This window comes from Phaseolus vulgaris, chromosome 11, assembly GCF_000499845.2.
Source record: "Phaseolus vulgaris cultivar G19833 chromosome 11, P. vulgaris v2.0, whole genome shotgun sequence".
In the NCBI taxonomy this organism is placed as follows: domain Eukaryota; kingdom Viridiplantae; phylum Streptophyta; class Magnoliopsida; order Fabales; family Fabaceae; genus Phaseolus; species Phaseolus vulgaris.
Window position 1 is genome coordinate 36,086,571 of NC_023749.2, and position 72,089 is coordinate 36,158,659.

Sequence of the window (72,089 nt, forward strand, 5' to 3'; positions counted from 1 at the left end):
AAAGTTTCACCTTTTATGTTCGGAGCAGTTCAAAGTTCAAAACTTTAATGAGAAACCCCAAGAACAGTGAAAAGCATAAGAAACATAGAACCACGAACATAAATAAAATAGCAGAAAAATGCCCCAAAAATTAGAAGAAATGATAAAAGTCTCATTTTTTGTGTTTCGAGCAGATCAAAGTTCGAAACTTTAAAAAGAAACCCCAAGAACAACGAAAAGCATAAGAAACATAGAATAAAAAATACATCAAAACCCAACAAAAATGAAAAGAAATGATTAGAGAATCACCTGTTCTTCGACCAATGAAAAGAGGAAATGAGATATGAACGGGTCTTTGCACATATATTCTCAAAAACCAATCTTGATAACCATTTCAAAATTAAAAAATCGCGCCAAGTGAAAAATACCTTAAAGAAGAGATTTGTAATGATGGTAAGGCAATAAGCAGAAGGTGTGCCAAATCGGTGAAAGAGAAGGGGAAAGTAGAAGAGAAAAAGCTCAGAGTTTTTGAGAGAATGAAAAAAGTAAGGGTTTAGTATGTGGAGGGAATGAAGAGGGTGAGATACGTGGTGTGCAGAGAGTCTGAGAGAGAGGGAATGCATAGGGTCAGAGTGAAAAAGTGAATATGGGTGGGAGATGTGGTTAATTTTTTATGCGCCACGTGTCGTGCATTTAGAGAGCCACGATGATGTGCTCTGAGAGTGACACGTGGAAACAGTTCCCTTTGTGGTAAAAAAATATTTTTGAATTTTTTTTAAAAAATTTAAGGTTGTGACACGTCTCAAAACATACATGTTTGTGCTCCTTCAATTGTTATATAGATATAGATATATAGATTTTACAAAAATTAAAAGTTAAAAGAAAATTTAGAGACTAGAAAACAAATATGTTTTTTCAAATATATCTAAATTTAATACCAACTCTATGCATCCCTCACTTTTGGGTTAATTAATTTTTTTTAATCTTGACTACTAAAATAAATATGGAAGTGTGAATAAAATATTATAACATAGAGTACAATATCAGACATGTTCTTTAAATGTTTTTTAAATTCAAACATATACACAAAATAAAATTTATATGAGTTGTCACGTTACATTATTTAAAAAATACTTTATAATATAACATTCTTGAATTAAAAAAAATATATGTTTTTTTCAATTGTAAAGTTTATTCAATGACATCTCCCACAAAATAATTCATGATCATCACTAATAATAAAAATAAAGATTAATCTAAAATCAAAACACAATAAACATAAATATCTTTAAATAAAAATATAATAATTTGAGTATAATTTTCAAATTGCATAGTTATTTAATAAAATAATTAATTTCATAAAAATAGGAAACATATATGAAGGGTCGCTGAATTATGTTTTTAAGTTGTTTTGATAAATATCGTCTCAATAAGCCAGCATTGATAGATAGTAGACTTTCTAAGTTAGATGAACTAATAAAGATTTTCACAAATTGGATTTGTAGAACTTCTCCTTCTTTAACTTAGTGCAACAGATATAACATGCAATATACTAAAATAAAAAAAATAAAGGGAAGAAATTGTTTAAGATGTTTTTATATTGGTTCGTCTAATAATGCAAATTACGACAAATTCTCAAACAATTAATTGAGTTCCACTAGCTGACTATCGCTACAAGATACAAGAGTATGCTTTCAGCTCATAGCCAATCCTATCTAACCCGTACGAGTTTTGTTTGATAACAAGTCACTATTGGCTAATACAAATACTTTTTCAAGGGGAGAATCACTCTCTAACCATAAAAATTTGTAACCAAATTTATGTGCTTCTTCTAGAGCAAGAATAACACTCATGAATTCAACATCTAATTCAAACTGGAGACCAAGAAAAACAAAAAAAACCACAAATGAATTCTCCTATACTACCACAAAAGATACATGCACAAGAAGCAAGACTAGGAGAGCCCCATCAATGTTAATATTGATCCAACCAACAAAAGGAAACTTCTAAACAACTTTAAAAGTTTGAAGAGGTTTGCTACTCCGAGTGTTAATCACTTAGAATTTTAACATAGAAAAGTCAAGGATATCATTCTTCATGGATTTAGTAAAAGTTTTATCAGCCAAAGAAATGAGGTCCTTAATAGACTTAATGGCCCAATGAAGATTAATCTTCTGCTTAAATCTAATATTATTTCTCATATGCCAGATCATCCAAATAGATAAAGTAACCGCAATCAAATTCACCAATTTAACCAAAGGACTCCCATCAGATTTGATAAAGATCATTCGTAGAGTGAAAATTAGCATTGGAAAAGATTTATTGAATCTAACCCCAAATATACATAGCAAAGGAACATTCAAAAAACAAATGTTGAATAGATTATTTCTGCTTATCGCATAAAGAGCACATGGAGAAAAGATGAAAACCTTTATTCTGGATGTCTCTGTCAGTAGGTAACCTTACCATGAAATTTTTTCCAAAGAACCTAAGTCTTGGCAGGAAGAATGGAGGAAGACCAAATGAGTTTACCCCAACCACAAGGAGAACCAATGTTTGAAAGAAGTCGTCTAGAAGTGATATATGAAGGACATTAAAGGAGGGGATCCAAGTACTGTCATCCCAAGCTTGCGAGACTTTAGAAACTAGGGATGCTCTAACTTTATACGACATACATGTAATAATAGACAAACTTTTTGAAGAGTACATATCATTCCAAAAGTTGATATCCTTACCCGAGCCAATAGTTCAAGAAATGTGTTTAAGAACCAGGTCATACAAATCTCTTATACCAATCCAAATGGAAGAAGATTTATATCTAAGAAATTTCTGATATTTAGATTTAAGAAATGTAGCTTTAAGCAACAAGGCTTATTGTTGTAAGCAAAGTTCCAATCAATGTTTAAAAGATAAGCATTATTCTCCACTTGAAGATTAAAAACTTTCAAACCACCACTCTCAAGAGAAGAACAAATTTTGTGCCAGCTAAGAGTAGAGATACCTTCCTTCTCAAAGTCACCAATCCATATGAAATTTCAAACCCATTTTTTAACTTGTTTAATTAAAAAGGAGGGTCATTTGTAAACATTGAAGCTATAAGCAAGGAAATCAAAGATAACCATAATCACCACCTGAAATTTGTCCATCATACTAAGAGTCTTACTCATCCAAGAAGCCAATTTTAGCTTAATTTTATCAGCCAATGACTGAAGATATCTCTACCTTTAAGAATGAAAAAAAAAAATAGGCATACCTAAATAGTTAAAAAGGAGAGAACCTTGATTGCAAGCGAGAAAAACTTTAGACTTTCCTATTCAATCTAGTAATGTTATTAGTAGTAAAGAAGAAAGAGAATCTTCTTCACAGACAGTTTCCGTTCACTCTGATGGAATGCCAAATTGCAAAAACAAAATAATAATTTAATTGCAACCACAATTTCTAAATTTACAACACCAAAAATTTGATCATATTAAAATAATAATAAATTTACAATAAGCAAACAAATAATAAAATACAATAATTTTTAATTATAATAAATAATGACTTTTTGCTATTGACAAGATTTTATTTTCTTTATAAAAAGAAATGAGAATTAAACATCTAACATAATTAATTTTTTTAAATCAACATAATTAATTTTATTAATTTAAAATAAATATAATTAATTTATTATAAAAAATAAAAAAAGCAAAAATTTACACATATAATAATAAAATTTACTATATATTTTAAAAATATCATGCCTATAGTAAACTAAATCTACCAAAAAGAATTATAATTTTTAGCAAAAATAATAATAATAATTAAAACTATATAAATAAAATAGTTGAATTATCCACCAAATCAATTTGCCCAAAGAATTTCATTCTAAAACTAAACCATTAACATTTTTTTTTCCTAATATCCATTACTACACTGTTTTTTCTAAAGTCCTCCAATAATATTACTTAAAATATATGCCATACCTAATAAATCAAATCTTAATTCATTCGGCCATATATAGTATTTAGTATATCAAATTCAGAATTTGTTCACTTTATTTAAGGAATTTTTTTACACCATCAAATCAAAATAACCATATGAACAAATTTAAAAATATTATTATTAACTAAATATCAATCTCAGTAACTAAATATTTATAAAAATTGCATTTCTTTTCTTTAATTTATCCAACATCATTATAAATTTATTTTTCTAATGTTTTGAATCATATTTTTCTTAAGATACCACAGAACATCAACCCCAAAATTTCTCTTAGATTAACTAAAATAAGTATTTCGTCATATTTGACATCGATAATTTAATACGGAGTTAACACATGTTATCAAAATACATCTCCTTCCAAAAAAGTAACACTTTTCTTTTGTCTAATTCTAAGTCACATATAACACAATTATGACCAAAATAATAAAAAGAAAAAGTATTCCCTTACATTTCACATCAGTATTAGAACATTCAATGCTGTTAAAATACCTTTCTCCTTCAAAAAAATTGCAAATCTTTTTTTTTTTAAATTCTAACAATAATATAAAACAATTATAATAAAAATAAAATATATATATATATATATATATATATATATATAAAAGAGTTCTTATACCTTTATTTCTAATATATGAATTATAATTTTCTGCAATTTTCTTTTCAATCATCACCTATTTATTTCTATAATTCCTTTAAACTTCTTCTCTCAATTTCTAATTTTTATTTCAAAGAATTCTTATATGCATTGTTATGTTCAACCACATTTTTAACAAGGAAACTGCAATTTTTTATTTTATTATTATTATTTTATTATTATTACTTCTCTTAATTATCAAAATAATATGTATATTTAGAAATTTAACAATAGATTTTATACCATTCCTCCTCCTTTGTCTATACTAGAGCACAATGATGAATCTTAATAAGGGTGAGGCCTCAGTTATTCAATTTGTAGTAAAACAAAAAATGAAAAAAAATTGAAATATGCCTGATTGTCTAGTATTTAGTTATATTTTTTATTATGAAATTTATTACATAAAATACACATTAATAAAATGTAATGGAACTTTCATATTTTTTTAATCTTCTTAAACTTGTTGTATGTTTTTGGAGGTCAACTATATCATGTTTTATATGTGATTTTTTATATTTGCTTAATAAATCTTTGTCTTTTAAAGAAAATTAAGATACTAGTTAATAGAGAATCATTTTGGTTTACTAGGATCTTAAGATTAATTAAAATTTTATATTAATACTCAGGATCATTTAAAGATGTCTTATTAGTTATTGGAGTATGTGATGCAAGTATAGAAAGGAATATAACGAACTTGTTAAAGAAACAATTTTGATTAAAAGAAAGTGTTTTTGCCTTTTGATTTCGTTTCCTTTCAAATTAGTCTCCTAATAATATTTGTTTTTGTAGATTTCTTAGAAGAATAGGTCTTCTATGTCCCCTTTTGCCTTACTTATTGGAACACTAGGACATAACACTAATGACGATTAATTGGCACTAGATAGCTATTTAGTGGCTTAACTATTTATGGAGGGGACAAAAGAAACAATATTTGTTGGTGATGCTTTTATTTGAATGGTTTTTAAATTCATTAACAAAATCGAGTTTTCATCTACACTATAATTAAAACCTTATTTTTTAAAAATGCCATTATTAAAATTTGGTTTTAATATGTAAATTTATTGTCTATCTTTAATGTCAAATCCTACTACCATAAACACAACCACAACAAAGAATTCGAACTTTTTTTGCTAATTTTACGACATCAATGTTTAAAATCTTATTACATTTTAAATATTGAATACATTATCATGCATAAACTTCATTGAGCATCCTAATTATATTAACACCTCTTTTAAATTAAAATATAATAATAAAAAACATGTTACTCAAAATCTAATAAATGATATACTAATAAAATCATAAAATTAAATATGTAATATTATTAAATGTTAAAATAACATATTTTTGTAGTTTAACACCAACAAATACAAGTAAAAATTTAAAATCAACTTAAAGAACATAAAAATATAAAAGACCAATATAAAATATTCATTTAATTGTAATATATAAAAAATAAAACATCATCACTTACTTTAATTGTAGTATTTTCTTTCACTATTTTTAATAAAAGCCATATCTTTTTAATAAATTTTCTTGCCATGTACGATTGATTACTTTCGAGTAGAATAACTAATCACCACATTCAACATTAAAGTTCTCTTTGGTTAGTGCTGAGATTGACTCAAGTTCTAAAAATGTATAAAATATAATAATTAATATAATTGAAAAAATAAAGAAAAAACAAATAAACAATAAAAATTTAAAGTAAAGTATAAAATACTTCCTGAATAAGAATAAAAACACTTATAAATTAAATGTGTGAAACAGACCAAATAATTTTATAAGGAGATTTAGGTTGAGATTATAAATTATTATTATTATACAATTTTTAAATAAAAATTAATATTAAATACTAAAAAAGAATTAATTATTATATTAACTAAATTAAATATTATTTTTAAAATAAAAAATTTATTGATATCTAAATTATTTTTTAATAAATAATTTTTAAAACTACATACAAATTTAGAAATAATTTATTAATAATAAAAATTAATTTTAATATTAATATTTTTTTTAAAGTAGTATATAATTTATTTAATATAATAATATTTTTTAATATTGATTTATTTAATGATTTTTAGGAATGATATAATAATATAAAAAATATATTAAAGTATTTTCTTTCAGGTTCTGTCGGTTTTAAAAAATCGATCAGCAAACCGAACTGAACCAGCTGGTTCTTAGAAACAAAATTCAAAACAATCCAAAAGAATTCATTTTTTTTCATTTACCGGTTATTAAGATCGATTTTGAATTTTTTTTATCGATTCAATTCTGAACATCCCTAAATACTGATATTGGTTATGTGTTGGTTCTTTCATGTCTTTCTATCCCAAAATTATCTTATTATTAAAAAAAATAGTAGAAACACATTTTACACACACTTTTTTTTAAAACACATTCTTATTTAATAAAATTTATTAAAAAAACAGCAAGAAAAATATGAAACACACTTCCTAATTTTTATGTATTTTGTCCTGATCACTTGTAAGAAAATAATGTGTCCAGTAAAATTTTAAAAAAATATATTCTTAAGTTTCCCAAAATTATATCTTTGATTTAGAGTTTAATCTTGATTCAACCATTTAAGGTGTGTGAATTTGAACTAATTGGCTGGAAGCATGAGATGAGATGTATATATCAAAGTAAAAAATTTGCATTGAACACAAATAATAAGAAACGAAAACTTTGCATCACCTTGTTTAAAGGCACGGTTTGGATTAGGGGATTTACTGTTTGTGAGACGGATGTAAGAGTCATCTCCTTGTTTGCATCCAGAAATGAATAAAAGAGGAGGGAAGCAGAAAGAAAGAGATGAATACTTTTGAATATTTTGCATAATTAAAATAAAAAAAACAAGAATGAAAGAAGAGAAAGCTACATAAGCATTCAAAAAATTTACAATTTTACCTTTCATATGTAATAAAAAATAATTTAATTTTATTTGATTTTATTCCATGTAAATTGGAAGTATTCAAAAAAATATTTAATATATTCATAATAATAAAAATATTAAATATATTTTAATAAAAAATACTTATATACCTTAAAATATAAATATATTTATAATAAAAAAATATTAGTATTATAACAAAAGTAATTATCATTTATTTCTTATTTTTTTATACACAAAAATAAATTTGTAATCTTATAATTTACACAATTAAAAATAATTAAAAATATTCTTATAATCATCAAATCACTCACATATTTCAATAAACTTTCTTTACACACTCACCCTAAGATACTCTAATCCAAACATCCTAAACTTTCTTCACAATTTTTTCTTAAATCTATATAATACACCAAATCTATATAATACACCAATATTGCCTTGACACACAAACATGTAACAAATGATAAATGATGAACCTGACACAAGGAATGGTTCCTGTTCACAGCTCTGGCAAACTCTGTTCATCCTGTTCATGCATCATCATCACATTGGCTTGGGAATTTTTTCTGAATAATAAAACAATTCATCCTTTTCCTTAACTCATCAGGGTTTGCACCCACAATTTTGTCCACTGGAGCTCCTCCATTCATCAACAAAAAGGTAGGAATGGCTTTGATTTCCATCTTGGAACCAACTTCCTAGATACAGCCACACAATTCACATAGCAGCACAACACAAAAGTTGGTCAAGACATTATCTTACACTCAACAATTATTGTGCATTACAATTTGTCTCTTCAAACCCTCCAAAAAAATTAATTAAGTAGGATATTATAAGCCACCAATTGATATCATTAGCAAAGTCACACTAAAGATGTTGATGACCAATAATGCCATTATTATAAGCTAAAAGGCATGGAACCTAATTTTAATATATTATGTGTACTGACATAAACACAGCACACATGACCTCAAAGTTGAACAGTCTCATCCACCACAGCTCGTCCACTCATCAAAACAAAGGCTTTGATTTCCAACTTGGAGGCAACTTCTCAGATAAACAAAATGCACTCAACAGTAAACAAAAACTGTTATGAGAACTATGAATACAGATGATAGATACTCAGGAATCCTGCATAGAGTTTGTCCTTTCAAACTATCCACATGTAGGTATAACAAAAGATATAACCTATTATAGGTCACTTTTTTTAAAACATCACCAAAGTCACACTATTCATTGTTACGACCTCACTTATGTTAAGATCACATCACTTTGGTTAATGAAACTTTTTGTCTTTAAAAAACACTTATATGGTTAAAGAAGGAAGTTATATATAAATTATTATTAACCTTAATTGAATATAAACAGCATTCAATTGAACTAACAAGTTTTTTTTTTCTTTTTCTGGAGAATATAGATTAGAAATTTGGCTCTAGTGATTCTCTGCATTAGGAAATAGTTTTTGTGAATAACCCTGTACAATATTCACTATAGACAATAGTTAGCATTGCATGTTCTGCCAATTACAAGAACTGACATGGAAATTGTTGAATTGAAAATCTGGGAGATGTGGTGGCATATGGAGTAAATAGTTTTATATAAACACCAAATCAGGAAGGAAGAGCTTTCCCTCTATAGGTTATACACAAAATTTACCTTGACCTCATCAACATCCACATCAAGAAAGAGAACATTTTGATAGGTGGAAGCCAGTTCTTGAAAGAAAGGATTCATAGCTATAGAGGGTGAGCACCAATAAGCAGAAAAATGAACCATAACCTGCAAAGTAGTTGTAGGAAGCATGAGAGAGCTATGAATAGACCTTTACTACACATCAGAACATTCACCCTTGGTGCTAATTGAAGCAGAGTCCTTAACCAACCAATTGTAGTGATTAGAAATGTAAACAGATTAATAACTATATGAATCTCCAGAAACAAATGAGACTCACAGGGAACCCTTTATTGGTAGCATCAGTGATGTGGTGTTCCCATGATTTTCTTGAGTCAATTTTCACAACCTTAGATATTTTTAGCTGTTTTTGGCCTTTCATTTCCTTCTTCTGCCGCTGCTTCTTCAAAATGTTGATTTATATATATGTAATACTCTGAGAAAATAGCAGCATTGATGTTTCTCTCTCTCTCTCTCTCTCTTGAAGAGTATATTTGTTGAATTTTGATTTATATATAATACAGAATATAACCAATATAACATGATTCACACTTCCACAGATTCTCACATACAAAAGATTAGATTTTAATTAAATTGTTGGAGATAACACCTGAACTAAGTAAGCCACTTTCCCTACATAAATAAAGACAAATTTCATTTTTTCTAATTAGTTTTACAAGATAAGTCAAATTTAAAATCACTTTTTAATATAAAGATATTAATTTTATAGTGATTTTTTTCCTTTCATTCTTTCAAAAATAGCCTTTTGTTTTTACTTGAAAAATCATAAACAGAAACAAAAAATTTAGAGGATAAAAACAATATATATATATATATATTTAGAGTTAATATATATTGTACATACTTAATAATAGAAATGTTTGACCAATAAAATATATTACAAATCGCACTTATGAATTTGAAATAAAAATAACAAATTTAATTGGGTTTGTTTAGTAAATAAAATTTTAAAAAAATGAATTAGTTTCCCATAAAAAATTATAATGAATATATATATATATATATATATATATTTTAAGATTTTTAAAAATATATTTTAATTCCTCTAAATTGAAAATATATATATTCAGGAAAACTTATTGAAACAATTGTTATTCTATTAGATGAATACGCAGCCAAACTTGATGATGTGTGAATGCTACTTTTGACGTGTATGATTTGTTTGTTGGTTTCTTGGTTGCATATTATTTCATGATGATTATCATGAATCAACCTTATCTCTCTAATTGCTCAAACTAATGATTATGGTTAAGCTTATCAGATAATTAAGTATTCTGTTACTTAATTTGCACGTCATAGCACTACCAAAAAATTTTCTTTCATGCAATTACAATTTAAGCATGTTCGAAAAGTTTTTTTTTTCAGAAAGACTCCTTAAAAATATTTAAATAATTTTTTCATAAAGTAAAATTTGTTTTTCATTTCGTGAGAATAGATAAATAAAATTCTTTAACGAGTAACGAATTTATAATCTTCTAACAAAGTGCTGGAATATCTTAATAGATATAATAATTGATCCAATTTATTATAACCACATTTAAGTATCCGTAATTCAATCTTCATATAGTCTATGTCTTTGAAATAACAATTCTTTGGAAATTTCTTTGTATATAGAAAGGAACTTTGTGCTTTGATAGAATATCGTGTGATGAAATTATATCTGATTATCCAACACTCGTCCAAATTTGTCTAAGTCAGAAGCCTTCCAGAGAAACTTGTCCAAGCAAACTCAATGTCGTCTAGGCGAGCCTAATCATGCCGAGGTGAGAAGTCACTTAACCCAAATCCAACTAGGTTAAATATGAGGTGTGAGACACAACCCTAAACATATTTGGGAGAATAGAAGGTGATAGAAAACCCTAAAGGAGACAACCATTCAGGAGAAATATCCTTGATCTTTTTTTTCTTGCTTTCCATGCTTGTAATGAATGACCAACATGAGTGGCTAATTCTACCATTTGGGATTGAGTGTAATTTGTTCAAACTCTTATGTATTGTGGTGATATTTAAATATAATATTATGTTCTTGATTGATGATTCGTATTGTCATTTTATTCTTAAGGCTTGTTTACCATGATTTTGATTCTTAGATTTGACTAAAAAATACTTCTAAGTTTTTGACGTAAATGATAATGCTTAACATATTTGAATGATATGAATAGATTTGAAATGTTAATTGCTATCAACATTTAATTGTAAGGATAATGAGTTTTTACAAATATGCAAGGAATCGATATTTAGAAGACTATCTTAATAATTTTATATGCGAGAAATTGATATGAATGAATTTTATATGGGCATCAATATCAATCAAAGGATAGAATATTATTATGCTTTTCAAAATACAAAAGAGTGATAAGGATGAACCCCAATCCCATTTTTTCCAGTTGAATCAACAACTCTTTACTTTGCTTTATTTACAATTCTTGCAATCATACACAACAAACATCCTACAAACTTTTAATTATTTGTTTCTATTTAGTGAATATTTTATTTGAGAATTCAATTGTTCCTTGTGGGTTCAATATGCATCCTTAGGAACAAATTATTTCTTCTGACATGATACACTTGCCTTAAAATAGTCATCACACTGTTGCATTTGTTGGGATATGACTTGAGGTCATCTGACCACAATTATACTAACATCTCTTTAGCGTTAAACATGTATATGCTAGAATCATTTCAATTTGTTAGCAAAATGAAAGCTATAAAATTTGATGCTTATCGGTACGCTTGCCAAGAAGAGATTTAATAAATCACACCAACAAGAGTCAAGTCTATACTAATGCATTGTTGAAATTTGGCATTATTTCTCATGTGCAAAATCATCCACAATGAGAAGGTAATAACAACAAGTCTAATGTGCCTGATAAGAGAACTACCAGGGGATTTGAGAAATGCAACCAAGCCCATGCCTAAAAGGTTAGTGATATATGAAAAAAAATATTATAAAGCAATGACCAAACCAAATAAAAGTAACAAGTCTAATGTGCCAAACCAAATAAAAGTAACAAGTCTAATGTGCCTGATAAGAGAACTACCAAAGAATTTGAGAAATGCAACCAAGCCCATGCCTAAAAGGTTAGTGATATATGGAAAAAACATTATAAAGCAATGACCAAACCAAATAAAAGTAACAACACAATAGTTAAAAAATGATGATTAATGCTTTCGTCCTACTCCCTACACAGAATACACATAGAACATATAACAACACCTATTTTTTTGCCTCAATAACTTTAGGGAGTCGTCTATGAAGAATCTTCCAAAGCACAAATGACTTAGAAGGAGGAATGGAACAAGACCAAACTAACTTTCCATAGTAAAATTTACCTAGAGATAAAGATTAGTGGGTAATAATGAATTTATCTACAGATTCAGATTCTTTGATAATATTTTGTAGTTAATGCTAAATTTATTTACGAATTTAGATCCGTGGGTAATATATTTAGATTTAAATTTATCTACAGATTCAGATTCATGGGTAATAATCTGTCGGTAAATTTTTTTTATAGTGATTGTTTGCAAATTACTTCAATGTTATTTATTGGAATAAATGTAATGTATTTATTGAGAGTGAAATTATTTTAGTAATTTTGTATAAAAAGATATATATATATATATTTATTGATATTCTTAATCTATGGTAAAACGCAATACCGTGAATTTAAATAGGGAGAATTAAGTGTGAATGAAAAATTCATAATCGAAAAGGGAGATCTATTGAAGATGGTTAACTAGATTGTTGGATAAAGATTAATTATTACAAAATTAAAATATAGTCAAAGAAAAACAATTCAATTAAAAGGAAGAGTAAATTAGACACACGTAAACAATTCAATTAAAAGAGAAAAAGAAGATAAGATTGAGAAAAAGGTGACAAAAAATGTATATTAAGTAGCTAATTAAGAAGAGAGGAAAACTGAGTACTTGGGATGAAAATGGATTTTGTGGTAAATAATTTTTCTGAGTCTTTAGTCTTTAACTAAATAAGTAGTACCTACCCGGTAGGAACAAAGTATCATCATGTGTATAAGTATTGAGAAATAGTGTTTTGTTATTCAACATAAGAGACACCATTTTTAATCATATATTAATAAAAATTTCAACAAATGAGATTAGTAGCAAGATATTTATTAGCTTTAACATGATCTGTTTATCAGCATGCACCGCATCTCCATCTGGATTTGGTGCTCCCAGACCTTCCACATTCAGTATGTGATGCACAATCTGGAACAACAAACTAACAAAAAGAAGGAAAAACAAACCTTCCGTATCTTTTTAAATTTGTTCTCCTATAATCTTTTTAACAAAAACTACAAATCTTCGCCTACAATCTTTTTGGTAAATTCTTTCGTGACATATAACTACCCAAATCTTCCACAGAGTTCAAGAGACTTACTGAGTTATTGTGATAACTATTATATTAACTTTTCATTTTTTTACTAGTTTCACAGGAGACTTTGATGAATATCTACTAACACTAACAAGAATAACACTAGTATTGTAAAAGAAAAAGAAAAGTTTTTGTATCAAATGTAGTCTTGTGTGAAAAACATAATTTTGGCTTTTTAGGAAGAACTCTGAAGACTGGTTCTTTAATAAAAAAAAACTAAGCATTGTGTAATGTTTTTTAGATAACATAGCTTTTATTTTGTGTGAAATTTTGTTATTTTTAGTGCTTTGATTGGTTTTCCCACACTACTAAACGAAACTGCATTATTTTAGATATGTTTGAGTTCTAGTTAAAAAATTCAAAATCTGTTTTTATCTTTCATTGAACATTGTGTTAATATGTTTGATAATTTTTCTTTACATCCAGTTATAATACTAAAAGTAAACCGGTGTAGTCACTGAAAGTGAGTTTATTTACTACTACTTTTCACTTTTGGAATATAAAATAAAATCTTTTGATATGCTTTGTAATCAAACTAGTATTCCATTTCCACTGTCAAACAACTCCCTTTCCAATTTGTATAAGAAAAATGTTAGAAATAAATACATAACATTAAGCAGAAAAACAATTTGAGCTGCTATAATGGGTTCTAAATGCATGCTTAGTAACTTTTTTTCTTCACTATACAAGCTATATGCCGCTGTTAGAATCAATCTCATTTTCATTTTATTGTGGTATTTCTCTCACACAGGCACTTGGTTGCCACAAATGGTTAAAAAAAATACACATCTTTGAAGATTAGAAATAGCTCAAGCGAGACTCTATGGTACGTCCATTAGTTTGACGCCTAGGTGTTCCAATCTCACAAGCATTGACTCTTGATGCAAACCTGAGTGAGCATAGTGACTCACCAACTGAAGAAGGATCAGGTGAAATGTTCACAAACATTAGTGTCTTGGAGTCTCCACCTAGACATGGCTGTTCATCCATCATGTTAAAGACATTATTGTTAGATCATATCAAATCATTCAAGGTCAGCAACAAAGAAATCATCAATATTGTCGACTGAAATTTAGAAGAGTTTAATTGTCATGCACATTTTTAACTTTCAATATAAAAATTTATACTATCAACCAATCAGAAATCATCCCAGAGAAGACTTTGAAGACTGCTATTATAAAAGTTAACAAACTTCCAATACATGATGATATATGATTAAATGACAGTGTAAGAACTGTTTTCATTTGTTACATTTTGATTAAGTTCTTCAAAAAGGGCATGTGAAAGAACTATAATGCATTACCTGAAGCAGATATGTAAGCTTTGAGTTTCTGAATGGAACATGGTCCTCCTTCTTGGCTAAGGCGAATATAACATCACTCAATGATGATAAACTTTTGTTGATTGCCTGATTACAAATCAAAGAGTTTAAACCATTTTGAATCAAATGAGCACAAGAGAAAGTGAAAAGCACCATGGTGTTACATACTTGAGTTTCTTTCAACCGGTCCCCAGTTGATCCACTCTTCGAAAGACGCTCGCTACCAGCAAGATCAATGAGATTCAGAACACCTTGTACTTGTTGGTCAGTGCTCTGGAAGAAACACAAAACAGGTTGCATTGTGATTCAAGTCAGTGTGTCTATCAATGGTTGACATATATAGAACATGGTTGTCATAAGAGAAACATCTATACCTCATTTACACCGTATATTCGAAGAGTGAATACAAAATGACTTCTTGATGATTGTTCATTCATCTGGGTTTTTCCCACAGATCTAAAAGGAGACAACCAGAAAAAAACACCAATACAGTTAAGTTGGACATAAAAAAAGCTAAGTGCTGTGCTATGTTGTGTTGTGTCCTGACTACTAAGAAAAACTAAATCAACATTTTGTTGCACTGAAATTATGTCAAATTATGTTATACAAACCAACCGCTCATTTTCTTAATCCTATTCAAAGCTATATAATGATATTTTCTTAATACATCAAGAAGTGTAGGAATACGATTTTAGTCACGAAATAAAAAAATGGAAATCTCATTTGTTGTGTCTTGTTGAGGTAATCATAATAAATAATTTGTTACACCTAACAATGCATAATGGAATAAACTCTGTAAATCTGTTACCTGCTATTTGCAGCTTGATTTAAAAGAAATGCAACCTCTTTAGCACTTTGTACATCCACCAGTGTAAGATCTGAAACTTGTGTATTTCCATTTGCATCGTGTTTGATTGTATATTGCTTTCCAGGAGTACCATTTTCCACGCGTGTTGTTGTAGATATCAGATCTCGAATTGTTTCATTGTATATTTCCAACATTGACACCTGCAAATTTTGCAAGCCACACCTTATCATCATCATCATCATCATCAATTCAGCAACTTGTTTAAAATTTATACTCATTGCAGTGATGTGTGAAATTAAGAAAGGCAAATATTCTACCTTACCTGCATTTCATATTTCCATCCTTGAGGTTGCTGAGACTGCTTTGTTTGAAATATTTGTTCTAATGAACGAGGTATCAAGCCCTTTTCCTCTGGATGTCCTGGCCTTCCCATCATTGTATAGGTTTTCCCTGAACCTGTCTGACCATAGGCAAATATGCAAACCTGAAAAGGAAAAATATCATCATATTGCTATACATGCATGTATAAAAAGCATACATATTGATTTACAAACGAGTATGCAAGAAAAGCAACATCCAACACCAAATCTAACAGATCACATGTGTCTACAGTACAGATAAGTCAGAACCATAGAATCACAAGGCAAAGAAGGGTAAATATGCTATACAAAATAAAAGAGAAAATAAAAAATAAAGGCTTTTAGAATTATGTTCTTCCAAAATTGACTAGTAACTATGTGAGGGTTCATATATTGAAGAGACACCAGAAGAACTTTAAAACTACCTTATAACCATCGAGAGCACTTTGTACAAGCTGTGAAATTTCTACAAAAACTTCTTCTTGTGATGCCTCTGGTGTAAAAACTTTATCAAATGTAAAAGCATGCTTTTGGCCTAAGAACAAAAAAAGCGCAACATGAGTTGACATTCTGGCAACATAATCCAATTCAACCAAGAAGAATAAAAGTAGTTTCAAATACATCATCACAACAGATATACCATTTTGGGCTAGGTCAATGGCTCTTCCAGAAGTTTCCATTGATGTTGGATAACTGAAAATCTTGCCTTCTGTACTACAACTTTCATCAGCTAATAAAGGCCTCACTCGACAGAATACACGAATGTTCCCTTTTAACTCCTGTAAAATGGAGATTATTAAGGTGTTGACTTTTTTTTTATTATTACCCACAAATTTTTTGATTCAGTCAATTACCAAAATGGTATTATGCAATTTTTTCCGAAGCCTCTCCCCTTCTATAAGTTTATATTCTGCATCCGCCAAACGTCTTTGTAACTCATTTACAAACTTCCGTTGTCCTTCAAATTCTGTCCTTGTCTCATATACAGATATATCAGACACCTAACAAGGAACAAACACAGTATATTAGACTGATACACACCATGATCACTTGAGCTTAAACAAGGACAATGCATAATAAAATCATTCTACCTTAGATTAAAATTAATATTTTTCTTAATATAAGAATAATGGCACGGATGATCAAACTCTTGATGACTTGACCATAAAGTTTCTGTATAAGGTAAAATTATAGTATATATAAGGAATGCAAACCTCACCTTACAAGTTGGATTTGTTAGGTTGAGTTAGACTTAAATTCCACTTTTTTAAGAAGTTCAAATATACCATATCAAGGACCAACTCTCCTAAAAGCTTAAACTATTATGTAATGAATGATTCTGGTCTATATATTTAAGAATATATCAAATGGCTTTACACCAAATACTTATATATACACCTTTGAAAAAAAAAGTCTTGATTACCTCCAGTTTCTTCTCAGCATTTGCTAGCCGTTCTTCCAATGCCTTTATCTGATTATTTTTCAAAGCACATTTTACCTGGGCAGGAAACTCATCTTCTCATGACTCAAAAATAACAAATGACTTCCTATTTGATTAAATAAATGGGGTATAAGCACCAACCTCCAGGTCATTCGCTTTTAATGTTAAGCTGTCCAATTCAGTGGAGGACAGTTTTGTAGATTCTTTAATTTTCTGTAATTCAGAACTTAAAGTTTGTACTTGAGATAATTGCCGATCTCTCTCATCTCTTACTTGCTGCAACTCTCCCCTAAGAGAAGAAACTTCTGTAGTCAAGACATCCTTCTGTTTTATGGCCTCTTCTTGAGAAGACTAAGAAAAGAACCAAGAAAACTGGGTAATATATCAGTAGCATGACAAGTAAGAAACTAAGATAGAACTAAAAAGACAGAAAATCAAGTTCAATAACTATGGTTATCGAAAATTTCGTGAAAGATAGTTATGATAAATCCAATGCCTAAAATTAATATAAATAAAATATTACATCAGCTCTTAAAGCTCTGCAATGAACTAAGCAAATGTACATTATGTTAATCAATATAGTATACAAGGATTCATCTAATCTTCCCCAATTGACACTAAAAAACGAATAAATCGTAATATTCTCCCCAATCATCTATTCATATCTGCAAATATTGCTACATCCACATTTTAGTGCTCATCACAAGGCTTTTTAATGTTTCTACAAAGATAGAAAGTTATATGTATGCGTGTGTGTAAATGTACGCGTGTGTGTATATATGTATGTGTGTGTATATGTAGTTTACTTAAATTCTTAATTGAAACAGTTTCGTGTGAAATGAAACTCACAACTGATACAGTAAGTTGACCCCTTAACATGGTGATGTTCTCCACTACATTAGCCTTCTCTTTCTCTACGCGTTTAAGCTCATCTTCAACTGATGAAAGCTCAGAATGAAGTTTTCCATTGTACTGTTGCAAGCTTGTTATGTAATCCTGTAACCGCTTATACATTTCATTTAGCGATGCTATCTGCAGAAATTCACAGATTGGCATTTATTTATCAGCATAATTCACACAATGATTGAAAAAGAAAATGAGAAGTAGAAAGTAACGAAAAAATTCATTGAATCGGAATTTAGAGTTGTTGTTTTACCTTCTGATTTGCACTTTGGATTTCTCGTTGGGCTCTTCCAAGGTCCTCTGACAGAGTACTATGTGACCTCTCAATGTCAAGCCTAGCCTCTCTCTCTTTAGTAAGAGATTCCACTGCAGCCTTGCATTTACAAAGATAATAAAAAGTTTAGAGTTTATGCTAAAGATTTCCTTTCACTATTTTTGTTTTCAAGTTTTTAAAATCCAATTCACCAAAACATCTCTCTTACCGTTTTTTCCGTTTCTTCCTTTATCAGTTTTTCTTGCAAAGAAGTGCAATTCCTTCTCATTTCCGTAATGATTGAATTTAATTCTTCCTCCTTGATTTTAAGCAGCAACTCTATGATTCAAAGCATTTGAATTGTCAAAATCAACAAGGGTGTTTCATAATTGAATGGGGAGAAAATTGAAAACTAATCTTACCAATTTCTATGCATTTTTGCTGGGTCAATTCCAGCGAATTCTTTAACTTTTCATGCTCTAGTGAGTAGTACATTTCCAGGTCTTGGAACCATCTGATACAAACCTTAAGCCTTTTTATGTAATCAACCATGTTTTCACATCTTTCCTAAAAATATAAGAGTTTGACATTAATATATGAGTAATCAAACAATAATTGAAGTACCACTTTGTACCATGTAAATCAAACAACACTTAAAGCCATTGACCCTTCACACTTGATCACAAATCCAAATATCAGAACAAGCAACACAGACGACAATTAAAATTCCAAATTTCAATAGACCTTATAATTAAATCTGTCCTTCCTCTTGGCTCTCTCATTTAGCAATGCTTCCACGTCCTCTCTTGTGAACTCTATGGCACCATAATCCGATCCAGCATTGCTTGGAGGAGCGCTACTGGGGCCAAGATCGTGGCCACCGCCATTGACAACTGTGAAAGCTTGCCTTGTTCTTCCATTAATTGGAGTGCCCACCATTTTCTCAGCTCCAACTCTTTGCTCTATGTTGTCTATAAGGAGCACATCACCCTCAAAATTCTGAAACCTCAGCATGAAAAAAGACAATATTTTTAAGCATGGTGATGCAACGAAATTGAAGAACAAGAGCAACCCATGATTTAAACTGAGGTGGAGATTGGAAATACGATTAAAGAAATGCGAAGAAGAAAAAGGGTACCTTTGAAGGAGGTGGAGGTGTGGATGTGAGTGATAGTGGAGGCCGGTTCTGGTATTTGGTGACCATTTTGAAGCACAAGCACTTAGTTAGAGAGGTATATGTGAGAGAGAGTGTGACTAGTGTGGGGCCATGGATTGTTTTGAAAGATAACAAATACAAATATATCAAAAACTCTTGCTTTAGCAGGCAGGAAGATTGTTGATCCACAAACACAAAGAAGAGAGAGAAATGAAAGAGTGCGAGAGAAGAAAGTAAAAGAAAAAATATGAAACAAAGTGAAACTTTTATCATGTGTTTCTTAATGCTTCTGCTTTAGATGATGATAGATTACATTTGTTTGGTACTGTGATGAGTGAGTTCGAGTTAGTTTAGATTTCACCGTCTTCTTTTGAACGATCAAAATTAGCATAAACTCTCTGATTACAGAAAATTTTCAGTTTTGAATTTTGTTCTAAAATAGACTCATTTCTTGTTGTGCATATTCAGATGAGTTTATATAGGTGTATCAGAATGTACATTTTGGTTATTTCAAGAAGTTGTGTGAGCAAGTTCCAAAGGATGGTAGCATGTTTTATATAATAATAATTTGAGGATATTTATTAAATTTGAACTTTGTTCTATCGGGTTCACTTGTAGTAAGCTTCTTGTATATAAGTAGTTTAGTCTCCTTTCTGATTATTATTGCCTTTTATCTTCACAAGAATCACAATCATAATATTCATCATTATAAAATTTATTGAAGCTTTAAAAATATTGAAATTGAAAATATCAAACTTTGTCTTAGTCCGATTTTTTTTTTATTATTATTATTTCGATATGATAAATAATCTCGCATAGAAGTCAAAAAAAGATAATTTAATTACTTTTTTTTCCTAATTTTTTGGATATGTTTTAAAGATAGAAATTGGTTTTGAGCTTAAAAAACTAACAACTTGAATGTAGTAATTGGCCTAATTGGTGTCATTAGTAAGAATCGATAATAAATTTTAAAGATGAAGACTCATTCTCTAAGTCTCGGTTACTTCCTCACTTAATCCTCCCAATTTTCAATTGCGTATTAAGGATAATAATTTTAGAAGTAATGTTTTTAAATATAAACACTCTAATAAAATGAGATAAAAAAAAAATTATGGGACAAATTATAGATAAAATAACATTAAAAAAATAAATACCGATCTCTATTTATGGGACAAATTATAGATAAAATAACATTAAAGAAATAAATACCGATCCTTTATAGAGAATTTATTCCCTTTCTCTCTTTTACTAATATATTTTTGCTTTACTTCTATTCACTAATATCATAAACATCAATTTGACAAGATATCTAATTATGGAATATTAGTTAGCAACCACTTAGGCGTGAGATTCAAATGGAACTTAGATACTAATTATATAGTTTTGAGTTGTTGCATCTACTTCTTAAAATAACAAAGAGCAAATTGCAAATGCTGTGTAGTTATAAAATACCCGAATAAGTGTATAAACTATATATAAAACATTTTTCATAGTTTTATACCTAGCATAGTGATGAAATAGTATAAAAAATGCTAACAAAACGATTATTTATACTTCATTGTATATATGATATGTATGGGGGTGATGTACAAAATTGATAGTTTGGTGGAATCAAAGTTACCTTAAAGGATAAGAAATGAATGCTTTAACATGTAATTATTGAACTATGTGCTTCCTTAAATTAGAGCATCAATTCGTACAAAATGATATTACGATTTGCCAAACTACATTACACCCTAAATTAGTTTTCATAATATTTATTTAAATTTCATTGAAAATTGATAAAATTTAGAGATTCAAGTGTTGTTTGCTTAAAATTGACAATAAAAAAAAATTGTGATAGCCTAAAAAACCAAGTGAGTTTGTTTTTTTTCTTCACATATGCCATTAATATTTTGAAAATAAGAAGGAAGACTTTTACAAATAAACTTAAGCCAATACACAAGACAATGGTTGCCGAATATTTCATTTTAATCAAACTTCCCTAGCTATCTTCAAGGATATTCTTTTAGTAATGCAATCTTTAAGCATGATTATGCTATGTTTGTGAATTTAGATAAAAATGTTCAGTAAAAAAATTAGATAGATCCCCAAAATTATGTGTTATTCCCAAATCTCTAAGATTTCCACTTTAATATCTCTTACAAAATAAAATAAGATTTTTTTTTTATTATTCCTCCTCTTGCTACACAAGAATCCAACATTACTTCATCCAAATCCAAAACGTTTGCCAACCTGCTTAGAACTAAACAACTATTTTCTCTGTTGCTTTAGATTGAGGCAAAGAATTTTGCCTTTAATTTTCCAAGAAAAATTTGTACCCAACTTTCTGTGCCAGCTTAGTACTAGAATGGAATATACAGTGAAAGCACATCACATACCACCTCACATGCTATAAGTAGTTGGTGTTTCCATTCACTTCTTGGTACTCAGCAACATTCTTTGTCCTTTTCCTCTGACCCCTTTATCAGGCTTCTTCTTCAGCTATGCTTATGGAATTGACTCATCTTCTTCTCCATGCACTGCTTATTGACAGTGTTCAACTCATTATTTTCCATGTTAATGTTAAGTAGAATAAAGTTCAGCATTTTTTATGTCACAATCTCACATGATGCTCAGATCTTGCCCTTTAAAGGTAGCAATTCAGTGTCAGCTAAAGTTCCAAGGGATCAATCACACACCCTTTACTCTTTTCTTAGCATTAAGTCTACCATGTTAATTACTTGCTCTCTAATGTCTAAAAATTATACAAACATCATTAAATAAATTTTGGTTGAGAAATCATTAGTTTAAATATCATCATCTTAAATAAATAAAAAAATTAAATAAAATATAAGAAAGAAAACATACAAATTCATTATCTTAAAATTTTAAATAAGAGGTAATGGTTATCAAAATATGATGCTTTTAAATTTGAAAGAAAAAAACTTGATTTTTGTTTGTGAGAATTTATCCAAACATTAATTATTAGCTTCTCAATTATTGTTGGTTAAGTATGTAAGAATCACAAAGTTAGTAAGTTATTGACATGAAAACTATGAATTTACCAATTACAATTCTTGTCATGGTCACTTGGGTGTGTTTCACACAAATGTGTCGTAATATACAAATAAGAAGGGTTTCTTAATTTCAAACACAATTTAATTTTTAGTTCTTTCATAATGGTTGGAGTTGACCAATTCTTCTTAATTATATTATTTTTAAAGATGAATTGCACATTAGGTTAAAGATTCTACATCGATTAGTTATGGTATCAAAATATTTTGAATTTATTTTAAGGAGAGTTTTGTTGGACTTATCCGACCACTCATAAATATATAGTCTGGACACTGAAAGATATAATATATAAGTGAATGTAAAATCTTACTTTATAAATTAGTTTAATAAAATTAAATTAAACTTAAATTCACTTCTTAATACACTAACTTAATAAACTTAAATTAAATTTAAAATTCACTTATTAGTTAGTGAATATGACTAACTTATTCTTTTTAGTTTAATAATGCTGACAAATGAGAGAGACTAATGAATTGAGATGAAAACATAAAGGTGTTTTTTATGGCCTTAGACAAACACGTTGTTTCCAATAGTAAGTGACAAAGAAAATTTAGTTTATTTATCCACCGTCTTGGAAATGAAAACAGTTCTCAATTGTTTTTTAATTATCCTATTTGATGTGCCTGAAAATCCCGAGGAAGTGACTTAACGAAAAAAATAATAATTTGGCGAGTACTAAGCGAACCGTTACACTTGTTTTCGTTAATAACCGTTACGTATTTGAATTTTGATTAGATTAATCATTTGAAATCATGTCATAGGGAATCATTATGTAATTTTTAATTTAATAAATACTTATTTGAAATATTTGTAATAAAATATTAGCAAGAAAACTAAAAGAGAATATTCGTTTGGTTTCTTTATACTTATCATTTAAACTTTTTTTAAATTAAAAAATTAATAGTTTTTCTGATCTTAATAAAATAGTTATCATTTTTCAAGTCCCCGAGAAAATATAAGGCGTTATTCGTTCCAGACTCAAGTATAAATATTTAACTACATACCAATTAAAAATATTACATATTTTTGTAAAATATCCTTAATCATATTTATCAATAGTGATGTTAAAATCTGCACTTCAATATATTTTTAAAATAATATCATTAAACAGATCAAATTAGATAACATTTATTTATAATTGGATCAGTCAAACGTAAATACTTTTCATATTTAAGTTTGAAAGAAATAGTTATCAACGTATGTATGTAAATAGTTGGCACAAAACTATGAAAAAAATATTAAATGTCACTACCATATGTTAGCTGTGTTTTTTTTTCATTCTAAATGAGACTTTCTAGGTTTATTTTTTGTTGAAGCAAATAATATAAACTGCACATTATATATTTATGCATTATAAATATGTAGGGGATGTAGCTCAGATGGTAGAGCGCTCGCTTAGCATGCGAGAGGTACGGGGATCGATACCCCGCATCTCCATTTTTTCTAACTTATTATATAATATAAGAACTTTTTTAATATTTTTTTTAAACTAAAACAAGTAATAACATTTGATTATATATTACATAAAAATGATCAAAATTATAGATAAGTAATGTTGCATTAAACTCTTAATTTAATCATGACCTTGGAGCACAAACCCATGTGAAGTGATATGCCGGTGAAATTTTTTTATTTGACTGTTTCCATATTTTAATTATTATTTTTTTAATTTTATTGTCTGGTTGTTATTATATTGTATCTTTGTATAAGGTTGATATATAAATAAATCAATCAAAGAAGATAATGGTTGGTTTGTTTTGTAGTAGGGGATGGCATGTGGATGTAGAGAATGAGTAAGAATAATAATAATTAGTGTAGAGATGGAGGCACGAGTTTGAGTTGGATGAGAATGTTCCATTACCTATGCCCATATGTTGAAACAACAAAACAAATATAGGGTGAATTATTGTAATAATATAGGGTAAGTAAATGATTGTAAATCGATAATAATATAGTTTCTAAAAAAACAAAAAAAAACGATTTAATATGTATAATATACGATAATTATATAATGTTGTTAAGTTTTATGAGATAATGTTGTAAATAAGTTATAATGTTTTCAAAATGAATTTAAATATTTAAATTGAATTCTTGAAAAATGTGGATATTAATTAGTTTTTAATTAAATTTTTTATCGAAATAATTTTTAAAAAAATTACATGCTATTTTGCATTAAATATAAAAAATTTATCTTCTTACGAAATATTAAATATACATAAATGACTTGAAGGTAAAAAAAATGAATTTTTCGATACTTATTTACATAAATTTTTTAATTAGAGACCTACGTTCTAATATAATTATTTTTAAAGATGAATTTAGATATTAAGTTATATTTGGTTATTATTTCAAGCCAGTCAATTATCATATTTAATATATTGTTTATTTTAAGATTTGTTTTATCTTTAAAAGATAATATAATTAAAAAAAATCATTTAAATTATCTTTAATCTTAACTCCTAAATTATATGAGAATATCAAATATATTAAAATAGTTATAATTATTATAATAAATTGTAAAATTCAAATAGGTTAACTAGTAAATATAGTTGTCATACCTAAAAATCCCACTTGTAAGGGTTAACATAAGAATCAAATACAAATCTATCTTTACATAGATCATCCTATAATATGTGCATCTAATTACTATTTCAACTGATTGGATTAAATTGCTCTTGATTTATGATGTGATGCATAATAATCTTGTTTGTTTTGATGCTTATAAAGTTTTAGAATTATTATTTTTTGAAATTGTCATGAGGCTTACATTCAAGAGAATCCAACAAATAAAAAAAAGGGGCCTATTATAATTGAGATTAGCAAGCATGTGATTATAGTTTTGGTGAGCAATGTGTTGTTTAAATGACAAGAACCCACTTTGTTCATTGCATTTTGTTTTCAGTTATGATTGTGTGAAACTGTTCTCACATGTAAATCTTTAATTGCAACAACAATTTTCTTCCATCCATGGGGCCTCTGTCATTATCTTGTCTCCAATGATTCTACGTTCCTCCATTAGTCATGTTGCCAACATTTACATGGACTTCGGTTATGAACTATTACCATTACTCAAGTGCTTTTTGTTCAGAAAATTCCGACAATTATTTACTAGTGAAAAATATGTAATTAATAATGTTTTTTTGACAATTGGCGAAAATCGTTGTCGAAAAATAGCAATAACAATTTCCTAATAAATTTTATTTTATTTTATAATAAGAGGGGAAATGATAGATTGTTTATATTGGTGTTATTATGTTAACTTATGATTAAACATGGAATCCTCGTTATATAGTTTTATATTGATACAAAATTTTATGGTTCTTTCATTATTTTTTTAGGCAAATATCATAATAAGAAAAAATAGTTTAACGAGATTTTTTTTTTTGCATTATTTAAGGTTAAAATCTCTATTAAGTCATTTACTAAGGGTTACAATTTGTCCCGCTAAACTATCTTTGGGATTTGTAAAATACCATGAGTTTCAAAATTTTGATAAAATGACTTGTCGTTTGAAATAACCTCCAACCCCATTTTTCACCATCTCTAACCATCTTCCTGTCTTCTCTCTTTCACTGTAGACACACGACTCTCCAGCATAGGCTCAATGGCCGCCACCGACAGTCCTAGCAAGGAATCACAATTCAGCCAGACTTATGTTTATTATATATAAGGAGAAGGAATACTAAATAAGACACTATCTTCTTCTTACTAAAATATTGCTTCTTCCATCACCTTACTGCCCAACTTAGGTCACAAGCCACTATTACTTAGCTCGACAACAACTGATATTTATCCTTGCTTTATATATCCTAAATAATTGCATTATCTATTAGATGTGGACTTCAAAGTCATGTGTGTTTTTGACTAAAGATTGCAAGAACATATTGTGAGAATAAATTAACTTTATTACTTCTCACTTTCACAGTGAATTAATTATTAGATGATTTTAAAATAAAGGCCTTAATTTAAAATATTTCAAAATTATGAGAATTAAATATTAACAATTATAACTAAAACTTGCACATAAAATATACGTACATCAAAAGTTAAAACAAAATAAGTCTTCGAAGTATGAACTCGTAAAAAAAACCTAGGAATTGTATAAACCAACTACCATCAATCATAACAAATATGCAAACATTGTTGAAATACTCGTTATCCAAGATTAATTGTTGAAATACTTATTATTCAAGGTTATTTTGCTGAGATTTTAAAATAAATTTTTGAAACTTTAGAAAACTTATTTGTAATGTAAAGTTACACTTTCAAAATTTTAGAGAAATTAGTTATAAAATATATTAAAACTATGTAGTTTTTAATTATTTATTTATAAATAGATTTAATTATATATATTTATTGAAGTTTAAAAATCTGGAGTGTTTTATCGAGATTCTACAATAAATCTTTGGAATTTAATGAAGGTTTAAACAACCTACGTTATTTTGTTGAAATTTTAGAATAAACCTTTGAAACATAACAAAGGTTAAAAGGACTTTCGTTAATTTGCTGAGGTTTTAGAATAAATCTTTGGAATTTAACAAAGGTTAAAAAAATCTTCATTATTTTGTTGAGGTTTTAAAATAAATCTTTGAAATTTAACGAAGGTTAAAAAAACCTCTATTATTTTGGTGAGGTTTTAGAATAAACCTTTGGAATTTAATGAAGGTTAAAAATAACCCTGTTATTTTGCTGAGGTTTTAAAATAGACCTTTGTAATTTAACAAAGGTTAAAGAAACCTCTATTATTTTGCTGATGTTTTAAAATAAACCTTTGAAATTTAACGAAGATTAAAAAAGTCTCTGTTAATTAAATCAATTCGTAAAGTTATATTAACTTCCGTTAAAACCCTTTTTTTCTTGTAGTGTATATTGAGAAATATTAAATTAGAAGCATTTAATTTATGTTGTGTTCTTACCGGAAACATGCTCAAAGGATGTTTTGACAAGGATCTTTGTATTTGTTCCCAAATCTGTCTTCTACTGGTTTCTAGATAAAGGGAAGGTCCACCTGAAAAAACTTATTCAATGCTTAAGTAATTAAGAACACAATGATGGTAATATGTGCACAAAGTATGTGAGTTAAGAGTATATATTATGATAGATTGTACTTTTGGGAGAGTTTGTATTTATAGATATTTTTTATGGCGACCCTTGGGTTGACCGTATGATGACCATTTATGACTCAAATAGTCGCTCAACAATAAAACCTTTTTGAGTAGGCCGTTTTATTCATAATTGTCATTGATGGTAATTAGAGCTCGATTATGGAATATGCACAATCGCCTCGAGTTGTAGGTATTCTTGACTTTATGATGGGTAAGTACACAAGTCCCCCCAACATGGAAGCCGAGGTGACACTTTGGTGGGAAATTATTGAGGAATGAACGAGTTGACAAATATCCAAGCTCGCATTTGATGCTCGTAACCTAAGTGGTTATCGGGAGAGATGATTCTCTTAACAGGCTGGGTAGGCCATTCCTGATGTGAGTTGATTTTAGAATGGCACATTGTAGAGGTTTCACTTTTATTTAATTTTGAGATTAGCAATTATGGTGATAAACCCAAAGAAGATTCCCACTGGACACGAACTTAACCAAGTGGTTAAGTAAGTGTGAAGGTTCACTTCTAAAGGGCAAAGAGGAAAACACAAATATGGTGAAGATGATGATGATAACTTGCGAAAAATAAATGAACACAAGATGAAAAATAGAAAGGTGAAAACCAAAATTAAAAGAATAGCATGAGAATATAAAAAGAGGAATTAAAGTTGGCGCAATAAGAAGAGAACAAAAGAGAAAAGATGAAGGGAGAAAGAAAGCTTAAGGAAAAGGGAAAAGAATCAAGCCACTTGGATGGGCTACTCCAAGATTAGTGGTGAAGAGCTGCCACTTGAACTGCACAAACACTCAAGATAAGACCTACAAAGGAGAGCACTTAAGTCTCACTAAACACTCATGCAAAGTTTATTTTCTATTTTAAAATTTAATTGTGATTTACAAGAGGGGAGACGTCCTATTTATAGATATGAGTGCCTTGAGGAGGAAGAGAGGAAGGGTATGAGTGTAAAAGACTACAAACTTCTAGAAACTAGGTTAAATGTGAGCACATGAGGGAGTCTTTTAGAATCTAGGTAAAAGGTGAGCACATGGGTGAGTTTCTAGAAGCTAGGTTAAGGTGAGCTGACACAAGCCCAATTTACTAAGTACACCCTCTTCTAGCTTACTTTTCTATTTGGATGCCTAAAGTGAGCCTAATTTATTTACATAACTTGTCTTATGAAAAAACTAGAAGAAAGAACATATGATATTTAGGTTAATGTCTGGTTATTCTTTTGCTGAGGCTCCCTTAAGGAATGATGGGGCCTGGTCTTGTATGCTGAGATGAATGACCTAATTGTGAAGTTTCTGTTGCGTCCTTGGTCATATGCTTATCTAGCTGGGTTGTATTAATTCCTGCCTAAACGACTTAATTTTTGAAATATTGAATATCAGAGGTTTTTTCTACTATGACAGTGCATCATTATTGTGGAAGTTAATGTTACGTCTCTTTAGTTTCTCCTTAATTTTCCCATGTCGAAATCATCTTTTGAAACCTTTTGAGTTGACACTTTTTTTCGCGCTCATAGTTTTACCTTTTTCCTTAGTCATTTGCGCTTCTCCTTTACTCCGCCTCTTCCTCTCACGACCATTCCTCTATGAAGGGTTTCTTCCTCTGCAAGCTCTTTTCTTTCTCACATTAGGTACGTTATCACGACTTCTTCATCTATACCTTCCTTTTCCCTTGTTGCTGATAATCCTATTCCTTCCCCTCAAGATGTTGTTCCCTTAGATAGTGAGTCTTCCTCGAGTCAGACTGTATCTAACCGTTTGGAGGGAATTTATGTAAACCCTCATTCAACCGCCATTGTTATATGGGAACCAGAGGAGAGGAAGTCTAAACAAAAGATGGCCTTGAGAAAAACCTCTAGGAAACATAAGGATAAGTTTTCCCCCATTCCTAATGATAACTATCTCTGGGTTTTTGGTGAGGTGCAATAGTACGCTTCTAATTTCACCTCTCTCCGCTTTGTTGAAAAGTTAGTTAGTGTTTATGATTTAGAGGATAGGGTTTATCCAGGTCCTACCCGGAATGGTTTGAGCTTCACTTACCTTTATGAGTAATTTTCAAAGAACTTAGAGACACTTTTCCCTTGACCCCTCGATAAGTTCCAAATTTTAGTAATATTCCATATTAAAATATAAACACTTATGAGTATTAAATGCTAAAATAAGTATAAAATAACCCCTAATTTATGAATTTATACCTTTCTACATATTTTGTGAATTTTATTTGAATAAGAACGATTTATTCCCAAATTTTGTGTTAATTTCAGGATTGTAGGAGAGAATGGAGTTGATTGGGCAAAAGGAGAATAATATAAGCTAAAAAAGGAAAGTTGGAAGGCCCCGACACAAAAGCTCACAAAAGCTCACAAAAGCCCAACTCAGCATCAAAGCATCTCGCTCAAGAGAGCCTATTCTCGCTTGAGCGAGATTGCTCCAATATCACTAGTCAATTTCGACGTTTTACTCCCTCAAGCGAGCTCAATCTCGCTTGAGTGAGAATCCACTTAAGCCCAAACAATTTAGGTTAAATAGGAGACTTGAGGCACAACTGTAGTGTGCAAGATTGAGAGGAAAACCCCATTGAGTGAATTGTAACCCAATTTGGTGGAATAAGAGTTGTTAGAAACATTAGAGGAGGCAGTCATCAAAGAGAAACATCCTGGATCTTCTTTTCTTGATCTCCCTGCTTGTAATAGTCATCATGAGTGGCTAATTCTATCCTTTGGGATTGAGAGTAATCTGTTCAAACTCTTATGTATTGAGGTGATATCTAAACACAATATTATGTTCTTGATTGATGATTGGTATTATTGTTTTGATTGTAATGCTTTGTTTACCATGATCTCGAATCTTAAATTTGACTGGAAAGTATTTTTAAGGTTCTGACCCAAATGTTAAATATATTTGAATGCTTGGAATAGATTTGAAATGTTAATTGCTATCAACGTCTGATCTTAATGATAAGTTATTTTTATAAATATGCGAGAAATCGATATTTAGGAAGCACCTTAATAATTTTATATGTGAGGAATCAATATAAATGATTTTTATACGAGCATGAATATCAATCAAAGGGCACAACATTGTCATGCTAATCAAAATACAAAAGAATGAGAAAGATGAAACTCAATCCTTATTTTTCCAATTGAATCAACAAACTCTTTGAATTGTTTTCTTGTTAATCATTGCCATTATAACTAATCCAAATAAACTTTTATTATTCTGTTTTTATTTAGTGAATATATTTCTTGATTATTCAACTGTTCCTTGTGGGTTTGATATTTTTCCTTAGGGACACATTATTACTTCCGACAACGTGGTGCACTTGTCGTAAAAGAGTCATCAAGTTTTTGTATAAATTCTTAAATATTGTCAATATTCTAACTGTTTCTTATTTTTTGTTAATAGTTCTTAATTTTTGTTTATATGTGTTTATTGTGTTTATATTTGTTAACTATTTATAATTTTATTTTATTTTATTTTGTTTTATTGCATATTTGATTCTATTTTAAATTTGCAAACCTGCTGTTATTTATTTTTGTTTTAATTTCATATTTATTTTATTTTAAATTTAATTTGAATTTATTTTATTCGTTTTTGTTTTGCAATTTTAAATAAAAAAATTATTCTAGTATTGCTAGTGAATCCTTGTACTAACCCTATATTTAGTTGTGTTATATGATATTGAGAGGTCAAATTCCCAAAGACCAATTATTATTTCAAGGAGATAGTTAAAAGGGCAGCTAAAAGAAACAGAAAGACAAAGGTAAAAGAAAGGCAAGGAGACACTAGGGAGGATTCCTCAAACCACTTTTTTCTTTTCCCATTAATATTTTTCAGGAGGAAAGCAATATGACAGAAGAGCAAACACCACCTCCCAAGAGGTCACTTGTAGATTATGCCATGCACCAATGGTCAAGACACTTTTCTAGTATTGCAATAGCTACTACCACTAGGGCCTTGGAGATGAAACCTATTTTCCTTCGTCTCATTAGTACCCATTAATTCACATATATTGGATCATGAGGATCCATATACACATTTGGCTACATTTTACGAATTGGTGGGAACAATGGGCTTTCAATAAGTTGATATTGAAAATGTTTATATGTGTTTGTTTCCTTTTTCATTGGTAGGAAAGGCTAAGGAATGACTCAAATCACATCCAAATCAGAGGCTCACTAGTTGGAAAGATGTAGATGAAAATTTTCTGCAAAGATTTTTTCCAATCTTTCGCTACATAAAAGCAAAGTGTGAAATTTCAATATTCAGACAAGGAGCAAATGAAGCTTTTTGTGAGACATGGGAGAGATTTAAAGTGATACTGAGAAAAGGCCTAAATCATGGGTTTGAAGATACTGCTCAACTGAGCATATTTCCTAGTGGTCTCAAATCTAACACTAAGATGCTCCTAGATGCTGTAGCTGGCGACACAATGATGGTTGTTGATGTAGAACAAGCGACAAGGATTATTGATGCATTGGCATCAACTGATTATCAAGCCTAACATGATAGACAAGGTATTCAAAAGAAAGGGTTGTTGGAGTTGAATACTTCAGATGCTCTCTTGGCTCAGAATAAAGTTCTTACACAACAAATTGAGACTTTATGATGAGAACCAAAATGGACAAGGGCCAAAGCATTTAAAGTTCTTCTTATTAGTCTTTGCAAAAGATGAGGCCCAAGCCCAAGCCCAAGCCCAAGCCCAAGCCCAAGCCCAAGCCCAAGCCCAAGCCCAAGCCCAAGCCCAAGAAGCCCAAGTCCAAACCATGAGGGGCAAGGCCAAACATTAAATAAAAGAGCATAATTTGAATGACTCTTGTAGGAGGTGTGGATATTAAATAAATAGGTGTGAATGTATTAGAAAGAGTCACATTGTCCATGTGACTTAGTAGGGGGGTGTAGGTGTAGTTTTTAGGAGGTGTCATAGTAGAAAAAGGTCACACCTCCCATGTGACTTGTTTTTTGTGGGAATTTCAAATGAGTTTCATTTGAATTTTCCCACCCATTTTTCAGCACCTCTTAGGCTATAAATAAGGTGCTTGCCTTTGTAAAATTCAGATTGGAATTTTATAGTAGAGAGACTATACTCAAATTTAGAGAGAAATTGTGAGTCTTGAGTCTTCTTCTTCCTTTGCCTTATCTTGTGAGCAATGGTGAGCTTCAAGTGGCGGCACTCCTTCACTTATCTTGGATCAAGGCTCCAAGTGGCGTGAATGGCTTATCCAAGTCTCAAAATCCAGCAAGCTCCTTTCTATAAGTGTTCTTCTTTCATTTTCCTTCAATTCCAATCGGTAGTTTAGCATTCTTTGATGTTTCCTTTCATTTGTACCGATTAGATTTGTGTTTCCAGCTTTGCTTTGCAATTTCTGTTCGGTGCAGTAGCATTCTTTCCATTTTCTGTTCGGTTTCTATTTTGTGTTCTTCCATTCTTTGTGTTTGATTCCATTTGACAATATATGGACTTCCATATGAGTTTTGGTTGGTGCAAAGTCTTGGTGAGTTCTTGAATTAGAACATTGATCCAATTCTAAGTAAAGTGCCATTTCATGACCAACTCAAGTTGCTCCTAAGAATGTCAAAGAATCATGTATTCTTGTTATTGCATTCACATCACTTTAATTGCACAAATGGCTAAATTTGCCCTACAAATACAAGTCGTGCAATTATATCAGAGTCAAAATCAATCAATCAGGTGTGATTTTTGTGGAGGTGATCATCCCAATTGATGTGAGTTGATTTTTAGATATTTTCATTTATGGTGACACTTTTACTTGAGATTGAGATTTTAACAATTAAGGGTGAGGACCTAAGAAAGATTCCCACTGGACAAAAACTTAACTAAGTGGTTAAGTAAGTGTGAATGTTCACTTCACAGAGGCAAATAGATGAAAAACAAGATATAGTGAGGATGAAATGCAATTGCAGAATTGAAATGAGGACAAGGTAAACATCAATTGTGGTCATGGCCTCCTAAATGATGCACCATACTCGTAATTATGAGCGAAGCCCAAGAGCAACAAAGAAGAGAAACAAAGAGACAAAAACATAAATGGAATGGAGAAAACTTATGATGGTGGGTGAGAAATGTCACGCCACTTGGAGGGTGATGTGCTCCAAGATGAATGTGTTGACCGCCAGTTGAGAGCTTCCCAATCACTCAAGATAAGACCTCAAACCTAAGAGGACATAAGCCTCACTAAGAGCTCACACAACTTGTGTAGAGTTTCTTTACTTTATTCAAATTCAACTTGTAAAATACAATGGGTAGACCTCCTATTTATAGGTGAAGGAGCCTTGGAAAACAAGCAAAAGGGGTAGGATGGGAAAAGGGAAAAAATGGGAAAGTGATGCTAGAAGGTGCAAAATTAAAGAACAAGGAAAAGAAAACAAATATAATTGCCGAATGGAAACAAGGAAAACCAACCAAGAACATGATACAAAGAGTAAAAATGGAATGACAATGGCAGAATAGATGAAGGAAGGAGAAAGCTTATGTGATGAATTTGAGAAGTGGAACACGCCACTTGGAGTGTGATTAGCCTCCAAGATTAGTGAAGATAGCCGCCACTTGAGAGCTCTCAATACTCACAAGATAAGACCTAAATGCTAAGAGGAATTCAAACCTCACTAACACCTCACACAATTTGTGTAGAGTAACTCTTCTTCTATTAATTTCAACTTGTAAAATACACTAGGTAGGCCTCTTATTTATAGGTGAAGGAGCCTTGGAGAACAAGCTAAAGGGGTAGGATGGGAAAAGGGAAAAAATGGACAGCCTTAGGGTTTGACTTAGTCAAACCCGCATCCTAGGCTTGTCCTTCTAGAAACTTGGTCAAAATGCCTTTCAAAAGGGCTAGGAACAAGCTAAAATGCTACCTACACCCCCTATTATGCTAAAGGAACCTTATTTTAGCCTATCTTTGCTAATTGGACCCCTAAAGTGAGCCCAATTTATTTACATAACTTTTCTCTTGTGGAAAAGACCAGAAGGAAGAACTTCTGATATTCTGGTTTATAGCTTCTTCTTCCACTGATGCTTGCTCGAGGTTTGGTGGGGCTCGACTTTGTATACTAAGATGACTGACCTTTTTGTGAGGTGCTTGATTTGTCCTTAGTCATCCGCTGTTTGCTTTGGTTTGTATCATGCCCCCTAGATTGGAAAGAATTTGTCCACGAATTTAGAACTCCTACAAATAACATAGTTAGTTTGTTCTCAGAGAAGATATTTCTAAGTTTAGGATGTGAAAGAAACTTATGTTCATGAAGCTTGGGGAGTTCACATGGGTGAATTCTAGATACAGGCCATGGTTATAGAGAATGTTTAGGGAAGAGATGATTTGCTTGTGAAAATCCTCTTAGAAGTGGATAACCTTTAGGAGGTTTTTGAAGATCACCCCTAAACTTCTTTAACAAAGATGTCAAGTATTTAGATTTATTTGGGAATGAAAAAGAGAAGGAAGAAGTATACCTAGGTGCTGCAGTGATTTTCTTAGGAGTCAACAAGATGAGACCCACTTTAATTTCCTCTTCTTTTTCATTTTCGTTTTTGGCTTTTGTTTTATCTTGGTCTTGATTTACTTCTTGTAACATTGTGGTGCAAAAGGCCAATGAGAAGTGGAGGATGTGCATCGACTTTACCAACCTGAACAAGCTTGTCCCAAGGATTCTTTCCCAATCCCAAGTATAGATTCCTTGGTGGATAATGCCTTGGGTTGTGGACTATTAAGCTTCCTGGGTGCGTTCTCGGGGTACAAAAAAACTCGTATGCACCCTAGAGACAAGAGCAAGACTGCTTTTATGGCCGAGTTTGCCAACTACTGTTATAAGGTCATGCCTTACGACCTCAAGAATGCTGATGCCACTTACCAGAGGTTGATGGACAAGATTCTCGCCCCAATGATTGGTCGAAACGTGCAGGCGTATGTAGACGATATGATCGTCACATCAGAAGAAAAAGATCAAAACATTGCTGATTTAGAGGAGCTATTCACAACAATAGCTAAGTACAATTTGAAGCTAAACCCAAAGAAGTGTGTGTTCAGGATGGAAGTAGGGAAGTTCCCAGGGTTTTTGCTCACTGAAAGGGGGATAGAAGCGAACCCCGACAAATGTGCTGCAATCATAGGGATGAGGAGCCTTGTCAACGTAAACGAAGTCTAGGAGTTAACTGGACGTATTATTGCCCTGTATCGATTCTTGTAAGCTAGTGAAGATAAGGGGTATCCATATTTGCAGTGCTTTAAAAAGAATAACCGGTTTGTGTGGACACGTGAGTGTGAAGAAGCCTTCATCAGGTTGAAGGAATACTTGGCCAGTCCTTTTGTCCTTTGGAAGCCGCAGCCAGGTACTCCCATTCATCTTTAGTTTGTGGTCACGGATCGAGCAATACACTCGGTCATTGTGCAAGAATAAGATAGGGTCTAGAAGCCGGTCTACTTTGTGAGCAAGGTGTTGTAGGGGCCAGAAACGCAGTACCAAGCCATTGAAAAGGCAACTTTGGCAGTGGTATTCACAGCTCGATGGCCCGCCACTACTTCCAGAGATTTACTGTGATTGTGATGACTGATTTGACCATCTGCAAGGTCCTTCAGAAGCTCAACATAGCAGGTCGGATGATTCGTTGAGCAGTTGAGTTGTCCGAGTTTGATGTGTTGTATGAACCCCGGAGGCTTATCAAGGGACATGTGTGATGTGAGTTGATTTTATGATTGATCATTTTTATGGTGACACTTTGTTAGATTTGGATTTTAGACAATTAGAGGTGACAACCTAAGGAAAATTCCCATTGAACATGAACTTAACCAAATGGTTAAGTAGATGTGAATGTTCATTTCACAAAGGCAAAAGGAAACCACATTTAACTGGTGATGATGATGACAAGATAATGCAGAATCACATAAGGAAACAAGAACAAGAAGCACAAAACCGAATAAACATATGGAAACTATTAAAGGACAAGGAAGATACAAACATGTAAAGGATTGGATTAATGGAAGAGATGATGAAAGAAGCACTTATGGATGGTGGAGCAATGGTGTATGACGCCACTTGATGGGATGGAACCACCAAGTTAAGTGGGATGAGGTCGTCACTTGAGAGCATCATGAACCCAAGATAAGACCAATTTGGAGGAGACTCACTCACTCACTACTCACACAAAAATTGTGCATAATTTCTTTACTATAATTTCAAACTGTAAAATACACTAGGTAGGCCTCCTATTTATAGGTGAAGGAGCCTTCGAGAACAAACTAAAGGGGTAGGATGGGAAAAGGGGAAAATGGGCAGCCTTAGGGTTTGACTAAGTCAATCCCTTATCTTAGGCTTGTCCTTCTAGAAACTAAGTCAAAATGCCTTCAAATGGGCTAGGAACTAGCTAAAATGCCACCCACACCCCTTATTATGCTAAATGTACCTTATTCTAGCCTATATTTGCTATTTGGACACCTAAAGCGAACCTAATTATTTACAACATATTTGTAATCATTTAAAAAGACTAGCAAGAAAAACTTATGATATTTTGGTTTATAGCTTCTTCTTCTTTTGCTGATTCTTTCTTGAGGCTTGGTGGGGCCTGACTTTGTATCTTGAGAGCACTGACTCTTTTGAGAAGTGCTTGTTGTGTCCTTAGTCATCTGTTGATTTGTATCATGCTCCCTAGTTTTGAAAGAAGTCGTCCTCGAATTTAGAACTCCTGCAAATAACATAGTGAGTTTGTTCACATGATTTGTATATGGTAGGTGTGAAGCACACTTATGTTCATTAAGCTTAGGGAGATTACTGTTAGAATGAATGGCTTTAAACTAGAGGGGGGGGGGGGGTGAATGGTTTAAAGAGGGTTTGCGCAAACTTTTAAGCCAAGAATGAAATTACTTCGAGAAACAATTGATAAGGAAATCAATTTGCCAAAACACAAAGCAAAAACAACAGCACCAGAAAAACAATCGGTTGTTTCGCAGAAACAATCGGTTGTTTATACAAGTTTCCAAATATCAAAGCTGAATTTTAAGAGATTAAGGATAGAGAGAATGCACACAGAGGTTTATACTGGTTCACTCTAAACCCAGAGCTACATCCAGTCTTCTCAAAAACCACTGAGGAAATCCACTAAGCAATCAAACCTAGATCACTTACAACACAACCAAAGAAGTGACCTTGATCCCCTCAAGACACACACTTCTCTTGGTCAACACAACAACACTAAGAATGCTGATCTTGATCCCCTCAAGAACACACAACACTTCTCAGCAAGACGCAGAAAGTTTCTTTCAACAGATACAAAGGATTACACTTGTTACATAACGAATCTGAAATCAATACAAGAGAAAATCCTATCTCACACTCTTTGATCAAACTCAATCTCTAAGCAATCTCAAATTTTCAAAATCTCAAAACTTGTGTTGTTGTAAAACCCAAATCTGTTTTACTGTTTTATATTCACAGTTGTTGTTTGTTATCAAATCTTAACAAACTATTCATTCCATTTAAAGATTGGTCAAAGCATTAAAAACTGGAGCGTAAACAGTTAGAAAAACATTTAATGCTCAAATCAAAGCACAAAACAGTTTTCTATTATGGTACCAAAACAAAGAATCGGTTGTTTCAATGAATCAATTGGTTGTTTTGGTTTTGACAGCAAGTCAACCATAAAAATAGTTTTCAACCTTTTCTAAAAACATCTAAGTATAAAACAATCGGTTTTTTCGACAAAACAACAGGTTGTTTTTCACTTAGTTTAAAAAACACTTTTCTTTTAAAATGAGTGAGAGTGCTTATGCTTTGGATTCAATCAAGAGTGGATTACATATGAAATCTACCCCATATCCTATCTAAAAGACAGCTCAACAACAACAAGCACAACCAGCCTTCCATCATTCTTCAAAGGGTTTGGATTCTTCAAAGCTTGAACACACTTGGTTCAACAATTACATGGTTGAATTCTAGCTACAAGCCATGTTTGGAAAGAATATTTGGGAATGAAATGATTTTTGGAGAATCCTCTTAGAAGGTGATAAGCTTTAGGAGGTTTTTGAATATCATCCCTAAACTTCTTAATCATATATGTCAAGTATTTAGAATGTTTAGGTAATGAAAAAGACAAGGAAGAAAAACACCTTTGAGGTGAAGTGATGATACCCGTGTTATCTTGTCCTTCATTTTTTCTTTCATTTTCACTCTTGGTGTTTGTTTTAATTTGGTCTTGATGTACCTCTTGTAATATTATGGTTCTTTTATTTGGACAATTGGCAGCTATGTGCCCAAAACCTAAACATTTAAAACATTTTGTTCTTGAAGTTTTGGTTGGTGACTTAAGGTTAGAGGTAGAAGAATTGTGTTTAGAAACTTTTTGGTGAGAAGTGGTTTCTTTTGAAAATTTGAAAGAAGAAGTTTTTTGTAGAATTTTTGTTTGTATCCTTCCATGAAGATTTGTAGAAGCCATCATTATGAGTATTTTTGAAAGTTGTTTTCTTCAAAAGTTGTGATTCCACCTTGATGGCTAGGTGAACCACTTTCTTTTAAAGAAGAGTACTCATATAATTCTACAACATCTTTAATTTATCTCCTTAAACCACTCACAAATGTAGTGATCTTTGACTCTTGACTATCATGCATATTTATCTTAGTCAAAGTAGTTTCTAGATCTTTAAAATATTCATCTACCGTCCTAGGTCCTTGATGAAGCCGTTGGAGCTTCAACAAGAGTTCCTTCATATAAGAAGGAGGAACAAACCGCGTGCGCATACATGCTTTCAAATCATTACAAGAGACCACGATTGGCCTTTTATTTAGCCCAATCTCCATTACAGTTTGTTGCCACCATTGGTTGGCATAGACACATTAAAGAGATGTTCAACTTTAGCTTCCCATTATAAATACAAAGTAGGGTAATTGGACACACTAAAACTAGGTAACTTTACAAAATCAAAAGAATGTTGTGGTTGTGGTTGGTGTTGATGGTGTCGTTTGTCAAAATTGTTCAATCTCCATTCTTCCTCTTCTTTTTGATTTTGCCTCGCTTGAGCTTCTTCTAGTCTTTACAATCTTTTCGCTAGTTGACTTATTTTCTCGTCTTTGTGGACAAGTCGCTTCTTAACCTCGACAAGTTCTCCCAAAAGGTGGGCTTTGTGATATGATTGCGGTTTTGAAGATTCACCTAAAGACAAATGACCCATAACTTTTGCACAAAGGAACAAACAATTAGTGAAAACAAGTTAGAAAGAAAAAAAAAATCAAAGTTGAGCCACTTGTATCAAGATCACTCCAAGCACTCAAAGAAGAAAATTCTTCCCTTAGCCAAGGTCTCTCTTGTGGATGAAAAACTCTCAAGTGAAAAAGGTCAAAGCCTTCAACACTTGATCTCAATGGAAAATCACCACCAAACCTTGAAGGAAATGTAAATAAAAGACAAACAAGAATAGCTCAAACAAGAAAGACTAAAACAAAGTTGGAAAAGAGATTATGACAACACTTGAAAAGGAAGACAAACAAGAAAAAGACACAAAAGAAGACTTTAAGAAACTTACTAAAATTTTAACTAAGAAACTTTTTCTTTAGAACTTGTTAAAGCAAAAGGATAAAAAATTCCACAAGGTTGAAAACAATTTGTCAATCAAGTTGAATCCATATTTTGGAAAAATGATTTGCTTTGCTAAGTGATAGCCAAAGATGCGTTTTCAATATCTCTTTGTTGTTTTTTTTTTTTCATACAAGTTTTGTTTTATGGAAAGAAATGACCATAGCTTCTATCATGCAAAATTTCCAAGAACATTCAATTTTCACAATTTTTTTTGGTTGGATTCAATATAATTGAACACTTGAAATCATGTGTTTGGAACTTTAAATCTACTTCTACTAAAAACAAGTTTCTAATTACTTTTAAACTTCAAAATTAAAAGCAAGTAAGTAGAATCAAAACAAGAACTCCTAGAACACTAATGAACATAAGACTCAAAGTAAATGGCAAGATCAACAAAAGACATAACAAGAAACATATTCAAAACGAAAAATGCTATGAATATTAAAAATGGCCGAAAAAAAATTGTGCAAGAAATGAAGGGCTGGAAAATAAAAAGCAATAAAATAAGGACAAGAATGTAAGGTACTTGAATTTAAAGACAAGAAAGTAAAGGTACTTGAATTTAAAGACAGGAAAGTAAAGGTACTTGAATTTAAAGACAAGAATTAAAGGTGCTAGAATGTAAAGAAATTGTAAAGTGCCAAATCAAATCAACAAATTAAGCATAAGAACCTAAGCTCTGATAACCATATGATGTGAGTTGATTTTATGATTGATCATTTTTATGGTGACACTTTAGTTAGATTTGGATTTTAGACAATTAGAGGTGACAACCTAAGGAAAATCCCCACTGGACATTAACTTAACCAAGTGGTTAAGTAGATGTGAATGTTCATTTCACAAAGGCAAAAAGGAAACAAAATTAAATGGTGATGATGATGACAAGATAAAGGGCAGAATCACATAAGGAAATAAAAACAAGAAAAACAAAACCGAATAGACATAAGGAAACTATTAAAGGACAAGGAAGATACAAACATGAAAAGGATTGGATTAATGGAAGAGATGATGAAAGAAGAACTTATGGATGGTGGAGCAATGATGTATCACACCACTTGATGGGATGGAACCACCAAGATAAGTAGGATGAGGCCACCACTTGAGAGGATCATGAACCCAAGATAAGACCAATTTGGAGGAGACTCACTCACTCACTACTCACACAAAAATTGTGCATAATTTCTTTACTATAATTTCAAATTGTAAAATACACTAGGTAGGCCTCCTATTTATAGGTGAAGGAGCGTTAGAGAACAAGCTAAATGGGTAGGATGGGAAAAGGGAAAAAATGGGCAGCCTTAGGGTTTGACTAAGTCAATCCCTTATCCTAGGCTTGTCCTTCTAGAAACTAAGTCAAAATGCCTTCAAATGGGCTAGGAACTAGATAAAATGCCACCCACACCCCCTATTATGCTAAAGGACCTTATTCTAGCCTATATTTGCTATTTGGACCCTCAAAGCGAGCCCAATTTTTTACATATTTGTAATCATTTAAAATGACCAGGAAGAACTTATGATATTTTGGTTTATAGCTTCTTCTTCTTTTGCTGATTCTTTCTTGAGGCTTGGTGGGGCATGACTTTGTATCTTGAGATGAGTGACCCTTTTGGGAAGTGCTTGTTGTGTCCTTAGTCATCTGTTGGTTTGTATAGAGGTGTATACTTATTTCATGGTAGAGATGACATATGAGGGTCCCCAACCTGATCCTAATGACTTCTAGTGGGTCCTTTCGGTGATGTTTCCTCTAACCAACAACAACCAAGTTGATTACGAAGTGGGGTCATTCTAGAAGGGCCGAGTGGGCTTGGCATTTCAACCCAAATTCCGAATATCTTACAAGGAATTGCTAAGCATGCCAAGGGGTTGTGGAAAAACTGAGGTTTCCTCAGAAGTCTTACAGAAATTTGGGGACACGAAAGGAGGTCTGGTGTGAATTCCATATGGGATTTGAAAAAAACGTTAAGCGATGTATAACACTTGGTTAGCAGTTAGCGGCCTTGGTGAAGGGCGGATTCTTGAAGGAATAGCTTGAGGAGGACCAAGAAGAGTCAAAGTAAAAGGTTGCTCCCTGGGACCAAACACATGTGATACCGGTCCATGGGGAGCTGAACACCATCTCGAGGGATTTTCTGGAGGAGGGAGCTCTGCTTCTAAGCGTAAGCAATACACGAGAGCAGTGATAACTTTGGAGGTAAGGAGACTCGACCATCCACCACAACTACGAGAGTAACTTGAAAAGTAAAAAGGGGAACATACTCAATCACTATTCAGGCGGGAGAGCCAGAGGAGATTGGGCAAGTTGGAGTCATCAGTGAGAGGCGACTTGTACCTGCTGGTCAGGTTCAGGAAAAGGAAATAGGATGGAAGAAGTTCAAGGTCGACACGTCTATATGTCAAGAGTTGCAGGATAAGATAGCCGAGGTGATATCGAAACACATAGATGCTTCGCTTGTTCATCCGCGAATTGCTTATTTAGAAGAGCTATTAACAACAATAGCTATGTACAATTGGAAGCTGAACCTAGAGAAGTGTGTGTTCGAGGTGGAAGCAGGGAAGTTCCTTGGGTTTTTGCTCACTGAAAGGGGGACAAAGGTGAACCCCGAAAAATGTGATGCAATCTTAGGGATGAGGAGCCCTGTCTCGATTCTTGTCAACTAGTGGAGATATGGGGTATTCATATTTTCAATGCTTCAAAAAGAATAATGAGAATTCTTCATCGTGTTCGACCGCTTACTGCAACAAGGTACTTCTTTTCATGAATTAATGACTTTGCATTCGCATCCCTACCTGATTAGAGCATTTGAAATTACAATGATCATATTGCATGAGTTAGGGTTCCTCTAGATTCACTCTTTCCTGCCCATGATGACTGCTATATTTTCTGGTTGCATTGCTTGAATCCAGTACGTATCTTCATTTCTGAATGTGACTTACTTGCTTTTCCTGGTCTGAATTTGTTTTGTATTCTGCTTGTGTTTGCATTTTTAGATGGACTACAAAACCCTATACCCTTGGGGACCTCAAACCTCTTACATGAAACCTCAGGTTATACCTCCCATGAACTTATCATAATCCTTAGGAAAAGCAAATGTCACTTTGGTAAAGAGGACGATAGACTGAGAATAGTTCCTTGTAGGGTGGATGAGCTGGTTTGTTGCGATGAATCCTCGAACCCAGAGGGTCCTTTTTGTTTCTTTTATGCCACAGTTTTCAAAAAAGTTCTTTTGCGCCTTCCCCTTTCCATTTTCCAGAAAGAACTATTGACCGAGCTGAATGTGGCTCCTGCCCAGCTACACCCAAATAGTTGGGCATTCATACGTGGCTTTTCAATTCTTTGCTCCCAGTTTGACATTTCGCCAACGGTGGAGGTCTTCCTTTACTTCTCTGAGGCCAAACGCCTAGGCCGCCAACTTTGGATCTTTTTCAATGGCATATCCGGAAGAGCCTTGCTAACACTCTTCCAATCTTCTTACAAAAACTTCAAGGGAAAATTTCTTAAATTTCGTTGTAACAAGAGGTATCTAACCTTTATGAACAGGTTCCCCTTGTATTGGACCGAAAAACCACGTTTCCAAGGTGCTCGACGCTTGGAAGATCTGTCGCCTCTAGATTAAAAAGTCTGCAAGTTTCTCATTAGCCTTAAAGTTATCTTTGATACTACCTTCCTTCTAGTCAAAGAGTTCTCCCCCAAAGTCTTAAAGACTTACATTGGTACTTCCCATTCCCTGCTCCTTATAAGACAAACCTCTATATTTGTGCTAACCATTTGCTTGCTTTTCTTTGCAAGGAGAATGATGTCCAAATTCACTAGGAAAGATCTGGAAGAGATGGCCAAGAGGATGAAGGCAGCTGCCAACGTGCCCAAGGAATCCTTAAAACTGAAAGCCCCCGCCCAATCTCCATTCGACGATAAAGAAACCACCTCAGGGATGGTCTTCACCAGGAAAAGGAAAACACTGGCTGCCCCTACCGAGCACTCTTACTCGATTGGGTGAGCTCCCTCAATTCATGTTGTTCCTTTTGGAGGCCAAATCCCACCTCGGGACACGGTGGTCATCCAAGAAGGCGAGGCGGAAAGCTCAAAGAAGTCGTACTTATGGGACCCCAACTTGGATGCTTCTTTCTACCTTGAGGAGGCCCTGCTGCCCAACGAGAAGAAAAAGCAGCTTATGGCCCATGATGAAGGTTACCTGATTCGTGAAGCCATAAGGCAGTTTGGAAGCCCTTACCAGCAGATACCTGGCCGCTTCGGAGATAGCATAGAGGGTAGCAACATAAAACTTAAGAGCTCAAGAGACTGCCAATTTACACAAAGAGGTGGAAGAGCTGTGACAGGAACTCCAACGCTCCAAGTCTTCTGAGTGACTCTTGGTTGAAACGATCAAAACTGCTGCCAACCAAGCTCAAGAGGCAACAGTAGAAAAAAGGAGGTTCTTCGTCGAGATTGCCAACCTTAAGGAAGAATTCGCCAAGGAGACTGAAGGGTGCAAACAAGACGCCGCCCAAGCCTTCCTTAGGGTATTCGAGGCGGCCATAGAACAAGCTTCAACATTTCACCCCAACATTGATTTCTCCCAACTTAGCCTGGTTAAAACCATGGTCAATGGGCAACTTGTGGAGAAGTAGCCTTACTCTCCACTTTTCATGTGACCCATAACACTTTGAACAATATTGCGCCTTTTATTTTATAAGCACTTTTTATTGATGCATGTTAATTGCAACTTTCTTTACTAATATAGCTATTTACTTAGTAAATTTGGACTAGCATAGCCAATGTATACTTCGTTATTTAACTTAGTGAAATGTGATTAACATAAGTTTAACATCTATTGATAACATACCAATCTAAAACTTATGCTAACCCTTTAAGCTAAAATGACAATAGACTCGATGCATAAATCAAGCATAAAAAATCACCGTGTTCTCAAGGAACTAACCTTTTGGTGAACCATATCGTCTGGCCGCAAAGAGGCTTTTGACACACATGGCTGCTGTTCATATACTTGGGTAGGGGTCATATACCTTGACCTTGCTAGGCATGGTTTCACCTACTCGGAGAACTGCACCTTTCTACGTTTGGGCTTCTCTTCCTGCACTAAGAATGATTCATCTATCTTCTTGGAGCATCTAACCCGGGTGCTCATATACACACCAAGTCAACCCCATTTTAGCACAAACGACCACCTTCAGCACTCATTACTTAATCATTCCACAGAGCGCTCGAACACGGGTGATCGTCCTCTCGATGTACTAACCCGACCTCTTAAACAATCTTAGTCTCAATATTCATCTAAAGAGTGCCCGAGCTCGGGTAGTCATACCGACACTAATCTAGGTTGTATTACCTGCCTATAGATGATCAATCTTTACACAGAGCGCCTGCTCAGATAATCTCACAGAGAAAGGTCGTCTTACCTGTTTCAAGCCAAATAATCTTATTTATGGCCATTTGAACTTCAGAGCGTCTGAACTTGGAATCTTACCAAGAAAAGGTCGCCTTATCTGAATCATGGATAAATAATTCGCACACAAAGCGTCTGCTCGGATAATCCCACCGAAACAAGTTGCCTTACTTGGCATTAATCAATCAATTATACACATAACGCCTACTCGGATAATCTTATCGAGGTAGGTCGTCTTATCGTGTGCTAACAAATAAATAGATCTAATGCACCATTTTTCAAGAAATTTTTTTCATTGGGTGGCCTAGTTAAAAAACCCTCGTAAGGGAAAAAGGGTGTGGCCTTAAACATTACATCGTTACGAAAGAAAGCGTTAACAAAATATCTTAATTGAAATAAAATTTGAGATTCCCCCCATTCCATGGTCGAGGTGTAGCTCCCCCTCGAGGGTTTCAAGCCTATAAGCTCCGTTTCCAAGCACCTCAATTACGCGAAATGGTTCAGTCCACTTTGGAGACAACTTATTCTGTAGCTGATATGGGTGAGCCTTCTGCATCACCAAGTCGGCAACCCTGAACTGACGAGGTTTCAACTTGGTCTTTTGCCTCAGCTCAACCCTTCTATTCAAAGCCCCATAATTAAGGCGAGCTTTTTCACACACTTCGTCTAGCAAATCCAGGTTCACCTTCCTCCCTTCGTTAGACTCTTCAATAACGAAGTTCTGGAACCAAGGAGAGCTCTCTTGGATCTCAACTGGTATCATGGCGTCTGACCCATGTACCAAACTGAAGGGCGTCTCCTTAGTTGTTAACCGAGGAGTAGTGTGATAGGCCCATAAAGTTCGAGGAACTTCTTCCGACCAAGTTCCCTTGGTCTTCTCCAATCTCCTCTTCAACCCACTGAGTAAGACACTGTTGGCAGACTCAACCTGGCCATTCGTCTGAGGGTGTTCCACCCAGACAAATATCTGTTTGATGCCGAGCTTTGTGCATAGCTTGCGTAACTTTTGACTTGCGAACTAGGTTCTGTTGTCATACACCAAGTGTCTAAGGATCCCAAAATGGCATATAATGTTCTTCCACACAAAATGCTGCACCTTGTGAGCAGTTATTTGCGCGATTGGCTCGGCTTCAATCCACTTCGTGAAGTATTCAATGGCTACTACGAGATACTTCATTTGATGAATTGCCAAAGGGAAAGGACCCAAGATGTCTATCCCCCAAGTATGGAAATACCATGGGCTATAGGTTGAACGCAACTGCTCAGCTGGTGCGTGATGCCAATCAACATGCTTCTGACACTGCTCGCATCATTGCACATGCCTCACACAATCCTCCTTCATAGTCAACCAATAATACCCAGCTCGGATGACCTTCAATGAGAGAGCTCTTCTTCCGACATGACGCCCACAAATGCCTTCATGGAGCTCCCCCATGATGCTGGTACACTGATCTACATAAGTGAGGATGGGGTGGGTATAACCATGACAGAATAACTTGCCATCTACAAGGGTGTACTTTCTCGCATTCCTCTTAATCGTCTTTGCCTCTATAGGTTTTGTAGGGAGAACACCATCATCTAGGTAGCATTTGTATGGAGTTATCCAAGTCTCCACCGTGTCGACCTGTAGGACCTCTAGAGACTTATCTTCCAACAAGTCATAGGTGGTTATCCTTGGCACTTTTAAGGTCTCTTATGTCAACAACCGGTGCCTCCTCCCTTGTTATGAGCTCACCCCCAAGATCTCCACGCGACTGACCTTGGCTAGCCCCTTGTAGTGGTCCTAGGTGACTTCAAGGTGTCATGAATGAGTGACCTTTGCCGAACTCCCTTCCCCGAATTTCCTAGTTTGGACAGCAAGTCTGCTCGGGAGTTCTGTTATGCACTAGCTCAAACGTGGAGAAAGCTACTTTCAGAAAAATAACATACTTGAGGTACAAGGCTATCTGCAAATCCTTAGCTTGGTACTCACCCGTGACCTGCCCTGTAACCAACAACTAGTCACTCTTCACTAACAAACTTCGAGCACTCAAATCCTTTGGTAACAACATTCCTGCTATCAAGGCTTTGTACTCAGCTTGGTTGTTGCTGGCTTTGAAGGCGAACCTCAGGGCTTGCTCGATTAACAACCCACTCGGCCCTTCTGGAATGATCCCAACTCCATTCCCTTGTTGGTTAGAGGATTCGTCCACTGAAAGAACCCACTAGAAGTCATTAGGATTAGGATGTGGAACCTTAAATGACAGCTCTACCATAAAATCAGCATACACTTGGCTTTGATAGGTCCTCGAGGTTCATAATGCACATCAAACTCGAACAACTCAACTGCCTAACGGACCATCCATCCTGCTATGTCGGGCTTCTGAAGGACCTTGCGGATGGGCAGATCAGTCATCACTATCACAGTAAAACTATGGAAGTAGTGGTAGAGTCCCCAAGCTGTGAATACCACCACCAAAGTGGCCTTCTCAATGGCTTGGTACTGCGTTTCTGGCCCTTGCAACACCTTGCTCACAAAGTAGACTGGCTTCTGGACCCTATCTCGCTCTTGCATAATGACCGAGCTGATTGCTCGATCTGTGACCACAAAATAAAGATGAATGGGAGTACCTGACAACGACTTACAAAGAACAAGTGGGTTGGCCAAGTACTCCTTCAACCTGCTTATTTTTCTTCAATCATTGAAAATATGGATACCCCTTATCTCCACTAGCTGACATAAATAGAGACAGGGAAGTCATACGTCCAATCAACTGTTGGACTTCTTTCACACTAACAGGACTCCTCATTCCTATGATTGTCGCCCACTTGTCAGGGTTCGCTTCTATACCCCTTTCAGTGAGCAAAAACCCAAGGAACTTCCCTGCTCCCACTCGAAACACACACTTTTATGGGTTCAACTTCTTGTTGTACTTCACTATCCTTTTCTTCTGATGTGACGACCATGTCGTCCACATATGTCTGCACATTTTGCCCAATCATTGGGGCAAGAATTTTGTCCATCAACCTTTGGTAAGTGGCACCAGGATTCTTAAGGCCAAAGGGCATGACCTTATAACAGTAGCTAGAGAACTTGGCCATGAAGGCAGTCTTGTTCTCATCCTTAGGATGCATACGGATCTGGTTGTACCATGAGAATGCATTCAGGAAACTCAACAGTCGACAAACTTAGGCATTGTCCACCAAAGAATCTATACTTGGAAGTGGATAAGAGTCCTTGGGATAGGCCTTGTTCAGGTCAGTGAAGTCGACGCACATCCTCCACTTCCCATTAGCCTTTTATACCAACACCACTTTTGCCAACCACTCAGGATATTGGATTTCCCTTATGTATCCAATATTCAAAAGCTTCTACGTCTCTTTTCTAATGATTAGGCTCCTTTCTTTATTGAACTTTATCCTTCTATGGACTACCGGCCTGACCTTCTCATCCATAGTGAGCCTATGGCATAAAAAATCTGGGTTTATCCCAGGCATGTCTACGGATGACCAAGTGAAAGCATCCATGTGCTTTGATATCACCTTAGCTATCTTGTCCTGCAACTCTAGACATATCGATGTGCCGACCTTGAACTTCTTGCCTCTTATTTGCTTTTCCTGAACCTCACCAGTAGGTCTAAGTCGCCTCTCACTGATGACGTCAGCTTGCACAATCTCCTTTAGCTCTCCCGCCTGAACTGTGATTTAGTATGTTCCGCCTTTTCTTTTCAAGCTACTCTTCTAGCACTTCCTTGTCGTCTTTTGATCAGACTTGATGGTGATCACTTCTCCATCAAGAGATGACACCGCACCTAGCCTGTTCAAATAAAGTCTCCCCAAAAGCAAATTATAAGTTGAAGAGGCATTAACTACAATGTACTTGACGTTAATCGTCCGAGTTGAGGTGCCATATGGAAAAGTCATCCTTAACTCGTCGTATCCACGCACTTCCACCTGATCTCTCGCAAAGCCAAACAAGCAACCATCATACGACTTTAACTGGTCGGGAGACAATTGCAAATTTATGAATGTTGACCAAAAACTCACATCAGCTGAGCTCCCTTTGTCAATGAGAACTGGGTGTACCTTTCTTCCAATGGTGGCAACAGATATCACCACTAGATCATCCTCATGAGGGACCACGTCCTCCAAGTCAGGGCTCGTAAAGCAGAGGGCAGGCTTTGGTGGATGGTCAGGTCTCCTCACCTCCACGGTTATCACTTCTCTTGTATATCTCTTACGCTTGGAGGCAATGAACCCTCCTTTAGAGAATCTCTCCTGAGATGGTGTTAAGCTCTCCATGGACCGGTGCCTCATGCTTGGTCCCTGGGAGCAACCTCTTCCTTCGACCCTTCCTGGTCCTCCTCAAGATATTCCTTCAAGAATCCATCCTTCACCAAACATGCCAATTGGTAACCAAGAGCTATACAATGCTTAACGTCGTACCCAAATCCCTTGTGGAATTCGCACCAGACCTCCTTTCGTGGCCTCCGATTCCTATCAAACTTTTAGAACTTGGGTCGAATTGTCAAATCTTCTTGGGCCTTGGCTTCAAGCACGTTCTTCTTGGTTGGGTATGGTGCGTGCTTCGAGTCCGTCCTCTTCTCGATCGAGGTTTCGTTGACCCTCAGAGTTGATATGGGCGACAACCCGTCATTGTATTTCGGGCAAATGTCTCTACCGAATTCCTGATCAGTGAGTCGCTAAATGGTCCTGCCATGACTCCCTGTTCGAAGGCGTTGACCATCACGACCTCGTCATGGGTTTGGAGCTTCACCATAATCGCCCAAAACCTTTTTAAATAGTTTTTTAGAGACTCTCTTTATCTCTGTTTCACACTGAAGAGATCATATAAAATCGATGGTTTGGTCTGGTTGATAGAGAACTGTTCCCTGAACAACTCAGAAAATTGGTCGAAGGAGGTGATGTGGCCAACAGGAAGCCCACCAAACCACTGCAGGGCAGTAATTGTGAATGTACCCATGAACATCTTGCAATGGATAGCATCTAATCCCCGAGAAATAATCATCTGGGCATTGAACGCCATAAGATGGCTTTCATGGTCTTCTACTCCCGTGAAAATGATCTTAGGCATGATGTAATGTGGTGGCATAAGCGCATCCATGATCGTCTGCGAGAATGGCTTGGGACGAGCTCTCAAGGGTGCATTCAAACCTCGTTCCCTTTTGGAGGGTTGATCAAGTTGTTGTAGACTCTTGCGCAACTCCTCGTTGGCCTTGTGCAATTCCCCACTATTTGCTCGCGAAGCATCTATCTCTGCCATAAGTTGATCTTTCCTAAGCACTTGCTCAGCTCGAGCTTCTGCAATTAGCTTTTCCTGCTTGGCTTTAGCCTTTGCCATTAACCTTTCCTGCTCGACTTTGGCTTCTTGTTGGATCTGCTCCTGCTCTCGCTTGTACTGCTTGTTGGCTTCTTAGAGAGCTCTCACGGTGTTTATGAGCTGTTCTTGGAGAGCTCTCAGATCCCGCAGGTCCTTGCCTAGTGTTCCTCATACCGCTGGAAAACTCAAACACAATTGTGGATGAGATCAAGTTTTATCGGGCCCCACGGTGAGCAACAAATGTTCTCGCCGGTTGACTCTGCTGACAAGCTCTAGCTCCGGTTTGTCTCATCTGAAATCTGTTTTACATCTTGTTGCACTAGAACGTGGCTCCGTTGAAACAAAGGGGGCCCTACCTGTTGATCACACTCCGACAATCAACTCAGTATGAGCTTACTAAAATTGAAGAGTGTATTCAGTTTCAGTCTCATAAACAACGTACCTTTACATAGGGTATCAAGCCCCTTTTATAGCTTATCTCTTCTAACAAATTTCTCTCATGAGAATCTAATCTCAACCGAAAGCATACGTAGTAGAAAAACACTCTGTTTATGGGCACCTTCTCTCAAGGTGCTACAATAGAAAAAATCTTATCTCTAATGAGAGTATAAAATAACAAAAAAAAAACCACTTGCCAACAGGGCATCATTGTAGGTGTTAACAACAGGGAAACACTCTATTTATGTGGGCACCCTTACTTATGGTGCAATGTTATCTTTCACTATGCATGCAACTTAAGCACTGCGTGCCTTAAAACACACCCACTTAGATTAAAAGATATTTACGTGACTTAACCCCTACGTATACTAACCTTATATTAGCGTATAAAAAATTTATTTTAATTAAACTCCAATGGACTTATTGACATGGTTGGCCAAACTCATGACCCACTTTATAGACCCAACAACCTAGCTGACCTACCCATACTCATGCACCGTGCTCCGATCACTAAGCATAGAACATTCTGTCTAGTACAATCATGATATTATTAATAATAACACTAATGTTAATACTAATATAACAATAATAAAATTAATAATATTTTTTATAATATTAATAGTATTACTAAAAATAATAATATTAATATTATTAATAGTAATATTAATAAAATTTAATAATATTAGTAATACTATTAATAATCATACGAATACGAATATTAATAATAATAATAATAATAATAATTTATAATATTTATAATATTTAACAATATGAATAACATTAGTATGATTAACAACAATATTAATAATAACGTTATTGTTATCATTATTATTAATAATATCATGACAATTTTATTATTATAAATATTACTTATATTATTATTAATAATATTACAATTATTTTATTATTCTTAACATTATTTGTATTATAATTGATATTATTATTAATATTATTATTATTATTAATAATGTTATTATTAATATTATTATTATTATTAATGTTATTATTAATATTTTTAATCCTATTAATTATGTTATTAATATTGTTTAATATTATAAATATTATTATTAATTTTTATTACTGTTATTAATATCTGTATTCATATGATTAATAATAAGATTATTAATATTATTAATTGTTTTTTATATTACTGTTAATAATATTAATATTCTTATTTTTAGTAATATCATTAATAATATAAACCACATTATATTTATTAAATGAATATTTAAAAATTAATTAATATATTTTAAATGATCAAATACTTGAATGGAAGACAAGAGTGTTATATAAAAAGAAAAATTGTACGGACTAATAATCTAATTAAGTAACACATTTAATTCATTTTATTACTATTTTATATTTCTCATTCTCTATTTTAACACTAATATAGTACTATAAATATGTGTATGACTTAAATCTTGAAGGAGAAGAAAGAAATACTGAAAAGTGAGTAAAAGTAAAAGAAGGCAAAAGATGGCTCTAGTGAAGGTTGCTTTGGTAGCACTTGTTTTTACTTTTATAGCTTGCAATGGTAAGTTGCTTTTTTTCTTTCCATTTGATAAATCATATCTTTGAATTTAGGTTTTGTTAGTGATTTAAATTTTTTATAGCTAACATAAATATATACGGTAATATTGGGATGTGTGTTTTGTAGGGTTTGTATTAAATGAGGATAAATGTCAGGAGAATGATGATTGCAAGGGAAAGTTAAGTTTATGTAAAGATTCAGCTATTTGTGTTGATGAAGTTTGTAAGTGCAGGACGACCATATTAGGAAAGCCAACAAAAGCTATAAGTACGTATGATTGTCGATTTGTTTGTGCTCCACCATGTGATAAACAATATTATGATCCAACTGATGGTTTATGCAAATGCTTGTATTATTATTTCTCTCAAATTTATCAATAAAAATGCATTTGGATGTTACTTTTTTTTTTATTTGATAAATCACCTTTTTGAATTTAGGTATTGTTAATGATTTATAGCTAGCATGAATTTATATTGTAATATTGGGATGAGTGTTTTGTAGGGTTTGCATTAGACGAGGATAAATGTACGGAGAATGATGATTGCAAGGGAAAGTTAAGTTTATGTAAAGATTCAGCCATTTGTGTTGATGAAATTTGTAAGTGCAGGACGACCATACAAGGGAAGCTAACAAAAGGTATAAGTACGCAAAATTTTCGATATTTTATGCTCCACCATGTCACAAAAAGTATTGTGATCCAACTGATGGTATACAAAAATGCTTGTGTCATTATCTCTCACCAATATTTCAATAAAAATGCATTTGGTAATTATTTTTTCTATTTTTCATGTGCTAAATCACATTTTTTAATTTAGGTTTAGTTAGTGATTTATAGCTAATACGAATTTATATTCAAATATTCGGATATGTATTTTGTAGGGTTTGTATTAGATGAGGATAAATGTCAGCAGAATGATGATTGCATGGGAAAGTTAAGTTTATGTAAAGATTCAACAATTTGTGTTGATGAAGTTTGTAAGTGCAGAACAACCATACCAGGGAAGCTAACAAAAGGTATAAGTGGGTATGATTGTCCTTTGTTTGGGCTCCACCGTGTGATAAAGAGTATTGTGATCCAACTGATGGTCTATAAAAATTCTTGTGTCATTAACTCACTAATTTCTCAATAAAAATGCATTTGGAAATTACTTTTTCCTTTTTCATTTGATAAATCACATATTTTAATTTAGGTTTAGATAGTGATTTATAGGTAATACAAATTTATATTCTAATACTAGGATATGTGTTTTGTAGGGTTTGCATTAGATGAGGATAAATGTCAGGAGAATGATGATTGCAAGGGAAAGTTAAGTTTATGTAAAGATTCAGTCATTTGTGTTGATGAAGTTTGCAAGTGCAGGACGACCATACTAGGGAAGCCAACAAAAGGTATAAATGTGTATGATTGTCCATTTGTTTGTGGTCCACCATGTGATAAACAATATTGTGATCCAACCGATGGTCTATGCAAATGCTTGTGTCTTTAACTCTCACCAACTTATCAATATAAATGCATTTGGAAGTTACTTTTTTTTTTCATTTGATAAATCATATTTTTTAATTTAGGTTTTGTTACTGTTCTATATCTAACACGAATTTATATTGTAATATTGGGATGTGTGTTTTGTAGGGTTTGCATTAGATGAGGATAAATGTCAGAAGAATGATGATTGCAAGGGAAAGTTAAGTTTATGTAAAGATTCAGCCATTTGTGTTGATGAAGTTTGTAAGTGCAGAACAACCATACTAGGGAAGCTATAACTGCGTTTGATTGTCCATTTGTTTGTGCTCCACCATGTGATAAACAATATTGTGATCTAGTCGATGGTAAAAGCAAATGCTTGTGTCACTAACTCTCACAAATTTATCAATAAAAATGCATTTGGAAGGTACTTTTTCTTTTTCTGTCTTTGATAAATTACCTTTTCGAATTTCAGTTTTGTTAGTGATTTATAGCTAACATAAATTTATATTGTAGTATTCTAAATTTCTAAACATAATAATACTTAGGAATGATGGATTATCCTAATAAAATATTAGTGTTGTTGAGTGTTTGCAAATAATTGATTATCTTAGATAATGTTTTCAAACATTCCAATAATTACAATAGTTTTAATTGTTTTTTGAATTTAGTTTTTCATGTGATTCAACCGGTTGTTTTTATCAGCAATTAATAAAAACAAACCAAAACAGATTTGAATGAGATTAAGGATAGAAAAAATCACACAACAGATTTATACTGGTTCACTCTTATCCAAGAGCTACATCCAGTCCCAAGAAACCACTGGTTTTCCACTAAGCAATCAATAACCTTGATTACAAACTACACACCAAAGAGTTGATCTTGAACTCTTCAAGAACACACACCTCCTTCGACAAACAACACACCACAAATCACTGAACACCCTCTAGATCTGCACAGAACACGTTTACACAAAATTACAATATTAAAGAGAGAAAAAGAATGATCACACCTGATACAAATTGAATTCAAAAGTTACAAAGCAATCCTATTCCACTCTTACAAATATTCAAAACTTGAAGCAAATCTTGGTGAAAACTAATTTCAAAGATTTAATATGATATCTTAACTGCTAGGACATAAAACAAATTATTTAAACTCCTAAAGACTGTTAAAAACATTTAATGCATGAGCCAAATCAATTTTGAATAAATTAAAACAGATTTACCAAAGTTAACAAATTTTGTTAACGATTTTCAAAATACAATCGGCTGAAATGTCGAAATAACCGATTGAATTGGTTTGACAACAAGGTCAACCAATTTCAAGCTTTGTTAAAACCTTTTTTCAAAACACTAAGTGTAAAACAACCGATTGAAACGATAAAACAAGTTGTTTTTCCACTTCTTTGGAAAATACTCTTTTTCAAAGGAATTTGATTTAAACCAACTTTGTATCCTAGCTAAGAGTGGATTACAAATTCAAACTACCCAGAACCCATACATATAAGCAACAACAAAGGATTCAACCAATCTTAATGGATTTGGAGACATCAAAGCCTATCTTAAACAATCTCTCCCTATTTGATGAAGGCAAATCCCTGGTTTGCTTGTGTTGTTCTGTTTGAATTTGAAAGCAACTGCATAACAATAAATGTGCATGTAACAGAGAGCAATCATATGCAGCTTTCACTTGCACCAATGAACTAGTTTTCACATGTGATTTTCTTTGAAAAAACCAGCAAAATTAGTGTGAATGAGGTGCATAATCAAAGTTTTTACAGCAGCATACTAAACTAGTTTAAATCGGGATTAAAACAGATATGTAGCAGCATACAAACCATATAATTCTCCCCCTATTTGTCTTCACAAATAAAGTAGAAGAAGGTATAAAAGCAACATAAAAAATTGTTTAGCAAGATGAAACAGAATAAGAAAGAAAGCATTAAAGATCTTCAATGCTCTTTCCCAATTGAAGCTTAAAGAGTTGATTTTGAACAACCTCAATCTGTTCATCCAGATTCTGAAATCTTGCCAGATAGAACTAATGATGACTCCTTTGTTCATTTGCAAAGTTGTCCATTCTGCTCACCATGAATCTTTCAAATGGCGACATGGTTGTTATGCGTTGTCCCATGTTTCCTCCATCACTTACACCAATATCATAGGCACCAACAACACCAATATCATCATCATCAGCAACATTATCAGCTTGTTCTTCATTCTCATTTGCAACATGAGCTCCGCTTGAAGAACCAACTTGATCACCATCTTTGCCAACCCACTTTCCACCAATTTTGGTGAAACCCATCTTGCTAAGGGAGCCATTGTTGACGTTGTGTGTTGTCTTGACCACTTCAGATTGCTCCTCCTCGAGATCAACTTAAAGGTAATGCAAAAATTTAGAAATAAGGACAGCATATGCATGGTAATCACTTAACCTTATTGATTTTAGCATATGTTATTTGATGATGTGGATCCAGTTTATCTTGATCTTGTTCATGATGCAATAAATGAAAACAAGATCTTCCTCTGTCAGCACAGAATGATTGCTTTCTCTTGGTGTCAACATCCATGTAACAATGAAAGCAATAAGCCTTTCATTTAGTTTCAAGACACCCACTGAAAAGTTTCTCACTTTGGATTGTGGATTCTTCATACAACTTCTATAGAATTGCATTTTGTTGAATTCCTCAACCACTCCAATGTTCCCTTTTTTTATCCTCACCCAACATACTTCAGTCCAGTAAAGGCAGTCCAAACTTCATGTGTAATCTCCAAATCAACTCCTTTCACATGCGTTTTTGCTCCTTCTCCAGAAAATCGACTTTCTAGGCACCCACCCCTTTTGACTCCATGGGTCTTAATTATTTCGGATGAAGGAGGTGTTGAATCCATGAAGCAAGGAGGAAATTTCTAAGAAGTAAAAGAGGACAACAATTTCAGAATGAGAGCAGGGAGAATAATGGGTTGATTTTGTGAAGGAAAACAAATTAAACAGGAACATTTATATAAGTTGTAAAAGCAGTCAACAAAATTGGCTTTAAGGGATTGTTTTTCAAAGCAAAAAGAATTTCTGCAAAGAGAATACTGGCACATGTCAACCCTCAAACAGAATGCACAAAACCATCACATGCATATTTGACTAGTCATTGAATTTCTTAAATTTTCAAGAAGATATGTAATATATTCCTATATAATGAAATTCAAGGCCATAATATAAGAAATTTGGACTCATAATAACTTTGAGAAGGAATCAATAACAGAAACAATGCACAGAGATTTAAAATAGCTTTAATGAAATGTTGCCAAGGATGAAACAATCGGTTGTTTCGTTAAAACAATCGATTGTTTTTTTGTGACAAAAATTTGGATTTTTCAAAAATCAAAAGCTTTGACAGAGATGAAAATTCAGTATGCTACACATAAATGTTTTTTTATAAAGATTAAAAGGAGAGTTTATTTAACAAAAAATAAAAATAAAAATGAACTAAATGAAAAAAATTAAAGAAATAAGTTCATAGCTTTTGAGAATGTTTCCAATTAAAGAACCATTGTACATGAGTCAAGAATAAATTCCACAAGACTCTCAAGAGCAGTGTGCAATTAAGAGTTGTACTCCAAAATCCAACTTTGATAATTCCCTTTGTGACTTGATCCTTTAATTCAGTGATTCTTGGTCTATAGGAATGCCTGCACATAAACAATATCAAGTAGCAAGATTTGGTCTCCTTACAAATTTGGGTCCATTGGCATTAATTGGATATTTAGAATCCTTAGAATTCTTAGGAACCCATTTTAGAATACCTTTGGGAAGAAAAAACTTCCTAACTTTGCAGAATTTGACAGAGTGGCCCTCTTTCATACAGTAGAAGCATGAAACAACTGGTTGTTTCGACTTTTCAATCAGTTATTTTTCAAAGATGTTAAATCCTTAGACTCAGATATAGCTGTGACCTTGGGCTGCCAAGATCTGTCTAGGCACTTGAGGATTTTGATCTTGAGTTCCACTTTTTCAAACATCTTCCTAAGACTCATGAGGTGGTTGATAATATGGGTAAACCTCTTTTGTACTTCAACAATTGTCTCCCCTTTCTGCATCCTAAACATCTTATATTCTTGTCTGAGAGCATGCTTCCTTGATCTTTTCACGTCATTTGTTCCTTCATGAGTGACTTCTAGAGTATCCCACTTTTCCTTTGCTGATTCACATTGTGACACCCTGAAAAACTTAGCAGAACTTAAGGAAGATGTAATAATATTCTTTGCAATACAATTATATTGAGCCATTTTTCTTTCATGCTCAGTCCATTTGGATCAAGGTTTTTCAGAAATCACTTTATCATTTTCAAGCATAGGAACAAAAGGACCAATTTTAATTGCATCCCAAATTCCCTTATCAATTGATTCAACAAAATATCTTCATCCTTACTTTCCACCACTGGTAATTTACACCACAGAATAGAGATGGTCTATCAATAGATGCACCCTCCCCAAAAGGTAGTTTATCAACCATGAAAAAATATTTTTGTATCAAAACTTGAATGACTTTCAAAAACCTAGCTCTTGAAGCCGATTGTTAGAATTTAAAGCCTTAAACAAGATGGGGGGTGAATTGTTTATAAAAGATTTTCGCAAATATTGAATGTATAGAGAAAGCCAATGAAGAATCAAAGAGAAAGAAACCCAGTTAGCCAAGAAAGAAATTTGTTTTATTGTGTTTTCAAAAAATCAACCGGTTGTTTATGCGATTCAACCGGTCATTTTTATCAGCAATTAATAAAAATAAACCAAAACAAATTTGAATGAGATTAAGGATAAAAAGAATCACACAACAAATTTATACTGGTCCACTCTTATCCAAGAGCTACATCCAGTCCCCAGAAACCACTAGTATTCCACTAAGCAATAACCTTGATTACAAACCACACAACAAATAGGTGATCTTGAATTCTTCAAGAACACACACCTCCTTTGGCCAACAACACACCATAGATCACAGGACTCCCTCTGGATCTGCACAAAACATGTTTACACAGAATTACAATATTCAAGAGAGAAAATGAATGATGACACCTGATACATATTGAATTCAAAAGTTACAAAGAAATCCTCTTCCACTCTTAAAAAAATTCAAAGCTTTAAGCAAATCTTGGAGAAAACTGATTTGAAGGATTTAATTTAATATCTTAACTACTAGGAGCGTAAAATAGATTATTTAAACTCCAAAAGGATATTAAAAACATTTAATGCATGAAGCAAATCAGTTTTGAATAAATTAAAATAGATTTACCAAATTTAATAAATTTTGTTAAGGATTTTTAAAAAACAATCGGTTGAAATGTTGACATAAACAATTGAAATTGTTTGACAGTAAGGTCAACCAATTTTAAGCTTTGTTAAAACCTGCTGCAAACAACCGATTGAAACGATAAAACAACAGGTTGTTTTTCCACTTCTTTGGAAAACACTCTTTTTCTAAGGAATTTGATTTAAACCAACTTTGGATCCTAACTAAGAGTGGATTACAAATTCAAACTACCCAGAACCCACACACATAAGCAACAACAAAGTCTTTAACCAATCTTCATGGATTTGGAGACATAAAAGCTTATCTTCAACAAGATTGAAGGAAATATGATGTGAGTTGATTTTAGGATTGTTCATTTTATGGTGCGACACATTACATAGATGGAGATTTTAAGGAAGTATATGGTGAGAACTCTAAGAAGATCCCCATTGAACACGAACTTAACCAAGTGGTTAAGTAAGTGTGAAGTTTCACTTCTCAAGAGCAAAAGGAAAAGACAATTACAAGGTGAATATGATGCCAATAGGTGCGGAATTAAAGAACATGAAAAGGAAAGCCAAATAAGAATTGTCGAATGGAAGAATGAAACAAAACAAGAACATAACACAAGACTAAAAGCGAAATGACAAATGGAAGAAGAGATGAAGGAAGGAGAAAACTTATGTGATGGATTTGAGAATTGGAACACGCCACTTGGAGTGTGATTGGCCTCCAAGATAAGCATTGTTAGCCGCCACTTGAGAGCTCTCAATTGTAGAAGATGTGAGCTTCGATGCATCAAATCCACACGAAGCTTGAAGCTGTGCTACTTTTTGGGTTTGGGTTTAGATTAGGTTGTTTAGAATCTTTGTTATGATCAGTCCTTGAAGCCTACACAAAGCTTGATTAAATCAGTTTTAAGAAACAAAGTGTTTTTCCATGCAAAGGGAAAACAACCTGTTGATTTGTCGAGACAATCGGTTGTTTGTCACTTAGCTGACAATGAGGTTTTGAAACTACTTTTTGAATTGGTTATGTAACTACCTGACCCATTCAACCGGTTAAATCGTGGTTTCAACCGGTTAAATGAGTGCTTTGCTAACAGTTTTTTGAAAACTTGTTTCAACTGTTTTAAATGAGAACAAAACTGATTTGACTCAGTTATGTTGCCTTAAACAACTAGATTTCAAAAGCTATAAATATAGCCTTCTTTCAAATGTTTTAGAATACAAGTTTAACACATTGTTGTGGAATCAAGAAAGAGTTTAATGATTTAATTTTGAAAGATTTTTTTCAAAGTTTAGCAAGATTGCTGTTAAAGCTTCGCTTTGGTGCAAGAAATGACATAGGGCTTCTGGTTTTGTAATTCCAGGTGTTTTCTATTCTTACTTAGTTTCTTGTAATTGTACTTTGATAAACCTTTGTAAGTGTTGGTAAAATATTGTAAAGTCAGTGTGGTTCTGGCTTGAGGTGTGTGTTGTTGCAAAGAGGGTGAGTAGGCTTTGTGGGATTCAAAGTCACCTCTTTGTGGTGTGTGTTGTAATCTGGTTTTGATTACTAGTGGAATACTTAGAGGTTGTTCTGAGGATTAGATGTAACTCAGGGTTGAGTGAACCAGTATAATCTAATTGTGTGAATCTCTCTATCTCTGTCTATTATAATTTGTTTGATATTTGATTTGCTGTCATAATCAACCAGTTATTTAATATTTCAACCGGTTGGTATTTCTGCTTTATAAACTGCTTATACTTACTTTTATCTCTGTAATATAAACAATTGGTTATTGATCCTGCCTGTTGACCGGAGCGCTGGAGAATGCCTCGTCAAAGGATCGACGTGCGCACCGCTTATCACCTTCGTTCCTCCCTGGATGTACTTCGAGAACCTGCAAAGAAACGACACGGCGCCGCTGCGGCCGATCGCACTCCGACGCTCAAGTCAGTGACGGTATCACCAAATACTAAGAACTAGAGCCGTGCAAACTCTCTCTCACAAACAGCTCTGTCACTCGCAAGCGTAAAGTGTATGAACTGAACGTGCGTACCTCAGAAAATCTGTTAAGAACTCTTATATACCTGGTGGTTTTCTCTCTCCTGGCAGTTACAGACTTGGACACGTGGCTCGCATCCAACTGTACACGTGCCATCATCTGGAGGCTCCCTGACTTGGCGCTGCTTCTACTCTCATTTTGGCTAAGTTACCTATGCATGGTACTGCCCAGTGCATAGCTAACTTAGGAGTGCGATCCCTACTGGAACTGGCGAGTTAGGGCCTTCATACACCTTCCCTGTGGTCTCGCCGGCCGCCTTCATAATCTGCTTCTCCTTCATCTTCGGCGATGTGCTTGTTCTGGCGATCTCCGACTGCTTGGTCGCCTGGGTCTTCATCTGGCGACTTGATCCTTAACCTGGCGATCGCCTATTCTGGTAAACTGGAAGTCGGAACACGCCAGCTTAGCAACTGGCGACTACGCGTGCCCCCCGACTTCCTTCCCTTCTTGCCAACCTGGCGCCTTGTCAACACGCCTACACTGTAGCAGGGTGCCACGTCATCACATCCGACCACCAGGGCGGTACAGTTATATAGTAATTTTAATCGATTGTTTTACTGATAACAGTTTTAATAACTTATTTCTTTTGGCTTATGTGATTCTTCTTTCTATAAATCATTAAAGAACTTCATTCTTAGTTATCATTTGCGAAAATAATTTATCAACAATTCACCCCCTCTTGTTTAAGCCATCATTTCTAACAATAGGTATCAAGAGCAAGGTTCTTGAAAGTTATTGAAGTTTTGATCCTAAATCCTTTTAAATGGGTGAAAAGTTTTCTTTTGGGGAATGTGCCTGTTTAAATAAACCACCTTTTTTTTGTGGTATGAACTATGAACTATGGTGCATAAGAATGAAATTCTTTGTTGATTCTATAGATAGAAAAATCTGGAATGTTATTACAAATAGGCATCTCATGCCTATATCTGAAAATGTTTCTTCTGAATGAGAACATCTTGATTTTGTAGCTATGAACATCATTGTATCTGCACTTGATTCTAATGAATTGCTCAAGGTTTCAGAATGTAGTTATGCAAAAGAAATGTGAAATACCCTTGAGAAGTATCACAAGAATCCATGGAGTGCTGAGATAGACAAGGAGGAGTCTTCTACTGAATCTTTCTCTTCAGAATCGAGAAGGGAGGTTTGTCTCATGACAAAGGAAGAATCTGGATCAAACCAAGTAAGCACATCTTCTTCCAGCAATTGTGAAAATTATTTTCAACTTCTTAATGCTTTTCAAGAAACTCATGAAGAAGCTAAAAGATTAGCTCTTTTAAGTAACCAATTGAAAAGTGAAAACAACAAGTTGAAAGAGAAAATCACAGTTCTGGAAAATGATTTGAGTCATACAAATGCTGATTTTGAAAATCTTGAATTGATTTATAAAAACTCCTCTTGCAATTGTGATTCAAGTTGTTGTAAAAATTGTAAAACCCTTAAAGAGAAAGTTTTATACCTTGTGAAAACTGTTGATAATATTTCAAAAGGAAAATCAATTTTTGAGAATGTTTTAGCATCTCAACAATGTGTTTTTGGTAAATCACGTTTGGGTTTTAACCCACAAAGCAAAATCTATAGCTTTTCAGAATCTTTTTCAAACCTCACGAAAAATCAATCGGTTAAAAAGTTGAAACAACCGGTTGTTTGTTGTGTCTACTGCATGAAAAAGAGCCACTTTGTTAGATTCTGTAAAATTAGGAAAGTTTTTTTCCCAAAGGTATTTTAAAATGGGTTCCTAAGATTTTGAAGGTTCCTAGGTTGCTACTAACATCATTGGACCCAAATTCATAAGGGGACCAAATCTTCCTTCTTAATCTTTTCTTGTAGGTATCCTTAGCAGCCAAGAATTACTTTTGGGCTTGAAGAATGTCTGCTAAAAGGAAAAACAACAAGAGTAAAGATAGTCTCTGTGCCCTTTTGGATTTTAGAACTATTTGTCAAATCTGCACATGTGTTCTTATCAGAATAAGTTCTTATCTCTCTTCTTTGCTTAAACAATCAATCTTAAATTCAATTCATTATACTCTATGTCTGATTGTAATTACTCTGTATTCCATATGTCACTTATACAATTGATATCTTGTGAACAATGTAAGCAATAATGATTGTATATAACATGAGAAATTGAAAAACTATTTGTTTTCATCAGAACATAAAATCAATCGATTGTTTCCTCGAAATAACCGATTGTTTTCTCTCTGACAAACACTGGGCAAAACTGTTCTTAATTTTTGAATTATGGATTGTGAGTCTGTTCAACCCAGTGGCGTGTATGGTCAAAATTGTATTAATTGCATGTTTGAATATAGTTTAACTTTGTTGCATCTGCTATTAATGGATCAGATTCCTTCAAATCTTGAAAATCAAAACTGCCTTTAATGCTTAGTCAAAATCACATGTGAATCTGTACCTTTCTGATTTGACTGACTATGTCAGCTTTATGGTTCAGATTTGATTCACTTTTTATGTTGAAAACAACCATCTTTAACCAGGTTTTCGCAGATATAAAACCAAGTGCATTTAGCTGCTGCTTCACACTCAAATAACCGGTTATTAAATCTGTTATTACAATCCTATTTCTTCCTAAAGTTTATCTTTGCAGAAATTTGTTCTGATTTGAGCAATGGCTGGGACTCCTCCCTTAGCAAAAAGAATGAAATCAAGGGGTGTTAAGAGCACTGGAAAACTTGAAGGATGGTTTTCGGGTGATGCTACTCTCATCAACAAGTATCTACTTGAAACAAGTAGAAAGAATCTGAACACACCAAAAGTGGTCTCTTTCACTTGGATGAAATTGCAAAAGTTGGATTCTGTGAGAAGCATTATCAAGGAGAAAAGACTAAAAAGATTCCTAGAGCTACTGGGAACATATATCCAGATTTGGTGAAGGTATTTTACACTAACCTTCAAATTAGTGGCGACTCACTTACTTCACATGTTAAAGGTATATATATGGTCATCATAAGTGATGTATGGTTTGCTGTGACTGGACTAAAATCCTCTAGACTGAGGATCAATAGAGGAAATCTTGGAGTTGTTGAAGAGTTCAACAAAATACAGTTATACAAAGGATGTCTCAAGAATCCCCACTCCAAAGTGAGGATTTTTTCAGTTGGTGGACTAAAGCTTGATGAAAGGCTTGTGGCTTTCATTGTTTCATGGATTCTCACACCTAGGGGATCATTCAACCCTCTCTGAAGAAGATCTCCTTTTGATCCACTGTATCATGAACAAAGTGAAGATCAACTGGATTCACACGATCAAAGAACACATGCAAAAAGCCATGAGGTTATGTGACTTTCATTATCCCTATGCCATTTTGATTTCTTAGTTTCTTCATTATTTCGAAGTGAACATAGAAGGAGAGCTAGCTAAGGTAATCAAGCCCTCTAGTGAAATCAACAGTGGATCCCTTAGTAAGATGGGGTTTACTAAGATTGGTGGAAGATGGGTTAGCAAGGATGGTGACAAAGCTAGCCCAAGTGGAACAAATGAAGGTGATGAATCTGAGAAGGTAGCAATGCAAGATGAACCTACTGCTGAAACTCAAGAGGATGATCACAATGACATCAATATGGGTGAAAGAGTGACTACCATGTCACCTTTTGAGAGGCTAATGAACAATCGTATGGACACCTTTGCTGACAATCAAAGGAACCTCTACGATATGTGTGAGTCAAGGTTCAAGAACATGGACACACGCTTTTCCACACTGGATGAGCAAATTGAGGAAGTCCAGAGACAGATCTTGGAGCTACAATTTGAAAGGGAGGATAGTTCTTCATTCTAGCTTATTTGCTTTCCATTTTCTTTATAATGTTTTTAAATCCTACCATTTGTCTATTTAATGAGACAAATAGGGGAGAAATTTGGAAGTTTTTAATGTTCTTAAATACTGCTTTCATTTCTGAACTACTTAACTGATTTAAGTTTGAATGTTGTAAACTGCTCCATTGTGTGTTTTGTCATGTATGCAGGTTGTGAAGATCATAAACAAAGAACATTCCTAAAGTGCTATCCAAGGATTTGTCTCCATCAAATAGGGGAAGATTGTTGAGCATGGGTGCTTTATTGATCCAAATCCACAATGGAGCTTGAAGACTTGTTTGGGTTTAGATTAAGTTGTTTAGTATCTTTGTAAATAAGATCCTAAATAATTGAATAAGCTTGATCAATCAGTTTTAAAAGAAACAAAGAGTTTGTCAAGCAAAAGAGAAAACAACTGATTGAAATGTCGAGATAACCGGTTGTTTGTCGCTTAACTTGCTTAAGGTTTTTAAAACTGCTTTTTGAACCTGTTAGGTAACTACCTAACTCATTCAATTGGTTAAATTGTGGTTTCAACCGGTTAAATGAATGTTTTCATAACAACTTTTGGAACACTTGTTTTAACTAATTCAAATCTGTTTTGTCTCAATTTTGTTGCCTTAAACAACTAGATTTCAAGTGCTATAAATATAGCCTTTCTTTCAAAACGAAAATGTGAATTTTTACAGAATTTGAAAAGGAGATTGAGATTCATTATTTAAGAAACTTTCCAAGAAATTGCAAGATTGCTCTCAAGCTTTGTCGTGGTAATAAGATCTGATCCTAGGAATTTCTGCACTGTAAACCAGGTGTTTTCTATTCTAGTTTAGAGAATTGTAATTGTACTGTGTTATCTGAATAGTGTGTGAAATCTTGTACAGACAGAGTGTGTCTGTCTGGAGGTGTTTGTAAAGAGGGTGAGTAGACTTTGTGGTGTTTCAAAGTCACCTCTTTGTGTGTAGTTGTTGTAATATGGTTTTTGATTACTAGTGGAACTTAGAGGTTGTCTGAGACTGGATGTAGCTCAAAGTGTGAGTGAACCAGTATAACTTCTGTTGTGTGAATTTCTCTATCTCTTAACTCTCATAACTGTTTGTGTAAATTCATTTTCTACTGCTGCTATAAACAACTAGTTTAAACATATTTTTAATTTATTAAAATTCTGAAACAGTTTTCTGAATCATTGATTAATTGTCTTCCTTAGTTGTTTATCTGTGATTGATTGATAAAGATTCATTCTTAATCAAATATTTGTGAAAAGCTTTTATAAACAATTCACCCACCCTCTTTGTTTAGCCCTATAATTCTAACACCTCACACCTAGGGGGAGCAATCATTCAACTATCTCTGAAGAAGATCTCCAGTTGATCTACTGTATCATGAACAAAGTGAAGATCAACTGGATTCACACAATCAAAGAAGACATGCAAAAATCCATGAGGTTGTGTGATTTTCATTATCCCTATGCTATTTTGATCTCTAAGTTTCTTCGTTATTTTTAAATGAATATAGACGGAGAGCTAGCTGAGGTAATCAAGCCCTCCAGTGAGATCAATAGTGGATCCCTAAGTAAGATGGGATTTACTAAAATTGGTGGAAGATGGGTAAGCAAGGATGGTGACCAAGCTGGCCCAAGTGGAACAAATGAAGGTGATGAGCCTGAGGAGGCAGCAATGCATGATGAACCAGCATCTGCGACTCAAGAGGATGATCACAATGGCACCAATGATCACATGGGAGAAAGGATGACTACAATGTAACCTTTTGAAAGGTTAATGATTAATCGTATAGATACCTTTGTTGACAATCAAAGGAACCCCTATGACATGTGTGAATCAAGGTTTAGCAACATGGATACACGCTTTTCAACACTGGATGAGCAAATTGAAGAAGTCTAGAGACAGATTTTGGAACTACAATTTGAAAGGGAGGATAGTCCTTCATTCTAGTTCATTGCTTTCAAATTTTTTATCCTTATGTTGTTTTTTAATCCTACCATTTGTCTATTTGATGAGACAAATAGGGGGAGAAGTTGGTTTGAATATTCTGTAATGTTTTTGCACTTATTCTGGTTTGAACATTGCTATTATAAACTGCTTTAAATTTGAAGTATGTTAAACTGTTATTTATGGTTTACATAATTTCAACCAGTTATTCCTACGAAATAACCGATTGTTTATCTATTATGCACTTGTGTATGTGTGCTGGTTTCTCATCAGATTTGGCTGATGTTCCTTCTGGGAATCACCTAGTTAGAACTAGTTTCTGATGCTTATCTGTTTTGGATTAGATTACCCTGTGTCTGCTCAATGAATGCAGGATTCAACATATTCTATACAAAGAACATTCCTAAAAGCATGCAAAGGATTTGTCTCCATCAAATAGGGGGAGATTGTTTAAGATGGGAGCTTTGATGTATCAAATCCACATGAAGCCTGAAGCTGTGCTTCTTTCTGGGTTTGGGTTTAAATTAGGTTGTTTAGAATCTTTGTTAAGAGCAGTCCTTGAAGCCTACACAAAGCTTGATTAAATCACTTTTAAGAAACAAAGTGTTTTTCCATGCAAAGGGAAAACAACCGGTTGATTTGTCGAGACAATCGGTTGTTTGTCACTTAGCTGGCAATGAGGTTTGAATTGGTTATGTAACTACCAGACCCATTCAACCGGTTAAATCGTGGTTTCAACCGGTTAAATGAGTTCTTTGCTAACAGTTTTTTGAAAACCTGTTTCAACTGTTTTAAATGAGAACAAAACTGATTTGACTCAGTTATGTTGCCTTAAACAACTAGATTTCAAAAGCTATAAATATAGCCTTCTTTCAAATGTTTTGGAATACAAGTTTAACACATTGTTGTGGAATCAAGAAAGAGTTTAAAGATTTGTTTTTGAAAGATGTTTTTCAAAGTTTAGCAAGATTGTTGTTAAAGCTTTGCTCTGGTGCAAGAACTGATCATAGGGCTTCTGGTTTTGTAATTCCAAGTGTTTTCTATTCTTGCTTAGTTTCCTGTAATTGTACTTTGATAAACCTTTGTAAGTGTTGGTAAAATCCTGTAAAGTCAGTGTGATTCTGGCTTGAGGTGTGTGTTGTTGCAAAGAGGGTGAATAGGCTTTGTGGGATTCAAAGTCATCTCTTTGTGGTGTGTGTTGTAATATGGTTTTGATTAGTAGTGGAATACTCAGAGGTTGTTCTGAGGACTGGATGTAGCTCATGGTTGAGTGAACTAGTATAATCTGATTGTGTGAATCTCTCTATCTCTCTCTCTATTATAATTTGTTTGATATTTGATTTGCTATCATAATCAACCGGTTATTTCATATTTCAACCATTGATATTTATGCTTTATAAACTGCTTATACTTGCTTTTATCTCTGTAATATAAACAACCCGTTATATCGTAATTTTAATCGATTGTTTTATTGATAACAGTTTTAATAGCTTATTTCTTTTGTCTTCTCTGATTCTTCTTTCTGTAAATCATTAAAGAACTTCATTCTTAGTTATCATTTGCGAAAAACTTTTATCAACAATTCACTCCCCCTCTTGTTTAAGCCATTATTTCTAACATCAATTACTTACAAGAAAATACCTAAATGCTAAGAGGAAGCAAGCCTTAGTAACACCTCACACAATTTGTGCAGGGTAACTTTTCTTCTATTAATTTTATCATGTGAAATACAAAGGGAAGACCTCTTATTTATTAGTGGAGGAGCCTTGGAGAACAAGAAGGAGGGTTTGATGGGAAAAGGAGACATATGGTGCGGCTAGGGTATTGACCTTGGTCAATGCACAATCACTTACATTCTAGAAGGTAGGTTTAGCGTCCTACCCTAAAGGACTTCTCATAGGCCCAATTTGATAACTACATCTCCTATTTATGCTATATGGACCTACTCTAGCTTATTATACTATTTGGACCAAATTATTTACAACATATTAGTTAGATATTATTAGATATAACTAAATATTATGAGATATTATAAATATTGTTAGATATCTCATATTTATGTAATGGGCTTAGCCCATACGTTTCTTTTCCTATATAAACATAACCCTATGTGTTCAATATACACAAGGGATTTACCTTATTCTTTCTTTTCCTTTAATATGGTATCTAAAGCATAAGGTTAGGGTTTAGGGTTTAGGATTTAGGGTTCAATTTTTATTGGTGAACCCACTATTCACTGGAATTTTCCAGCCACCGCCCCATTATCTCGCCGGAGCTACCACTACCTTGTTGGACCAGCCGCTAAATCCTTGCCGGAGTCGACGTCGAAATCTCGTCGGAATCTTGCCGGACCCATCACCGGAATCTCGTCAAAGCCTCCGCTGGAGACGCTATCGGAATCGCTGCTAGAGCCTTCATCTTTGTTGCTGCCGCCGTTTAACCGGTGACTGGATTTATCCTTATCTTCTATGGCTTCTTCCGTTTCCACCGCCAATATGGCTTCTTCTGCTACCGCTACCATTGTGGCTTCTTCCGCAGTCATTATGCCGGATTCATCTATTTATACTAATTACGTCAATGTTCATCTTTTCATTGACAAATTGGATGGAACCAATTATGACACTTGGGAATCAGATATTAAATTATGACTTAAGAGTCAAGGTTATGTTGATCATCTTACTCATACTACTCTTGTTGAAAATGAGGTTTTTCGTTGGTTGAAAATTGATGCTCAATTATGCATTGTTACCAAATCGACCATTCACTCATCTTTAAAACAAATTTTTCGTACCTATGAGACATGTTCAGAAGTATGGGAATAAGAAAAATTATTATACACCAATGATACTCAATGTCTTTATGGTGTGTGTCAAAATCTTCTCACAATTGTTGCTCCCAAACGTCTTGATGGTACAATGGCAAAATATCTAGGTAAACTTCATGCTCTTCTTCATGATTTTAATGAGTTATTACCTCCTGCCTATACTCCTTCTCAAGAACTAGAACAAAGATCCAAGTTCTTCATGTTATTGGGTTTACATGGCCTTCCTGATGATTATTCTCTCGTTCGTGATCAAATTTTGGGATCTCCTATTGTGCCCAATTTTAATTCCACTTGTTCTACCCTTTTGCGCATGCGAGGTAAACACACCACTGATATAACGTCTCATGTTGATGACTTGTCTGCTTTAGTCTCTCAGCATAATGATCGTACTTGCCCTCACAAGCCGGGCAAAGGGCATCACAAGTGTGACCATTGTGGCAAACTTGGCCACAAAATTGACAGATGTTATGCCTTACATGGTCGTCCTCCTAGGTCTATTGCGGTTGCTCAAATTGTCCCTGTGCAACCTTCTACCATGGACCATACTTCAATTGATACCCCAGGCCAACTTGCTATTTTCAATGAATTTCTTAAATGGTATGAGGATCGTCAGAACCCTAGTTCCACGGCTTCTGTTGCACATTCAGGTACATCTTTTGTTGGCCTCACTCACTCCACTTCCTATGGCCCTTGGGTTCTAGATTCAGGTGCCACTGATCACATTACTGGTAATAAATCTTTTTTCTCTTCCCTATCTACTACGGGTTATTTACCTTCGGTTACCATCACATGGTGTTAGTATTATTAATCTTCTTTCTTCTTTATCTATTGATAATGTTCTTTATGTCCCTGGGTCTCCATTTAACTTATTATCCATTAGTCATCTCACCCATTCCCTTGATTGTGTTATTTCTTTTACTAAAGATTCTGTTGCTTTACAGGACCGGAGTTCGGGACGGATGATTGGCACTGGATGTGAGTCTCATGGACTTTATCAACTACAGATCTCTGCACATGTTGGCGCAATTATGGATTCTCCATCTCTCATTCATGCTCGGTTGGGTCATCCCAGTCTTCCGAAGATGCAACAGCTTGTTCCAAGTTTGTCTAATGTGTCTACTTTATCGTGTGAGTCGTGTTAGTTAGGGAAGCACATTCATAGTTCTTTTCCTAGTAGTGTCTCACAACGTGCTTCATCTCCTTTTGCCTTAGTTCACTCTGACATTTGGGGACCAAGTCGTATTAAGTCTAATTTAGGATTTCAGTATTCTGTTACTTTTATTAATGATTATTCAAGATGTACTTGGGTATTTTTAATGAAAAATCGTTCTGAGTTGTTTTCTATATTTCAAATATTTTACAATGAAATTAAAAATCAATTTGGAATTTCCATCTGAATTTTGCGTAGTGATAATGGACGTGAGTGTCTTTCTCATTCTTTTAAAAA

The 72,089-nt window shown here is 33.6% G+C and overlaps 3 protein-coding genes and 1 non-coding gene across 4 annotated transcripts; 2 read left to right on the forward strand and 2 right to left on the reverse strand.

The window, feature by feature from the left end:
* Positions 1-7,766: 7,766 nt before the first annotated feature.
* On the reverse strand, positions 7,767-9,677 carry LOC137810912 (thioredoxin-like protein CXXS1). Its single transcript, XM_068612410.1, has 3 exons — positions 9,451-9,677; positions 9,156-9,278; positions 7,767-8,197 (listed from the first exon to the last, which is right to left on the reverse strand). Exons 1-3 carry the CDS (start codon positions 9,550-9,552, stop codon positions 8,030-8,032), a joined length of 393 nt encoding a protein of 130 aa, XP_068468511.1. The 5' UTR covers positions 9,553-9,677; the 3' UTR covers positions 7,767-8,029.
* Positions 9,678-14,133: 4,456 nt separating this feature from the next.
* On the reverse strand, positions 14,134-20,063 carry LOC137827716 (kinesin-like protein KIN-14N). Its single transcript, XM_068633997.1, has 17 exons — positions 19,811-20,063; positions 19,417-19,671; positions 19,095-19,239; positions 18,902-19,011; positions 18,673-18,792; positions 18,366-18,548; positions 17,658-17,867; positions 17,499-17,573; positions 16,930-17,076; positions 16,716-16,854; positions 16,501-16,610; positions 16,039-16,200; positions 15,717-15,916; positions 15,283-15,364; positions 15,077-15,181; positions 14,891-14,995; positions 14,134-14,565 (listed from the first exon to the last, which is right to left on the reverse strand). Exons 1-17 carry the CDS (start codon positions 19,874-19,876, stop codon positions 14,386-14,388), a joined length of 2,394 nt encoding a protein of 797 aa, XP_068490098.1. The 5' UTR covers positions 19,877-20,063; the 3' UTR covers positions 14,134-14,385.
* Positions 20,064-24,249: 4,186 nt separating this feature from the next.
* Positions 24,250-24,322, forward strand: TRNAA-AGC (transfer RNA alanine (anticodon AGC)). Its single transcript has one exon. It is a non-coding gene; the product is annotated as a tRNA-Ala (tRNA).
* A 28,836-nt stretch (positions 24,323-53,158) lies between these two features.
* LOC137829882 (uncharacterized) lies at positions 53,159-55,406 on the forward strand. Its single transcript, XM_068636868.1, has 6 exons — positions 53,159-53,264; positions 53,388-53,528; positions 53,763-53,897; positions 54,141-54,275; positions 54,516-54,650; positions 54,892-55,406. Exons 1-6 carry the CDS (start codon positions 53,207-53,209, stop codon positions 55,020-55,022), a joined length of 735 nt encoding a protein of 244 aa, XP_068492969.1. The 5' UTR covers positions 53,159-53,206; the 3' UTR covers positions 55,023-55,406.
* Positions 55,407-72,089: the final 16,683 nt, after the last annotated feature.

What these genes read in the sequence shown, in the direction of transcription:
- LOC137827716 (XM_068633997.1), bottom strand. Translation starts at nt 19,876, where the DNA reads ATGGTCACCAAATACCAGAACCGGCCTCCACTATCACTCACATCCACA. An exon ending in TCCAAAGTGCAAATCAGAAG is followed by an intron (nt 18,549 to 18,672) that starts GTAAAACAACAA and finishes GAATTTCTGCAG; the next exon opens with ATAGCATCGCTAAATGAAAT. An exon ending in GATGGAAATATGAAATGCAG is followed by an intron (nt 15,917 to 16,038) that starts GTAAGGTAGAAT and finishes CAAAATTTGCAG; the next exon opens with GTGTCAATGTTGGAAATATA.
- LOC137810912 (XM_068612410.1), bottom strand. Translation starts at nt 9,552, where the DNA reads ATGAAAGGCCAAAAACAGCTAAAAATATCTAAGGTTGTGAAAATTGAC. An exon ending in CTACCAATAAAGGGTTCCCT is followed by an intron (nt 9,279 to 9,450) that starts GTGAGTCTCATT and finishes ACTACTTTGCAG; the next exon opens with GTTATGGTTCATTTTTCTGC. An exon ending in TGGATGTTGATGAGGTCAAG is followed by an intron (nt 8,198 to 9,155) that starts GTAAATTTTGTG and finishes GGCTGTATCTAG; the next exon opens with GAAGTTGGTTCCAAGATGGA.
- LOC137829882 (XM_068636868.1), top strand. Translation starts at nt 53,207, where the DNA reads ATGGCTCTAGTGAAGGTTGCTTTGGTAGCACTTGTTTTTACTTTTATA. An exon ending in AAAGCCAACAAAAGCTATAA is followed by an intron (nt 53,529 to 53,762) that starts GTACGTATGATT and finishes AGTGTTTTGTAG; the next exon opens with GGTTTGCATTAGACGAGGAT. An exon ending in ACTAGGGAAGCCAACAAAAG is followed by an intron (nt 54,651 to 54,891) that starts GTATAAATGTGT and finishes TGTGTTTTGTAG; the next exon opens with GGTTTGCATTAGATGAGGAT.